We start from the raw sequence: 72089 nt of genomic DNA, 5'->3' as shown, positions 1-72089 counted from the left end.
GCCCGCCCAGCACACATGGCTGGTAATGCTGCAAGCGTGGCTGAACGGGGTGGCGGGGGTAGCATTGTAATGTGCCTCGGATGGCTGCCTTTTGAATTGGTGGTGGGTGATTCACTACCCGCCTTTGGCCGCACCCTGTTCGTTCTCGGTGGGCGGACGCTGCAGGCAGCATACTGTAGTGGAAGTGACTGTGTGGTGGGCTGGTGATGAACCACCCCTCGACACCCCCATTCATTCTCAATAGCAGGCCTGCTTGTACTGTTACGCACATAGCAGGAAGTTGTCTCTTGTCAGTACACCAGACATGTTGACGACGGGTGCCATCCTGCTGTGATAACGTGTACAGTGCTGTGCAGAAGAGCTCATCTTAACCTTTTGTCTTCACCCTTCAAGAATGTCTCTGAAACACAAATCTGATGCAAGTGCTGGTGATACAGTGAAGAAGAGAAAAACCTTCACCATTGAAAATAAAGTAGAAATAATAAAAAGGTCAGAGAGAGGTGACACTCCATCATTCATTGGCAGAGCACTTGGTTACAGTCGGTCAACAATAGCATTTATTAAAATAACGTACCTGCTCCAACGTACATACAAATTCTACTTAAATACAAACCTACAGTCCCTATCTCGTACGTAACCCGGGGTCTGCCTGTATGTAATTCAATTATATTTGCTGTTAGTTGTTGTTACTTTGCTGATATAAACTGTGTACTGGTGTTTGATCCTGCCAATGCTTTCGAATGGTTTATTGAGGGTGAGGGTGTCTGACCTTGTGAGACCCAAAACACCCAATGAACCCCCGGATGCACCACTGATGATGTGTCCCTGTAGTATATATTTTGACACAAAGTGCAAATGTGTTTTCAGAAAGGTTCACAAATTCATTACAATCCAAAAACTGAAATCCCTCCTTTATAGAAGAATACAGTTCTTTGACAAAAATTCCAGTTGTGAGTCTTTTTATATCTCTACAGGCTTTGCAAACCTGGACTTGGCCAGTTGATCCCTTTCTTCCTAGTAGATCTTCTCAAGCTCTGTTAATTTGGATGGAAAGCATCTTTAATCTGCCATCTTCAGGTCTCTCCACATATGTGTTGTGGGGTTTGAGTCTGAGTTTTGGGTGGGCTACACCAGGACAGTCAGAGACTTCTCCTGAAGCCTCTCCAGCTTTGTCTTGTCTGTGTGCTATTTGAGTCATTGCTGTGCGGAAAAGTGATTTGTCATCTGAGGAGATGTGCCCTCTGCAGCAGGCTTTCCACAAGGACCCCTCTCTGTTTGGCTACATTCATCTATTTTTCCATTCTGACTGCTCTCCTTGTCCCTATAACCCCACTGCATGATGTTGCGATCATCACGCTCCACTCCATATGTGACGTTAGGCAGGTGATGAGCAAACATAGTGCTTGAGTTTAGTTGTATCACATCAGATCAGAGAGCCTGTTGCTCACGATATTAGAGTCCTTTAAATTGCGATATGCCTTTTACTCAAGACAGGCTTCTGTATAGCCACTCCATCATTGGTGGAGAGCTGCTGAGATTGCCACCCAACAGGTTCTTCCATCTCAATTTAGGAATTCAGAAGCTCTTTTAGAGTGGTCAATGGGTTCTTAGGCAGTAAGGTGACCAAAGGCCCTGGTAGCTCATGTTGAAGCAGGCTGACATGGACTCCCTTAGCCCCAATGAAGGCACTTGGAGAGTCAGAACGGACAGGAGAATTATGGTTTATTGTATGGCGCACATACAGACTCACTTAAGATGAAACAATGAGCTCCAAGCAATGGGCACTTTTTACTTTTATTACAATTCGTATCATTTCAGCCATTATTCTTCCTCCTCTGACTTCTAGCATTCCATTACTCTAGAACTGTCTCTAATTAATTCCACCAATAATTCTTAGTTAAAGGGGTGTCAAATCCCTCTCTGTCCATCTTATCTGTTTGAATAAGGGCCATTCTCTTCTCCCACAATGATTTAAAACCGAAGAGTTCATTCCCTTCTCTAACCAAGGGGCCCCTTCTTCGACTCTCTAGCACATTGACCTTTGGCTTATGAAAAACTGGTGTTTTCAGGCTTATACAAAATAATAAAAATATATGTAGCACTAGCCAACCCGCGGCGAAACATACGCCGCATAATTATGTAATGATGGGTGAACACTTGCTGAACGACACAGTTGTCCAAATGGGGTGGGTTTGTGGATACCACTGTGAGTGAATGAAAAGATGGACCTCTGGAGAGAGCAACATACAATTGTCCGTGACTGAAAGCGGGATCGTCTGTGACGATGGAGGCCACGCTGGTGAAAGTTACTTCGTCGGTAGGGATAAGTTTCAGCACTTGTTCATTAAGGTGTAGCGAGTCTTCGTTGTTGACGCTTAAATATAGCTTGCGTACTGAGTTGTTGTGGAGTCACAGTTGAGAAACACTTTTTTAATGTCTTTTAAGCACAGGGAAAAAAATTAACATGTGAAACATCCGTAATGTAATAAGCCACCAAGAAAAGTAACATTGCAACAATGCACGCTACGATACGATCGCTGTAAACAGAAGTGAAAACAAAATCGAGGCCGGTGTATTCTTTAACTGCCTTGTAGCGCAATGGTAGTGCTGCTGTTTTGCAGTAAGGAGACTGTGGAAGATTTTGGGTTCGCTTCCCGGTTTCTCCCTGTGTGGATAGCGCTTTGAATACTGAAAACACCGGTATATCAATGTAATGAAGTATTATTATTCTTATGCGTCCAGCGCTCTCTGTCTCTCGCGCGCCTGTATGCGTGTGTGTCGCTCGCTGCACGTGTTCTTGCAGGCATACCAGTAAGTGAATGAAAAGATGGAACTCTGGAGAGAGCAACATACAGCTGTCCGTGACTGAAAACTGGTTTTGGCAGATACATGCACATCTTTTTGAAAGTTTGGCCCTGTGCCTTATCAATTGTCATCGCAAAGGCAAATCTAACAGGAAATTGTCTTTGCTGAGATGCACGCGCAGGCTCTCTCTCAGCAGCACAGGAGCCTTCCCAGCCCAGCCCTCTCTCTCTCTGTAACATTGCAGCAGTTGTATAAACACTTTTTTTTTTAAATGAGTTTTAAGCACAGGGGGAAAAAAAGGAACATTTGAATAAATCCGAACTTTATGTAAAAGCCAACCAAGATAGTAACATTGCAGGAGTTCACCATTTTTAATCAGGCGACTGACAGTAGTGGAGTCAGGCACAGCAAAAGTCAGCTGCTGAAAGCGTCTCGACTGTTGCAGGGCGGTGAAGCAGGTGAGACGCTAATGAAAAAGAGGCACAGGGCTTATTGGTTTTTAAAGACTACTTTCTTCATTGTGTTTTAACCTCAGTTTTAAAGGATTGTGCAGCTCTCTCTGTCGCGCTGCCTGTGTTTGTGTGCCTTTGTCTCTCTCTTGGGCTGCCTGTGTGTGCCTCTGTCTCTCTCTCGGGCTGCCTGTGTGTGAACCAAGGTTCCACTGAGGTTGACTAATGAAAAGTCAACGTGGCTCAGAGCTGCATGTGGACTGTGGCACAGACAAACAGAAATGACGGCATGTTTTCCGAGGCGTCGCGTCCGAGTTGGTGGGCGTGGCTCTGCGAGTTGTCGTCGTATCCAATGGTCTTAGAGTTGGTGGGCGTGGCTCCTTCCTGCGTGCGCCATGGGTGTCTTACTTGTTGGCAGCTTAGTGAATCCACGCCCCTTCTGGCGTGCTTTCCATGGGTGGCTACTTGTCTTCCGGCTTAATGAATTATATATATAGATATGCCTTTTTATTTCCATATCTTAATGCTTAGTGACATATTATATCTAATTGTCTCGAATGTGTATAATACTTTACTAGTATGTGTAAATTACCAACTTTGAGAATACAAATAGATAGATAGATAGATAGATAGATAGATAGATAGATAGATAGATAGATAGATAGATAGATAGATAGATAGATAGATAGATAGATAGATAGATAGATAGATAGATAGATAGATAGATAGATAGATAGATAGATAGATAGATAGAAATAATAAGGAAAATAATAAGAACGCGGTCGACTGTGCCGCCGCCGACCCCTGGGCGCCTTGTCACTGAAGGGTGCTACGTGCGCTCGACATCCGCTTGTCTTTTTGCTTATATGAATGGGAAGTGAAACAAAGCTTTCAGTTATTTCACTGTTGTCCTGGGTATGATGGTAAACTGCGTCCGGCTCTGCAAGTGGTCCTACAAATTGCAGGGCGATCTTGAGGGGGTTTTTGGCAGGATTGGAACTTCAGCCACCATGAAAACTTTACGGTGCTCTGAGACAAGAGATGGGACTCCTTTCTGTACTCCGTGGGAGTAGCCCTGCTGAAGTCGCCCACAGGAAGGCTGCTAGCATTATGAAGGGGAAAGCCCTTGGGTGCAAGTTGGAGGGAGCTGTATGGACCAAGTGAAGGTAATTCCACGCCAGGCCAGGGGGTGATGGGGTGCACTAAACCCTCTTCTTTTATCTATACAGACCAAAAACTGGAAAACCTGCCTGATTCACTTCCAGTTCCAGCACTCAGCAGAACATCACTTCTGGTTCCGGCACCCAGAAGAATGTCACTTGCGGTTCCGGCAGCCAGAAGAACGTCACGTTCGGTTCTGCCATGTCACTTCCGGCCATGACCTTTAAAGCGACCATGTTTGGAACATTGATTCAGTTCAGTCTTGGACTCCAATCTACGCACATCAGTGCTAATTAACAAAACCCTTTTTCAGCCTGGGAAATTATATGGCTGACTGCCCCAGACCTTTTCCTGTGTTGAGGCTGATTATTTTGCAGTGGCGTAGTCAGCAGGATCATGGCCTCCTTTCGGAACCGGAAGCCAAAACAGAAGAGGGTTTAGCGTACCCTGCCACCCCCTGGCCTGGAGTGGAATTACCTTCACTTGCTCCATACAGCTCTCTCCTACTCACACATGTGTGACAGTGGGTACACCTTTTATTGGTCTGGTGACTCGGATGGCTGTCATACTCAGGGAGTGTTGGATTGGCTCCTTCCGACGGTGTCTGATGTCACTCCTTTCAACGAGTGTATTACGGGACTCAGATTAAGACACTCCCTGGGTGCCTTGTCTGTTACCTCAGTGTGCGCTCCGACCATGATGAGTATCTGCCTGAGAAGTTGCCAACCAGGATCCCAAGCTGTTTTGTCACATGGTGGGTGCAGCAATGCTCCCCAGCCTGACCTGACACAAATTATATTCCTTAAAAGCTATTAGAATTTAATGAAAGGTGCTTTACGATCATTCAGTTCGTTTTCAAAACTCACTCCACTGAAGTCCATTACTGTATATATGTTCTAAACTGCTTGTGAATAGTAAAGGCACTATAGATAGATAGATAGATAGATAGATAGATAGATAGATAGATAGATAGATAGATAGATAGATAGATAGATAGATAGATAGATAGATAGATAGAACTTTATAATTTAAAATGTATTATGTATGCTTTAAATATTATAAAACTGAAGTGAGTATAATCCAAAGTGACGATTTTAAATCTTAATTGCTTCATTAGCGCTTCCTTTGGCTAAGTGGCCGATTCAGTGGCTGCCTGTCACGTGACAGTCACGCACTTAGCTTTCCGGATTTTGAAGACTGCGAGAAGCACGCAAACGTACAAGTCAGTCTTTCCAGGCACTTTTGATCCACAGAAAAAGTGTCCTGTCACCTGTGACATTTTTTACTGTATCTTCTTCTTCTCATTTTTTCTCTCTTTTTCAGACAACTGTAACTTTAAAAAGAACACCCGGAGCCTCCAGAGTGAGCCCTCTGTCCGATGTTGTTAACGTTTCATCAGCCAATGATGCTAGCCTGCAATTTACAGGTCGCTGAACCGCATGGTATGTCTGCCGACCACGTTAGGTCTTCAAGGGGACAGATTGATAATGGCAGTGAGACCAGTCTGCGCTCTCCCACCGGCACAGACCTGCAGTGCTGAGGAATGAATGGAAAGAGCGGAACTAGTGGCGGCTTCTCTAAATATTCGGAATACTCCATGAAATTGACGTGTATTTATCTAATGGACATATCCAAGTAAAACAAACACGCAAAGAAAAACAAAAACGCATAACAAATAAAAAAAACGTAACTAAGGGCAGGGCCGGATTTATATGAAAAGAGGCCCTAGGCTATTCCACTTATGAGGCCCTTTCACCTTCCATTTTTAAGTTTGTAAATTACATGAGAGATAATAAAATACGTAATACGCATTGATCTTAACCAATACATTTTTATGTTTGTTTATTAGTCATATGCGTAGAATTTCTCCTTATTTTCGGTTCAGTGTTTTAGTGTTCACTGTTTTTAGAATAGTGTAATTTTAATTTTGTTAACAATTTGAATGTAGGCCCCTCTTGATCTTGAGGCCCTAGGCTGAAGCCTAGTTAGCCTATAGGAAAATCCAGCCCTGACTAAGGGTCGTTTCAGTACATTACATGCAAAGCAACTGCGATCACAGTTATGAAGTACGTTTATTCTAGGAAAGGAAACCGAAAAGAAATAAACAGCAATTCCTCTCATAAAACGACTGAACCTTTCACCTCTAACCTTTTTTATGCACGCTCACATTTTATTCGTTTTCTTATCTCTGCCTGCGCTGACTTCCAAATGAGCTGCCCTAAATGCTATTCTAATTTCTCGTGGTGTCCAAACAGATCCGATTCTTGGAGTGTCTTAACAGGACATGCGCCGCCTTGGCCGTCTGGCTCTGAAATGCTCAGAAAATGTTATTTTATTCAACTTGTGAAAAATTTCTTTAGAACTCGTTAGATTGGCAAGGGTTAATTCCTTTTGCGTTTTCCTCGCGGAAGAGACTCTTTTTTTTCCGTCGGCTGATTACGAAAAGCTGACAGGCACGATATTGTCAAGATTAGGAGTGAGCACCGCGGTTGGAGTGCTTGAGCCGTCCTTCCAGTTGGAGGCGCAGAGCTCTGATTGAATGAATTGAGGCTTATGCGCGCAGAAAATGCTACGTCAGGCAGATAAAGCGCAAACAGCGACGACCGGTATTATTCATTTATTTATTGAAAGATTCGCTATGGAAAGTTAAAAGTAAATCCATTCATGAAAGGTCATTTAGTGCTGCCCTTTCTGCTGCGCCTGGCCGGTACGTTTTAGCGCTTTTGCGCTTGCGACCTTAACAGTCACTCTAGAGATGGGCGGGTTCTGGACAGGTGATTGACAGCAGGCTATTCACACGTGTGCTGAGCTCTGCACTCCAGGAAGCCCTGGAACTTTCTCGTTGTACCTTTCAAGTCAGAGAAGGTTCGAGAAGGCAAGTGGAGACTCCCATGGCATTATAAATACAGCCTTGCATATGATAACTAACTGCAGGTAAAGGGACATGACTCGAGATGCTGGACGACGATCGGGGACACTGCGAGAAGTGGAATAACCTGCCTAGTGAAGTGACTGCTATTTTTACAGGGCGTTTGTGAGTTTGATTCTGCTAGATGGCTGCTGTACATTATTTATTGTGGAATAAACGCATGTGTGTCTCGACATTCCGTCCACAAGGGGCGCAAGGGCGTCGTCACACCTGCTACCAGCAAAACAAAAAGAAAGCGACAGAGGGATTAAAAATCAGTCCCATGGTGCAGGCTTTGTCCTGATGACATTGTGTTCTGTAGCACCAGACAAGAAGAAGTGGGGCGACAAACTTGAAAGAATGGAGAAGCGCTTCGGAAGACAGAAGATTCAAGATAAATAGGAAGAAGAGGAAGACAAAAGATCCATCCATCCATCTATTTTCCAACCCGCTGAATCCGAACACAGGGTCACGGGGGTCTGCTGGAGTCAATCCCAGTCCAGCACAAGGCAGGAAACAATCCCGGGCAGGGTGCCAACCCACCGCAGGGCACACACAAACACACACTAGGGCCAATTTAGAATCACCAATCCACCTAACCTGCATGTCTTTGGACTGTGGGAGGAAACCCACGCAGACACGGGGAGAACATGCAAACTCCATGCAGGGAGGACCCGGGAAGCGAACCCAGGTCTCCTAATTGCGAGGCAGCAGTGCTGCCACTGTGCCACCGTGCCGCCCATGTCTCAAATCACACACGTTTATTTACAACTCCTTTTCCCGACACCATAAACAGTGCAGTCATCACCATTAACAGTCCTCTAGACTTCCTTCTCTCTCTTCTGCCACCTCCACTCCACACTCGCAAGCTCCGTCCTCTTCCACCCGACTCCGGCTCCCCGAATGGAGTGAGGCGGCCCTTTTTATAGAGCACCCAGAAGTGCTCCAGGTGCTCCACAAATAACATCTGGTGTGGTGGAAGTGCTGCGGACCACAGTTCCGGAGCTGTCCAGGCACTCCCTGGTGGTGGCCATGTTCCTCCATAGGGTTGAGCTTCCAAGCTCTGTAACCACCATGTAATCCCGGGAGGTCGCCCCCTTGTGGTCCAGGGAAGATACTGACCTTTTTCCTGTCCTTCCCTTCTTCCAGCATCCCAGTGGGGCAAGGTCCCTGCACATCTGTCACAGGTGCTATATAAAATGACAAGATGAAAAGTTGAGTTCACAGCACTAACCTGGCTTGTAACACTGAATGAGTTGGCCAAGCTGCTTGTGATAAAACTGTAAAAATATCAACACTGTAATAGTATCTCTAATATCCTGGGCCCATGTTCAGTATTGAAAGGCACTATATAAAATTACAAGGTAAAGGTTGAGTCCATAACACTAACTTAGTTTATAACCCTGAATGAGTCACCTAACCTGCTAAATGTCCAACTTTAAAAAAATATCTAAACTATAGTCGTGTACCTGTGATAATCCTGCAACCTTGTTCACCACAGAAAGGCGCTATATATTATTCACAGTTGACAAGTCGAAACCACAACACTCACTTGTTTTGGATCCTCCAATAAGTCACCTAACCTGCTTGTGATAGAACTGCAAAAATATCAAAACTGTAATAGTATCTGTAATCTCCTGGGCCCATGTTCACTATTGAAAGGCGCTATATACAATTACAAGGTTAAAGGTTGAGTCCCCATCGCCAAATTGCTTTGCAAACCCAAATGAGTCACCTAACCTGTGAATTGTACAATTTAAAAAATTCAAAGCTACAGTACTGCACCTGTGATAATCCCTTGATCACGTTGACTACAGTAAGGTGCTATATAAAATGACAAGATGAAAAGTCGAGCTCACAGCACTAACCTCGATTGTAACTCTGAATGAGTTGTCTAACCTCCCAGCCAACACAGGGCGCAAGGCAGGGAACCAATCCCGGGTAGGGCGCCAACCCACCGCAGAAGTCAAAAGATCTGAGGTTTAATGATGATCAGGATTCAGAAGTGAGCCTGCAGGGGGAGCCATTGAAAAGAGTGGAGAAGTTTAAATGTCTAAGATGGGAGGTAGTCCAAGATGGAGAAGGAGATAAACCACAAAATGCAGTGTGGATGGAACACTAAGGAGGAAGGAATCAGGAGTGTCGTGTGATTGAAGAATTAAGGAGAAGGTTGAAGGTCAGTTAATGGTAAGAGCAGCCGTGATGTGTGGAGCTGAGACGTGTGCAGTAAAGGGAGCGCAGCAGGAGAAGACGTTGGATGTGGAGATGGAGGTGCGGAGTTAAATGAAAAGACTTAACATGAAATGAGACAATCAGCGGTACAACAGAAATAGGAGAGTGTCACGCAGGGGCGTCGGAGGACTCCTCTAAGGGCTGGGGAAAGGTACACAATAACCCGCCGAGACGAGAGGGGGGCGAGGCTACAGCTGACTTTGTCCTGTTGTTCTTCTTCCCTCACAGCCGCCTGGTAAGGGCACTTAACCCTGCACCGTCCAGAAGTAGCGCTATAAAAGAGAAAGGCGTCTTCTGCCAGAAGACCGCAATGAGACGCATGGTGGAGCACGTGACTCTCAAAAAGATTCATCCAGAGAAAGAAATCCCTGATCGGGATAGAGCATTGGCGCTATATTCGTTGCTTTTGTTTATTTGGTTTGTTTCGTCTAGCGACGATTAAAAGGGACGCCGGTTGGCGTCCCAACATTCTGTTTGTTTCCAGTCTGATCTTCCACAAGAGACATCAAAGAAAGCACAGGAAAGTGTTTTGAAGGGGTATGGACCAATGTTCCCTCTAAGGAGTAGCATATAGTGAGCAAAAAACATTGTTTATGAGCGACATTTTGTTTAAGCCAAAAATTTATGAGCACCAACTCCGACGGTTGGAGTGAGCGATCGTGCGATAAGTACGAGCGACGCCGTCGGAATGAGCGACCGTGCGGGAAGTATGAGTGACGCTCTGAATTCGTGTGAGCGATCGCTCACGCGCTCAGCTTAGAGGGAACATTGGTATGGACATGCGATGAGGTGGGGAAATGGAGATGGGGGCAACAGAGTGAAGTAAATTTAAAAGAGAAAGTGAGGGAGGCCAAAGCGGAGGTGGAAGTAGGGCCAGCGCCACCATTAAGGTGAATAAGGTGTTCACCCAGGGCACAGATCATAAGGTGGAGAAAATCCCAGCCGCATGGATTAGCATCCAAACAGTTGGTTTGGCGTACTAATAAGCTTGGCCTAGGGTGCAAAATAACCTAACACTGGCACTGGGTGGGTGGCACGGTGGCACGGTGGCACAGTGGGTAGCGCTGCTGCCTCGCAGTTAGGAGACCCAGGTTCGCTTCCCGGATCCTCCCTGCGTGGGTTTCCTCCTCCAGTCCAAAGACATGCAGGTTAGGTGCATTGGCGATTCTAAATTGTCCTTGGCGTGTGTGTGTGTGTGCCCTGCGGTGGGTTGGCATCCTGCCCTGGGTTTGTTTCCTGCCTTGCGCCCTGTGTTGGCTGGGATTGGCTCCAGCAGAACCCCGTGACCCTGTAGTTAGGATATAGCGGGTTGGATAACAGATGGATGGATGGATGGATGGCACTGGGTGGATAGATAAAGTAAATGAAGATCTGAAGGAAAAGGAGTCTGAGTGGGGCAAAGGTGCAGGACCAAGCTGTTTGAAGAAGGTTGATTGAGCACATCGACCCCACACAGAAGTAGGAAAACATGAAGAGGAAGACAATGTCACCACTTAATCTCCAATGGCTTAACCTAAAAAGTCTCCTCTTTGCTCAGACCTCTCAGTCCAGAATCAGCCCGGTCGATATCTTCTCTGGACTTTCTCTACACCTGCTGAGTCTGTTTCTGTTGTAATATGGAGACCAAAACTGCACACAACACTCCAGGTGAGATTTCACCAGTGTGCTGTTCAACTTAAGCCTAACCTTCCTTGGTTTGTAGTCCACACATCATGGCACTATATAACCTAAAATCTTATTAGCTTTCTTTATTGCTTTTCTATACTTTCTGGATGTTGATAGTGATGAGTCCACTAGGACTCCTAAATCCTTCTCATAAGTAGTACAGTCATAGCCAAAAGTTTTGAGAAGGACACAGATATTCATTCTCACAATGTGTGCTGCCTCAGTTGTTAAGATGGCAAATTGCGTCTACTCCAGAATGTTCTGATGAGGGATCAGATGAATTGCAATTAACTGCAATGTCCCTCTTTGCCATGAAAATGAACTTCATCCCAAAAAACCACTGCATGTCAGCCCTGCCACCAAAGGACCTGCTGACGTCATTTCATTGATCACACAGGTGAGAGTGTCGACTAGGACAAGGCTGGAGATCACTGTGTCACGCTGACCGAGTTACATTAGCAGACTGGAGGCTGGTGCTTGAAATCCTTGTTCTTCCTCAGCTAACCATGGCTACCTGCAAGGAAACACGTGTAGTGTACACAAAGAGCTTCACAGGCGAGGACATCGCTGCTAGTAAGACTGCACCTCAATCAACCATTTATCAGATCATCAAGAACTTCAAGGAGAGAGGTTCATGTGTTGTGAAGAAGGCTTCAGGGCGCCCAAGAAAGTCCAGCAAGCACCAGGACCAACGGTCTCCTAAAGTTGATTCAGCTGCGGGCACCACCAGGGCAGAGCACACTCAGGAATGGCAGCAGGCAGGTATGAGGGAGGTGAAGACTTTTGGAGGATGGCCTGGTGGGTGTCAAGAAGGGCAGCAAAGAAGCCAAGAAAAACATCAGAGACAGACTGCTATTCTGGGATTAGACTGCTGAGGACTGCTGGGGTCAAGTCATTGTCTCTGATGAATCCCCTTTCCGATTGTTTGGGGAAAAAAGAAAAGGTGAGCGGCGCTACCATCAGTCCTGTGTCAGGCCAACAGTAAAACATCCTGAGACCACTCATGTCACATGGGGTTGCTTCTCACCTAAGGCAGTGGGCTCACTCACAATTTGGCCTAAGAACACAGCCATGAATTAAGAATGGGATCAAAACATCCTCCGAGAGCAACTTCTCCCAACCTTCCAAGAACAGTTTGGTGACCAACAATGAACAATCCAGCATGATGGAGCACCGGGCCATAAGGCAAAAGTGAGAACTAAGTGGCTTGGGGAACAAAACATCGAAATTTAGGGTCCATGGCCAGGAAACTATCCAGACCTTAATCCCCTTGAGAACTTGTGGTCAATCCTTAAGAGGCGGGTGCGCAAATGAAAACCCACCATTTCTGATTATGCAAAAATGGGCTGCCATCAGTCAGGGTTTGGCCCAGAAGTTGATTGACAGCATGCCAGGGTGAATTGCAGAGGTCTTGAAAAAGAAAGAAGGGCCAACACTACAAATATGCATAAACTTCATGTAATTGTCCATAAAAGCCTTTGAAACTTCTGAAATGCTTGTAATTCTATTTCAGTATACCATAGAAACATCTGACAAAAAGATCTAAAAACATTGAGGCAGCAAACTTTGTGAAAACCAACACTTGGGTCATTCTCAAAATGTTTGGCCATGATTGTACTTTCCAGTTTCAGACCTGCCACTGTGTATTCAAATCTAACATGTCCACTTCCTTCATGTAATTCTTTACATCCACTTCTATTAAATTTCATCCGCCACAAATCTGCTCCAGCCTATTTGCTGTCCAAGTCCTTCTGTAAGAATTTAGCTGATGTGACCTGTAGGGGAATTTCAGCCACCCAAACCCGACACCGATAGACACCAGGCACAAGTTTAGCACACAACACATGGGTTTATTTCCAGTCGTTCCCCTTAGCAGCACAGTATACAGCACCACAAGGCACAGAGCAACAGAGTACTTTCTCCTTCTTCTCCTTTTCTCTGTCTCTCTTTCTCTTCACCTCCACTCTTTCTTTGTTCAACCCCTCCCGACTCTGGCTCTCGGAGTATTGGCAGCTGGTTCCTTTTATTCAGAAATACGGGAGAACTTCTGGTGTCCCAACAGCGTGGTCTGCAAGCACTGCCGAATAAGGCGGAAGCCCAACAAACTCTAGGGCTTCGCAACTTCTGGAGGCCTAGACAGGGCATGTCTCGAACTCCAACTCCCATGAAGCCCTGTGGGAATCCTTGGAGCCATAGTCATCCATGGAGGCTCCCACCAAGAGATCTAAGGGAAGTAATGCCCCGTGCACACTCTGTCCCCTGGTCCTTTCACTATAAGTGTATCCCGGCTAGGTAGGGGGTCCTGGCTGTCTGTGACACTGATTGTACGTCATCTGCCCGTTCCTACCTAGTTTGGTACCATCTGCATCCTTAACCTGCTTATTGATTACATTTTTGACAGATCATTTATGTATATTAATTCAATGCAGTGTTGCATAAAAATAAACCTCTTGTGGAAACAACTCCTGAGACACTGAACAACTATATCGACAAGAAACTGACCTTTGGATATTTGTCAGGCTCTGGGTTGAAGGGCCAAGTTGACAATCTCCTCATGCCAGCTCAGTATCAGGGACTTAAAACACACAGACTATCATCACAAGAATGTTCTCAAGGCGGTTATTGATAGCAAGTGCAGGATATGCCCACAACAAGAAGAACGCATTACTAGTAACATTGCTGGATGCTCAGTGCTAGTGCCAAAGGAATACACGCTACCCTCACTGGTCAATGCTCTGTGAGCCTGGTCTCACGTTGTCTGATGTGTCAGAGGGTCACATTCCCAGCTCCTCAAAGGTAAGCACTTCCACTAAGGAACATGAGGGGGTGCCATTGCTAACTACCTTATCTCCTTCTCTACCCACATCCAAGTGAGAACAACTAGCCTCACCCCCTTCCAGTCCAGGAGCTATACAAAGGAAGCCTGAGGCTCACTTGGAAGACGACCCACCTACGAGAAGGAAGTCCGACAACAAGGTTGATTAAGAAAAGTTGTAATAGCCGACGGCTTTATCGATTTGTTCTATTTTAGCGCCATTTGTTTGTTATTTTTGTTCATAAGTCAATGAAGTAAATGGGGTTGGCACCCCAACATTTCGCCTGAAGTCCTGTGGTTACTAGCAGTCGACAACACTGATCATTGGGTTGACCATCATGCCTGAAGAAGTCATCAAGATGGAGATCACCTCTTTTATGTATGACATGGTTGTCGATTGTACCATTGGAGCCAAATCACCAGACATCATTCTCCATGACAGAAGCAAGATCCATTCTAGATGATGTGAAAGTCTCATTCAAATGGGGTAGAAAAACTCAGGAAACACAAATACCTCCAAAATGAGACTTCATGAGGAACACAAAGTCTTGTGCGACTCCAGTTGTAGATGGAGCTCTTGGAACTGCTCGACCAAGTCTATAAAAATATCTCGAGGCACTGCCAGGAAAAGTGAGTACTACTGAGGTGGAGAAGATCACCCTCTTCAGAACTATACACATACTTCATAAAGTCCTGACAAATCAGACCTACAAAACCCAGTTCCCATCCCAATGTAAAGAAACCTATGCATTGTGGTGCAGTGGTAGCAAAAAATGAGACCAGGGTTCATATTCTAGGTAGTCATTCATGTGTCCTCCTCATGGATTTCCTCCAGGTGTTCTGGTGCCCTTCCAAGGTAGAAAGACATCCAGATTAGGTGGGTTGGAGATGGATGTATATGTGTCCACCCTTTGATGGACTGGTGCCCCATCCAGATGTTGTTCCTGCCTTGTGCTTAATGCTTGCTGGGATAGACTGCCTGTACTCGGCTTGGAATAAGCAGACTTGGAATGTGAATGGATTAAAACAATTAAAATAGTTTGATGTACGATTCTGTACTTTTAGAACAGCAAATGTTTTAGGTGTTTCAGATTTGTACCTGCCTTAAATGCTGTGAAGAGAAGGAGATGATCTTTGGGAAGATGAATGAATATTAATAACCACCGACTCTTTAGAAAGCCATTGATAGTCACAGCCTTTCACCAGACCGAACAAACTTCTCAATCAATCTTTATGTTATATACAGTAGCACCGTTCCTAACAGGCTCTTTCTGGAGACACATGCACTACTCCGAAAAGAATCAATACTGCATTTTGCACCCTCCTGTTAAACCAGAAAAAAAATCCTCATGACATAAAATGGGGGCATGGATTCAAAATCAATGATTTCTGCCAAAGCCAAACAACTATGACAGGTTCAAGCAAACAATGAGACCAATGTTCACATCCTGAGTACTCTCTGTATGTGTCCTCCTCATGGATTTCCTCCAGGTGTTCAGGTGCCCTTTCACAGTAGAAAGACATCCAGGTTAGGTGTGTTGGAGATGCATGTGTATGTGCCCAACCTGTGATGGACTGGTGCCCCATCCAGATGTTGTTCCAGCCTTGTGCTTAATGCTTGCTGGGATAGACTGCCTGTACCCGGCTTGGAATAAACAGACTTGGAATGTGAATGGATTAAAACAATCAAAATAGTTTGATGTATGATTTGTACTTTTGCAATTGCAAATGTTTTAGGTGTTTAGGACTGGTGCCTGCCTTACACCCTGTGAAGAGAAGGAGATGATCTTTGGGAAGATGAATGAATATTAATAACCACCGACTCTTTAGAAAGCCATTGATAGTCACGGCCTACCACCAGACCGAACAAACTTCTCAATCAATCTTTATCTTATATACTGTAGCACAGTTCCTAAAAGGCTCTTGATGAAGACACATGCACCACTCTGAGAAGAATCAATACTGTGTTTTGCACCTTCCTGTTAAACCAGAAAAAAAATCCTCATGACATAAAATGGGGGCATGGATTCAAAATCAATGATTTCTGCCAAAGCCAAACAACTATGACAGGTTCAAGCAAACAATGAGACCAATGTTCACATCCTGAGTACTCTCTGTATGTGTCCTCCTCATGGATTTCCTCCAGGTGTTCAGGTGCCCTTTCACAGTAGAAAGACATCCAGGTTAGGTGTGTTGGAGATGCATGTGTATGTGCCCAACCTGTGATGGACTGGTGCCCCATCCAGATGTTGTTCCAGCCTTGTGCTTAATGCTTGCTGGGATAGACTGCCTGTACCCGGCTTGGAATAAACAGACTTGGAATGTGAATGGATTAAAACAATCAAAATAGTTTGATGTATGATTTGTACTTTTGCAATTGCAAATGTTTTAGGTGTTTAGGACTGGTGCCTGCCTTACACCCTGTGAAGAGAAGGAGATGATCTTTGGGAAGATGAATGAATATTAATAACCACCGACTCTTTAGAAAGCCATTGATAGTCACGGCCTACCACCAGACCGAACAAACTTCTCAATCAATCTTTATCTTATATACTGTAGCACAGTTCCTAAAAGGCTCTTGATGAAGACACATGCACCACTCTGAGAAGAATCAATACTGTGTTTTGCACCTTCCTGTTAAACCAGAAAAAAAATCCTGACATAAAATGGGGGCATGGATTCAAAATTAATGATTTCTGCAAAAGCCAAACAACTATGACAGGTTCAAGCAAACAATGAGACCAATGTTCACATCCTGGGTACTCTTTGTATGTGTCCTCCTCATTGATTTCCTCTAGGTGTTCTGGTGCCCTTTCACAGTAGAAAGACATCCAGGTTAGGTGGGTTGGAGATGCATGTGTATGTGCCCACCCTGTGATGGTCTGGTGCACCATCCAGATGTTGTTCCGGCCTTGTGCTTAATGCTTGCTGGGATAGGCTGCCTGTAATCTGCTTGGAATAAACAGACTTGGAATGTGAATGGATTAAAACAATCAAAATAGTTTGATGTATGATTTGCACTTTTGCAATAGCAAATGTTTTAGGTGTTTAGGACTGGTGCCTGCCTTACACCCTGTGAAGAGAAGGAGATGATCTTTGGGAAGATGAATGAATTTTAATAACCACCGACTCTTTAGAAACCCATTGATAGTCACGGCCTATCACCAGACCGAACAAACTTCTCAATCAATCTTTATCTTACATACAGTAGCACCGTTCCTAAAAGGCTCTTGATGGAGACACATGCACTACTCTGAGAAGAATCAATACTGTGTTTTGCACCCTCTTGTTAAACCAGAAAAAAATCCTCATGACATAAAATGGGGGCATGGATTCAAAATCAATGATTTCTGCCGAAGCCAAACAACCCTGACAGGTTCAAGCTCCACGATCCCGACACAAGCCGCAGAGCTACTCAGCCGCAAACCCAAGGTGTCCCTCTCATGTGCTCCCTGCGGAGGAACAAAAGAATAAAAGTCATGGCGCCACTTTCAATGCAAACTCCCACGCGAATAGCGGCCGAGAGTGAACTTTGTGCATGCTAAACCTGCGGCGTTCTTTCAATGACACTCTTAATGGCTTTCAGACTGACATGACAGTTTAAGCTCAGTGACATTCTGCTTTGGGCGCTTCGTCTAATTACACACTTAAGCTTGTAATGTCACGTCACCTATCTGATACCCCAGAGTGGCTTTTTGGAGCTTGTCAGCCAAGAGCGGTGATGAAAATACCAATGTGTGGCCCGCTGTAAAATGTAATTGATGCCTCAGTGGCAGATTTGGTATAAGAGAGGGAATCTTAATGAAGAGCTGCATGATGGATTATCGTTTTCGAGATCAGGGAGGCAATGGACCTGCAGTGTACACGACATTTTGATGTATTCCAAATTTCAGCTTTAAGCCACATGTAATTTCTACTTGACTTTCTATGATTTTTACTGCTCTGTAGTCATTCATCCCTTTTTTGATAAATCAAAATGAATCTCTGTTTAGGCTTACCACTAGGATGGGGCATAAGACAGGAACTCTGGACTGGGCACCAGTCCATCGGTGGGTACACTTGCAACTGCTTTCATTCAGGCTGAGCTCAATTAGAGTGGCCACCTACTCTAAACTTCATACTGTGTATGGACATTAAGACCTGACACTGTGGGATCTCAAGAGGTTTAGGTGAGTGGAAAAATGGTAAAAGTAATGAAATTAAGGGTCAGGAGGTGTGATAAAGTCGTGGTGCAAGTAAGGATCGGAACATCGAAACCTGTAAACGAGAACTAAAAGTCAAAATCAAAAGAACGTGTCAAAACTTGAAGAAGAAGACCAAGAAAAGTACTTTGAAAGAATTGTTGTGGTGTTGTATCCGCAATCTCGGATAAAGATGAGACCAAAATGGTGACCTTCTATCCCATCGTTCCGATAAGATTTACAAAGCAAGTGGTGACCCTCAGTAAACAAAAGTGTCGATGAATTAAAAAAAATCTAAACATGCCCAAGAGAAGTCTAAATGACCAATCATTGTAATATTTAGATTTGTCATAAAAGGGAGACAAGGATTTTATTTATAATGTGTTTATTAAATTCGCACAATCTGCATGTCAGTAGCCATACCACCTGGGCTTCAGAACGGGCCACATGAAGCTAAACAAAGATGGGAGACCATCTAGGAAAAACTTGGGTTGCTGCTGGATGAGGTGTTGGTGAGGCTAGCAGGGTGTGGTTACCCTGTGGTCAGTGTGTGCATATCAATGCCTGTCCATCACCATTGCAAATAAGAAAGGGCTCAGAGCTGATCCCTGATGTAATCCCACCTCTGTCACTCCTACAGCAGACCTCACCACTGTCACACTTCCCTCGTACATATCCTGTACAACTCTCTCCTCACCCTGTCGTATGCTTTCTCCAGGTCCACAAAGACGCAATGCAACTCCTTCTGGTCTTCTCTCTACTTCTCCATCAACATCCTCAGACCAAACATCTCATCTGTGGTGGTCTTTCTTGGCATGAAACCAAACTGCTGCTCACTAATCATCACCTCACTTCTTAACTGAGCTTTTACTACTCTTTCACTACTCTCTCCCATAACTTCATCCCCCTGTAGTTACTGCAGTCCTGCACATCCCTCTTATTCTTAAATATCAGTACCAGTACACTTCATCTCCACTCCTCAGGCATCCTCTCACTTTCCAAGATTCCATTAAACAATCTGGTTAGAAACTCCAGTGCCATCTCTCCTAAACACCTCCATGCTTCCACAGGTATGTCATCTGGATCAACGACCTTTCCATTCTTCATCCTCTTCATAGATGTCCTTAATTTCTCCTTGCTAATCTGTTGCACTTCCTGATTCACTATCTCCACATCATCCAACCTCTTCTCTCTCTCTTGTTCTCTTCATTCATCAGCCTATCAAATTACTCTTTCCATCTGCTCCAGACTTTCTCATGGCTTGTTTTTTTGGTAGAAATTGATACAGATTATTAATTAAGATATCATTAAATTGATTTAAAAATATAACCAAGATGATATTAGTGTTTGTAATGGCTATTACTGCTTGAAATGTTTGCTTTCTAACATCAATTCCTTCAGTGTCCTATTGGTGAACTCCCTCAGCTTCTCCTTAGTTAGCCATTTTAAATGCTAGTTGGTTATTAGAGAAACCTTTGTTATTACTTTACCACCACTGACCCCAGTTATTCTTGGGCTACAAGGTACTGGCATTCCTAAAGTCCAGTTCTGGGTTCAGAACTGGCCAAAATTAAACATCTTTTCCAAGAAACATTTCAGTCTATTGTGGGTTTTTTTCAGAATAAAGGTTATTTGATGTAACAGATTGACAAGAAACTGAAAAGTTCATACACAGGTGTGTATGACTATCTTGGAAGAGGAGAGTGAATTTGCGCTAACCAGGTTATATAAGTAAAGGGAAGGTCCAGATGGATAACCGCATTAGAGGAGAAGGACATCAGAGTGTGTCGTGTGAGAAACAAACATCCTTACAGGTCCTCTGTTGACTTTATCCTTACAGTGCATCCAGAAAGTATTCGCAGCGCATCACTTTTTCCACATTTTGTTATGTCACAGCCTTATTTCAAAATGGATTAAATTCATTTTTTTCCTCAGAATTCTACACACAACACCCCATAATGACAATGTGAAAAAAGTTTACTTGAGGTTTTTGCAAATTTATTAAAAATAAAAAACTGAGAAATCCCATGTCCATAAGTATTCACAGCCTTTGCTCAATACTTTGTCGATGCCCCTTTGGCAGCAGTTACAGCCTCAAGTCTTGTTGAATATGATGCCACAAGCTTGGCACACCTATCCTTGGCCAGTTTCACCCATTCCTCTTTGCAGCACCTCTCAAGCTCCATCAAGTTGGATGGGAAGCGTCGGTGCACAGCCATTTTAAGATCTCTCCAGAGATGTTCAATCGGATTCAAGTCTGGGCTCTGGCTGGGCCACTCAAGGACATTCACAGAGTTGTCCTGAAGCCACTCCTTTGATATCTTGGCTGTGTGCTTAGGGTTGTTGTCCTGCTGAAAGATGAACCGTCGCCCCAGTCTGAGGTCAAGAGCGCTCTGGAGCAGGTTTTCATCCAGGATGTCTTTGTACATTGCTGCAGTCATCTTTTCCTCTCTCCTGACTAGTCTTCCAGTCCTTGCCGCTGAAAAACATCCCCACAGCATGATGCTGCCACCACCATGCTTCACTGTAGGGATGGTATTGGCCTGGTGATGAGCGGTGCCTGGTTTCCACTAAACGTCATGCCTGGCATTCACACCAAAGAGTTCAATCTTTGTCTCATCAGACCAGAGAATTTTCTTTCTCATGGTTTGAGAGTCCTTCAGGTGCCTTTTGGAAAACTCCAGGCGGGCTGCCATGTGCCTTTTACTAAGGAGTGGCTTCAGTCTGGCCACTCTACCATACAGGCCTGATTGGTGGATTGCTGCAGAGATGGTTGTCCTTCTGGAAGGTTCTCCTATCTCCACAGATGACCTCTGGAGCTCTGACAGAGTGACCATCAGGTTCTTGGTCACCTCCCTGACTAAGGCCCTTCTCCCCCGATCACTCAGTTTAGATGGCCGGCCAGCTCTAGGAAGAGTCCTGGTGGTTTCGAACTTCTTCCACTTACGGATGATGGAGGCCACTGTGCTCATTGGGACCTTCAAAGCAGCAGAAATTTTTCTGTAACCTTCCCCAGATTTGTGCCTCGAGACAATCCTGTCTCGGAGGTCTACAGACAATTCCTTTGACTTCATGCTTGGTTTGTGTTCTGACATGAACTGTCAACTGTGGGACCTTCTATAGACAGGTGTGTGCCTTTCCAAATCATGTCCAGTCAACTGAATTTACCACAGGTGGACTCCAATGAAGCTGCAGAAACATCTCAAGGATGATCAGGGGAAACAGAATGCACCTGAGCTCAATTTTGAGCTTCACAGCAAAGGCTGTGAATACTTATGTACATGTGATTTCTCAGTTTTTTTATTTTTAATAAATTTGCAAAAACCTCAAGTAAACATTTTTCACGTTGTCATTATGGGGTGTTGTGTGTAGAATTCTGAGGAAAAAAATGAATTTTATCCATTTTGGAATAAGGCTGTAACATAACAAAATGTGGAAAAAGTGATGCGCTGGGAATACTTTCCGGATGCACTGTAAATTAATACAGAAAAGACGACTCAATACACAATACACAAACCACAATACGTTTTTCCAGTCATCTTCTGTCCGATGTCTGTATTCATTTGCCCGTTTTAATTTTTTCGTTTGATTTTCCAGTTTCAGATGTGTTTTTCTCTTTGAAGGTCAGCCTTAAAGGGCAGCCAGAGTCTGGAAGAAACATCAGCACAAGAACTGTGCATCAGGAGCTTCATAGAATGGGATTCCATGGTCAAGCAGCTGCACAAAACCTTAAGATCACAATGGGCAACTTCTAGCATCATCCGGAGTGGAGCAGAGCAAAATGGCTGCCATTGACACAGTGGAGACGTGTCCTTGGTTGTGATGAATCACACTTTGTTATCTGGTAGTCAGATGGGCCAATCTGGGTTTGGAAAATTCCAAAAGAATGCTTTCTCTGACTTCTGAAGTCAGTAGACAGATTGGGACAGCATTGGGGGTTATGAGGTCCCTGGAAAGGGGTGTGTGACGCTCCCGATATCTCTGTAAAAGGAGGAAGGTTCAAGTCTTTAGAGTCCTGGTGTTTCCTGTTTGTGAGACATGGACGCTATCCAGTGACCTGAGATGAAGACTGGACTCTTTTGGTTTTGTGTCTCTTTGGAGAGTCCTTGGGTCCTGTTGGTTTGACTTTGTGTTGCTCACGGAGTCCCGAATGAGGCACATAATCTGCATTGTTAGGGAGCGTCAGTTACAGCACTACGGCCATGTGATCCAATTCCCTAAGGCATCACAAGACCCTCACTGTTGAGGACCTGAGTGGCTGGACCAGGCCAAGGGAACACCCATGTAACACCCGGCTGTGGCAGATTGATGGTCATTTCCAGTGGGTGGGACTAGGGGGGTTGCCAACCAGGATCCTGACCTGTTTCACAGTGTGGTGTGTATGGCAACACGCTGTACTGGTACAAGCTCCCTAACCTGACCTGACCTGACCTGGCTTTCTTCTGGACTGCATTATGGCTACTGTCAAGTCTGGTGGAGGAACGATAAATAGCAGGGTTGGGGCTATCCCCCCTTTGTTGAAGTTTGAAGCAGAAACCTTGACAGCCTTTGAGAAGAATCTGGATGAGACATTGGGACAGCTGAGCTATTACAGTAGCTAAACAAATGGGCTTGATGGACTGAATGGTCTCCTCTCGTTTGTCAAATTTCTTATGTTTTTGAAGTGAAGGGTCTTATTAATGCAATGGCAGGCAAAGACATTTTAGATTATTGGTGAGCTTCAGTTTGTCGAAGGCCCTTTTCTGGCCCAGCATGACTCTTCACAAAGCCAGGTACCATAAAGACATGGAGGAACTCAAATGACCTCAAACTCATCGAACATCTTTGGGATGAATTGGACAGTAAGCTTGGTCTCCTCACTCAGCATCAGTTCCTGACCTCACAAATGGACACAAATTTCTATGGACACAATCCAAAATCTGGTGAAGAGCACAATGGAGGCTCTTTTTAGGTTTGGGGTGGGTGGTCAACTTTTAATTAATTCCAATGTCTTTGGATTGGGAGGTCTAACAGTTTCATATAGGTGTGAGAGTCCATTGTCCACAAACATTTGGCCATACATATAGTGAATCTGCAATCCCATCTGGAGTGAAGTAGGTTTGAAGGAGAACAGAGGTGCTGGAGTGCGGAAATGAGATGGATGGACTTTGCAATGAAAAGTGTTTTAAAACTTCAGGATTGAGAGATGGCATTAGATTCTTTACTCTGTGCTCCTAAAGGAAAGGTGATATGTCTTACAGATCAATACATGGATTTTACCTCCTCGGCCAGGCGTAGACGCAGACAATGACCCTGAAGTGAAATTAAGTGAGGCAAAATAGTGAATTATTTTGTAAACCTTTTCGCTATGAAAGGTGTATGTGTAGCAAGGAAATCGAGTGACGGATGTGCATTGGAGGAAAGTGGAATGTGGAAATTAGATTAAGAGGTCTGTAAAGTGAATAAATGCTGTAATGGGATGCTTGACAGACAATGCCAGTAGCCTTATTTAATGCCCTTAAGCAAAAGGTGATGTACAGTGGATTCAAAATAATTTCAAAGGGTATTGTGAAATTTTGTCTTAGTATAATTGCTTTAAAGCGCCCCAAGGGTATACTGTATATAGCCTTATCTGCACGTGGGCATCTGCTTTAAACTAAGAGGCTTAGTAGCTCAGCAAAAGCAGACCAAACGGATAAGCAACACTTGTGCCAATCACCAAAACAGGCACTGCTTTCTATTGGAGGCATCCCCCTCAGATGCTAACCCCAATGGGAATATGACAGTCATCAACACCAGCTGTTCTTGTTGCTATACCTTGAAGATATTATCATAAACATTCCTATGTTCACCATTTTGGTTCACCCACCCTATAGTTCTTGTTAACTACAGTATATTGTTTATATGAATGTTAGGTGTATCTACTGTAACCACCAGGGGGTTCCACTGAGCCCCAAACCTCAGACACAGCAAGGCCCAACACAATTTTAGGGTTAAATACAAGATATTTATTTAACTAAAGCACCCTTCCAATAATCCCTCATAAAAAATTAGCCACCATACAACCGAATTAATCAAATTCTTCCTCCTTCCATCCTCCAAATGAGTGTTGCCTGCTGCCTCCCGCCTCTGACTCATCCATTTCGAGGTAGTGGGCTTCTTTACAAGCCGGACCTGAGAATGCTTCTGGTGCCATGCCATGACTTCCTGGGTGCTCTTCTGGGTCATATAGAAAGTCGGGTGGTTCTCATCCAACAGCGCCCTCTATTGACACCCATGGTCCCCGACGAGGGTTGAACTTCTGGGGCCTCATGTATAACGCCGTGCGTAGAACTCACACTATAACATGGCGTAAGCACAAAAGCGGGATTGTGCGTACGCACAGAAAAATCCAGATGCAGGAATCTGTGCGCACGCAAAATTTCACGTTCTTCCACTACATAAATCCCGATCAGCGTGAAAAGTAACGCACGTGCACGCGCCTTCTGTCCCACCCCAACTCCTCCCAGAATTACGCCTCTTTGAATATGCAAATCAATATAAATAGCCTTCTGTGAAAAGACAATGGGAAAAGCACAGGGGAAAATATAAGAATTTCAGCGAATACCAAGTGGAGGCAAAGGAGAAACGTACTATTTGTTGGTTTAAACAGTGGAATAATCAAGAAAAGAAAGTTGATCGAGTGACAGAGTGTCGGAGAAACTTGAAAGATCAAGTTCACAAAGTCACACAGTGTCCGAAATAAATAAGAAATCACATATCAAAGTCGCCGTGAAAAGGCGAGTCGTAGCCCACCGTCTGAGTGTCATATGAAAGCTTATTAGGGTACAGACAAAACAAATAGGCACACAGTGGGGAAAAAAGCACGAAATGTCAACTTTAATCTCAAAATTTCCACTTTAATCACGTAGTTTATGTTGCCATTAAAGTAGAACATCATAAACTTCATCTTAAAATCGTTTATTTTACTAGTTTCTCAAGTAGCACGTTAAATGCTTTGTTCTGTATTTGATCTTCTATGTGCTCTATGTGTGTGAATCACTACGTGCTTCCATTCTTTCTCTTTCTCCGACAGGACACAGAATCCATTACATTCGTGATATTACAGCTCTCTGAATAATTAAAATACTGAGATGTATACGTGATATCATTTTCATGATGATAGGAATGAAAGCATGTTATTAAACATGGGAACACGGTGGCGCAGTGATTGTTCATGTCTCACGCAAGAGTCTTGCTGCGCCATGTGCGACCTTCGATTAAATAATTTATCACAGTAGTACTGTCTCTTTTAAACGTACTAACCTCCAATTCCTGTCCTAACGTTTCTTTCTCCAAATACCCAATCGCCACACAATCAGCTCTGTAATAGACGTTAAGCCATCTGTAAGCTTAGAACTCCGATTCTTCAAAACTTTTAAGGAACATTGAAATATCTTCGTAGTATATGTTTAATTATTCTATCCGTCTATCTTTCCAGTGTCGCGTCAGCGCAAGAATACAACGCAATGCAGGAACAATCCCTGAACTAGCTAGCGCTGTGGCACCGTGTCCTCACATGTTTAATTATTAACAATACAGATTATTTAAATGAAGTTAAAGTTTTAGCTGTATAATATAATCAACATATTTTGCTTCATTTCATCTTAAAAATGATATCATCATATGTAAATACACACTTCATAAAGTGGCGCAGGTTGTGCAATATTATAACTGTAGTGTAAGTTTACAGTGAGGTAATTGAACTTATAAGTTCAAACAGTTCTACAAGGAGCACTTGATGGACTGATTGAGTGCGTTTATAGTTCTTGGGATGAAACTTTTTCTAAACCGCGAAGTCCGTACAGGGAAGTCTCTGAAGCGTTTTGCTGTGGCTCAGGCAGCGTCTGCTTCATGCTGTATACCGATAATTCTCTTTCCGATCAGCTGCTGCTGTGATTCCCCCCTCAGATACAGTGATATAAATACTCCGAGTGGTGCAGTGAGAGTAATATGGAAAAAGATGATCTGCTGTGGCAACACCTAACGGGAGCAGCTGAAACAAGAAGAAGATGCAGTGAGAGTTACAACGCTAAAGCAGTTATGGTATTTGGAATACTATGGCTATTCCCTGCACCATTATATTGCTGCAGGTTAATTACAATCAGATGCATTACACTAATAAACAATATGCAGTTAGTTGCAGTGTATTTATAAAGCCGCGTCAGGAATGTGGATCTAAGAAAGAAATGGTGATCACACAGAAACAGTAGCACTGCTTTGATGCTGGGTGCCGCCAGTCTGCAGAACCGAGCGGAGAAATTGCGTACGCCAGGGTATGAGATACCGCGGAAATGTGCGTGGCTTTACGCCAAGTTTAGGTTTTATACATCGCGATTTGAGCGTGGAAAGGTTCGTACGCAACATTTCTGTGCGTACGCACCGTTTATACATGAGGCCCCTGGACTCTAACAACCAAGCACTCCTGCAGGTGTCCCAAAAGGGTTGCCACATTAGGACCACTGCCACCTGCCATATGGGGGATGGAACTGCGTCTAACTCCAAACAACATATTAACTCCATAATAATTAATAATACATTAAAATATATTAACATTATTATATTAACATATCAGCTCCATAATATTAACGTCAAACAACATATTAACTCCATAATAATTAATAAAACATTAAAATATATTAACATTATTATATTAACATATCAACGACATTATATTAACTCCAAACAACATATTAACTCTATAATAATTAATAATATATTGTCACACACATGCACCTGGGATGCAACTAAAGGGCTCAAATGAAGGAAATTCCACGCCAGGCCAGGGGATAGCAGGGTGCACTGATCCTTTCTCTTTTTCACAGGAAATTTCATCTGGATTCGATGACATCACTTCCGGTTCCGGGGCCCGAGGGCGTCACTTCCGATTCCTGCCCTGATGACATCACTTCCTCTGCCTGACTTTAAAGCCGCCATGTTTGCCTGTCTGTTTGTTCTTGTTCTGGACTAAAGTCTATATTGAACAACAATCCTTCATTTATGGTAGCCTATTTCGAGTATACGGGTGGCTGCTCCCAGACCTTTTTTCTGTGTCCTTTTGAGTTCTTTCACAATATTAATATATTAAAATAACTCCATAATATTAACTCCAGATAACCTATTAATTCTACTATAATTAATAATAAGTTAATATATTAACATATATTAACATATTAACATACATTAACATTAAAATAACAACATATTACTCCATAATAATTAACTTCATAATAATTAATAATATATTGACATATATTAGCATGAATATATTAACATATTAACTTCAAACGACATATTAATTCCATTATCATAAAATTATTATAAAATTAACTCAATTAAAATTAACATTCTTATAAAATAAAAATTCTAATAATTAAAAAGGTATTAGCATATTAACATATATAAACATTAATATATTAACATATTAACTCCATAATAATGAATAATATATTAAGGTATTAACATATAATAACATATTAACTCAATAATACTTAACTCCATAATATTAACACCATTATTATAAAATTAACTCAATTAAAATTAACATTCTTATAAAATAAACTCCATAATATTAACTCAACTCCATAAAAATGAATAATATATTAACATATTAACTCCATAATAATTAAAAAGGTACAGTATTAGCATATTAACATATATTAACATTAATATATTAACATACCAGCAAAATACCCGCGCTTCGCAGCGGAGAAGTAGTGTGTTAAAGAGGTTATGTAAACATATATATACATATACATATATACATATATATACATATCTACATATACACGTATCTACATATACATATATATACATATATACATACATACATAGTGCGTTGTAACACGGGCTGTGATTGTTATGTGGGAGGGAGACGACAAATCACAGCTTCCCGCTTTCTAATCGGGCCTGTGATTGGTGCTTTGACTGATGCCTAGATCCCACAGTATGTCCCCTTAGGAGAGGCATTAGGCAAGTGTAATTGAATAGCGGTGCTGCAAGTTTAGCTTTACACCTGTTTTTAAGGCTTATTGACTGAAACGGGCTTTCACGAAAAAAGTTAGGGCTTTGCTACAGGATACTCCCTCCACAAGTTAAGGAAGTAAAAATAAAGGTATATATTTCTGTTTTATTTAAACCTTTTAAGTTTGCGCAGTGAAAGGTGACAGATAGGAGACCCGGGTTCGCTTCCCTATGTGGAGTTTGAATGTTCTCCCCGTGTCTGTCTGGGTTTCCTCCGGGTACTCCGGTTTCCTCCCACAGTCCAAAGACATGCAGGTTAGGTGCATTGGCGATTCTAAATTGTCCCTGGTGTGTGGGTGTGTGCGCCTTGCGGTGGGCTTGCACCTTGCCCGGGGTTTGTTTCCTGCCTTGTGCCCTGTGTTGGCAGGGATTGGCTCCTGTATTTAGGATATAGCGGGTTGGATAATGGACAGATGGACATTTGTATGCATAGCCCCATTTGCCCGTTTTCGTTTTTTTTCTTTCTTCAGTAATATTTCAGCAAACCCGGAGCTTGTCAGTTCAAATCCTGGTACTGACACCACTGTGTGACCCTGAGGAAGTCACTTCACCTGCCTGTGCTGCAAAAAACAAAAGTAATGTAACAAATTGTACCTCAGATGTTGCAAGTTGCTGGAATAAAGGCATAAGTCAAATAGATAAATATGTATTATACACATAGGAACTATTCATTTATTTTCAGTTAAGTCATCTGCAGCAAACCTTTATAAATGAGGGTTTCTCCTTTTTAGATAGTGCAAACTGTTTCTTCTTCATTGAGGTTTTCTCTTGGAGAGCTTTTTTCATTTCATTGAAAATTAAAGCAGCAGCTGCCAAAATATGTAGCTTTCTTATTAATTTTTCAACATTGTGTAAAATAACTTTATAAAGTAACATAAAAGGTTTAAATACTGGTTATCCTTTTACACTAAAATATTACTAAAGAGATACAAAAAAAAGTAAAATGCATATGTTGTTTTTCTTTAAGGAGATTAAATATTACTGAAGAAAGAAAAAAAAAACTAAAACAGCCAAATGGGGCTATGCATACAAACTTAAAAGGTTTAAATAAAACAGAAATATATACCTTTATTTTTACTTCCTTAACTTGTGAAGGGTGTATCCTGTAGCAAAGCCCTAACTTTTTTCGTGAAAGCTCGTTTCAGTCAATAAGTCTTAAAAAGAGGTGTAAAGATATTGACAATAAGCTACGCAAACCCACCAAGACATGGAATCGTTTAAATCAAGGCGCGAGTCGAAAAACACCATCCCATACTATTAGTTAACGATTAACACATTTCTATATGTATTGTAAGCATACAATACAACTGATAATATGTTGCGCTTATTTATCTGGTGTACCGACATTTTTGCGCATTTAACGGCTGAAATCCAACGTGGTTTGTGCCCTTCAGAATGAAAACAGTTTGCATTTACCTTTTTAATAAAAGGCGAGCTTTTAAGCCTGAGAAATCACCCCGTAAATGCACACGCTTAATTGCACATGTGTTAATATGTATGCTTACACACTGTTTCTTCTTCATTGAGGTTTTCTCTAGTATGTAGATCGGGGTAATTACATTCACGGCATTCGTAGTCTGAATCACAATCTGATTGTATGGGTGGTTACCTACCAGGTAACGCTTATGGTTGGCCCGCAAGTCAGCTAACATCAGCCACGGTGCCTTCAGTTGTGAGAAGCAAATCATAGAATGGTTGAAAATAGTTTACTGTCAAATAATGCAAAGAGTACGCGACACGTGTTTCGCCCTAATTCTTGGCTCATCAGGCATTAGGCAAGTGTCATTGAATAGCGGCGCGTCATTGAAGAGTGGCGCTGCAAGTTTAGTTTCTTTTCAATAAAGTCAGGCGTTAGGCAAGTGTCATTGAATAGTGGCGGCGCTGCAAGTTTAGTTTCTTTTCAATAAAGTCAGGCGTGCTTTGCAGCGGCGAAGTTCTGCTTTTAAATTTTTATTAAGAAAAAAAGAAAACCTTTTTAAACTGAGGGAAAATATACCAATAACAATTTGTTAAGGATCTGTTTTTTGTGAAGCTGTCTTTACACAGCCTGTCTGCTGTTTTATAAACGAACCCCATATACTATAAGGCCGTCCTTTCTTCTTCACAGTCAGTTCACGTGATTACGTGTGAGGCGTGATGATGCTATACGTAACCCCCGCAACCCCGCCTCCCACGGCCAACGAGCTGCCGTCCATTACTGTATATGGACAAAAAAGAGGTTCCAGTTATGACCGTTACTTTGAATTTCGAAATGAAACCTGCCTAAGTTTTGTAAGTAAGCTGTAAGGAATGAGCCTGCCAAATTTCAGCCTTCCACCTACACGGGACGTTGGAGAATTAGTGATGAGTGAGTGAGTGAGTGAGTGAGTGAGTGAGTGAGTGAGTGAGTGAGTGAGTGAGTTGAGTGAGTGAGTGAGTGAGTCAGTCAGTGAGGGCTTTGCCTTTTATTAGTATAGATTAACTCCATAATAATGAATAATATATTAAGGTATTAACATATAATAACATATTAACATATTAACTGAATAATACTTAACTCCATAATATTAACTCCATTATTATAAAATTATTATAAAATCAACTCAAGTAAAATTAACATTATTATAAAATTAACTCTAAACAACATATTAATCAGTCCAGGCACAGTTATTTCTTTGTCCAGCTTGCCAGTCCATCTGTCCTTCTGTTATCGCCTCCCGTCCAGGTAAGACGCTATCCTCTTTCCCAGCTGAGGTGCCTGTTCTCCCCCTACACTACTTTATAGCTCCCCACATGGAGAGTCTCACCTGCTTATGTGTTACACTGTCACATCGTGTCTGGCTCTGGTTACCTTTGTGTCTTTATGTATTTCATCTCTGCATTTGCGGACGTGTCACTTGTTGTCTGTGAAGGAAGGTGACAGCTACACATAAAGGACCCTTTTCCATGTGATGTCAATATTACTGGGGTTGCCTTGACAACAGGTCATCCAAGAGGAAATGAAGGGAATGTGTGGGGAACTCAAGAGAAAAGAGAAAGAAAAAAGGCAGAGAGGGGTAAGGTGGGTGGGCACAGCTGCTAGACAAACATCTCACTTGACAAGAATCGTATCTCACCTGAATGTTTGGACAGTGAGTGTGGCCACCTTGAAGATGAGCAGTGTGATTGCCAGGAGCAGGTGGGGAGACACAGCGATACTTGGATCTGACCGTACTGTATTTTCCAGATGGGTGAGAATGATTTTTCCTTGCATAAACATTGGAATAGGAAGGCTATGTTGAACCCGTGATACAGGAGCGAGCCAGCGGCTAATGTCATTTTAGAAACATTGGGACATTGTGCTAATTTTGCTTCTATATAAGGGCGAGTGTTACACATGGATGGCTGCCTCAGGCAAAGAGACTTAGCAGCTTGGCACAAGCAGACCGAGTGGTTAAGCAACACCTGTGGAAATCACCACAGCAGGTGCCCGCTCCTCATGCTGCTTTTTGTTGGAGGCGTCCTCCACAATTTAGCTGCTAACCCCAATGGGAATATAGCAGTCACCCACACCAGGCACTCTTGTCATTACACCTTAAAGACTTAATAGCACCCCACGATGACAGCCATACCTTGAGTATGGGAAAGGTGCTATACTAAAAAAATGAATTATTATTATTATTATTATTATTATTATTATTATTATTATTATTATTATACATGCATGTGGACAGCTGCCTCAAGCAAAGAGACTTATCAGCTATGCTTGAGCAGGCCAAACCATTGTCTTCAGACCTGAGCTACAACTGTGCCAAACACCACAGCAGGTGCCCGCTCCTCATGCTGCTCTCTGTTGGAGACTCCCCCCCTCAGCTGCTAACCCCAGTGGGAATATGGCAGTCACCCACACCAAGCACTCTTGTCACTATACCCTGAAGATATCACCATGGAGATTATGTTTGTTATTTTGGTTCACCTCAACTATAGCTACTGTTATCTATGAGTCCGCTTTATAGCGCCTCACGTGTGCAGCCTTACCTGCTCATAGATGGCTGCCTTAAGCAAAGAGACTTAGCAGCTTGGCACCAGCAGACCGAATGCTTAAGCTACACCTGTGGAAGTCACTGCAGCAGGTGCCTGCTCTTCATGCTGCTTTCTGTTGGAGGCGTCCACCCTCAGCTGCTAATCCCAATGGGAATATGGCTGTCACCCACACCTGGCACTCTTGTCACTATACCTTGAAGATATTATCATGGAGATTGCTATGTTCGTTATTTTGATTCACCTACACTATAGGTACTGTTAACTACTGTATATTGTTCATATGAATGTTAGGTCTATCAACTTTATAGTACCCCACATTGACAGCCATACCTTGAGTATGGAAAAGGTTCTATATAAATAAAATGTATTATTATTATTATTATTATTATTATTATTATTATTATTATTATTATTATGCCGGTCAGGCCTGGTAGGCCCAAACATGTTGTGAGGGTCTGCTGGGAACGTCTGGCAGAGCCCCCTGTCAGAAGTAGCTTCAACTCCCACCTCCGGCAGAACTTCGACCATGTGCCAAGGGAAGTGGGGGACATTGAGTCCGAATGGGCCATGTTCAGTGCCTCTATTGTTGAGGCGGCTGACCGGAGCTGTGGCCATAAGGTGGTCGGTGCCTGTCGTGGCAGCAATCCCCGAACCCGTTGGTGGACACCGGCGGTGAGGGATGCTGTCAAGCTGTCAAGACTTTTGGATGGCTTCAAGGAGATTCTGGTCCACCATACGGCGTCTCAGGAGGGGGAAGCAGTGCAGTGTCAACACTGTATATGGTGGGGATGGTGCACTGCTGACCTCGACTCGGGACGTTGTGGGTCGGTGGGGGGAGTACTTCGAAGACCTCCTCAATCCCATTAACATGCCTTCCAATGAGGAAGCAGAGCCTGGGGACTCAGAGGTGGGCTCCCCCATCTCTGGGACTGAGGTCACCGAGGTGGTCAAAAAACTCCTTGGTGGCAGGGCCCCGGGGGTGGATGAGATACGCCCGGAGTTCCTCAAGGCTCTGGATGTTGTAGGGCTGTCTTGGTTGACACGTCTCTACAACATCGCAAGGACATCAGGGACAGTGCTTCTGGATTGGCAGACCGGGGTGGAGGTCCACCTCTTTAAGAAAGGGGACCGGTGTTCCAACTACAGAGGGATCACACTCCTCAGCCTCCCTGGAAAAGTCTATTCGGGGGTTCTGGAGAGAAGGGTCCGTCGGATAGTCGAGCCTCGGATTCAGGAGGAACAGTGTGATTTTCGTCCTGGTCGCGGAACAGTGGACCAGCTCTACACCCTTAGCAGAGTCCTGGAGGGTGCATGGGAGTTCGCCCAACCAGTCTACATGTGTTTTGTGGACTTGGAAAAGGCGTTTGACCGTGTCCCTCTGGGAATCCTGTGGGGGGTGCTCCGGGAGTATGGGGTACCAGACCCCCCGATAAGGGCTGTTCGGTCCCTGTACAACTGGTGCCAGAGCTTGGTCCGCATTGCTGGCAGTAAGTCGAACCCGTTTCCAGTGAGAGTGAGACTCCGCCAGGACTGCCCTTTGTCACCGATTCTGTTCATAACTTTTATGGACAGAATTTCTAGGCGCAGCCAGGGTGTTGAGGGGGTCCGGTTTGGTGGACTCAGGATTGGGTCACTACTTTTTGCAGATGATGTTGTCCTGTTTGCTTCATCAGGCCATGATCTTCAGCTCTCTCTGGAGTGTGAAGCGGCTGGGATGGGAATCAGCACCTCCAAATCCGAGACCATGGTCCTCTGCCGGAAAAAGGTGGAGTGCCCTCTCAGGGTTGGGAGCGAGATCCTGCCTCAAGTGGAGGAGTTCAAGTATCTCGGGGTCTTGTTCACGAGTGAGGGAAGAATGGAGCGTGAGATCAACAGGCGGATCGGTGCGGCGTCCGCAGTGATGCGGGCTCTACATCGGTCTGTCGTGGTGAAAAAGCAGCTGAGCCACAAGGCGAAGCTCTCAATTTACCAGTCGATCTATGTTCCTACCCTCACCTATGGTCATGAGCTATGGGTAGTGACCGAAAGAACGAGATCGCGAATACAAGTGGCCGAAATGAGTTTCCTTCGTAGGGTGTCAGGGCTCTCCCTTAAAGATAGGGTGAGAAGCTCAGTCATCCTGGAGGGGCTCAGAGTAGAGCCGTTGCTCCTCCGCATCGAGAGGAGTCAGATGAGGTGGTTCGGGCATCTGATCAGGATGCCTCCTGGACGCCTCCTTGGTGAGGTGTTCCGGGCACGTCCAACTGGGAGGAGGCCCAAGGGAAGACCCAGGACACGCTGGAGGGACTATGTCTCTCGGCTAGCCTGGGAACGCCTCGGGATTCCCCCGGAAGAGCTAGAAGAAGTGGCCGGGGAGAGGGAAGTCTGGGCATCTCTGCTCAAGCTGCTGCCCCAGCGACCCGACCTCGGATAAGCGGAAGAGGATGGATGGATGGATTATTATTATTATTATTATTATTATTATTATTATTATTATTATTATTATACCTGCATGTTAACAGCTGCCTTAAGCAAAGAGACTTACCAGTTGTGCATGAGCAGGCCAAACCTTTGTCTTCAGACCTGAGCTACAATTGTGCCAATCACCAAAGCAGGTGCCCGCTCACCACATTGCTCTGTATTGGAGGCGTCCCCCCTCAGCTGCTAACCCCCATGAGAAAATGGCACCCACACCAGGCACTCTTGTCACTATACCTTGAAGATATCATCATGGAGGGAGATTCTTATGTTTGTTATTTAGGTTCACCTCCACTATAGCTACTGTTATCTACATTGTTTATACGAGTGTTAGGTACATCTGCTTTATAGCGACTCACGTGTACAGCCTTACGTGCTCATCGATGGCTGCCTCAAGCGAAGGGACGAAGAAGCTCTGCACCAGCTGACTAAACAGTTAGTCTATGGCTGTGCCAATCACCTCATCGTGCCGCTTTCTATTGGCGGTGTCCCCCCTCAGCTGCTAACCCTTGCGGTAATATGGCAATCACCCATACCAGGTGCTCTTAAAGATCTACCTTAACCCAATCAAACAGTATAAAATCAATATTATTATAACACAAAATGAATACAAACACAGCAAAACTGATGGTGGGAAATCTATTTGAAATGAGACTTTTAAAGGTTAGGAGATGTATTTGAAAAATACACGCAGAGAATACTAATGCATAAAATATCGCTCGAGTAGATCCACAGGGGATGCCATCACCTTGATCCTTCACACTCCACTGGCCCAACGCAAGAGAAGGAATTGTGTGCGAATGCTATTTATAGACTGTAATTCTGCATTTAACACAATAATCGCCTCTAAACTCACAACTAGCTCAAGGACCTGCATATGAGCCCTTCATTATGCAGCTGGATTCTTAACATCTTGACAGGCAGACCCCCAGGTGGTTCAAGTAGGTGGCCGCACCTCCTCATCCCTTAACCCTCAACACAGGGGCTCCACAGGGCTGTGTGCTGAGACTGCACGTCTGTACACGACTCGCACATCATGATCAAGTGTTCTGATGATGCAGCTCTGGTAGGCCTGATATCTCACAACATCCTGAGTGAAGTGGAGAGTCCGTCACACTGGTGTCAGGTCAACAATCTTCTACTGAATGTCAACAAGACAAAGGAGCTGATTGTGGATTTTGAGAGAAAACAGCAGAGACACGACCACCCCTCAGTATTAATGACACACAGGTAGAGAGGGGGGCACAGTTTCTGATACTTCAAGATCCACATCATGGGAGATCTGACCAGGTCCAAGCACATCAGCATATTGCATATTGTACTGTAACCCTAACCTTACCCCTAACCCTGGCGGTGCTGCCAGGATGGATTCTGCTCCCTTGCTTGACTAGGATGCCATGATAAAGGAATTTCAGAGGGGGATCAGTGATATTCTCCTTCAGTGCTAGGACATGAACCCAGAAAGATGCTGCGGCAGCAGGTACTCTAGGGTTGGCATCTCAGCAAATATGAAGGGATACTCTGGTGGGGCCTGGGTGCCTGGAAGGTGCCTGCTATGTTGCAGAACATCCTTCTGTATCCTGGGTGGCAGCATCCTGTCTGATGAGTCCAAGTATGGACACCAGCAAGACAGCATTGGAGTTGTGGTTCCTTAGGCCTTACTGACAGGTTCTGTGTGGGGGTCACCAGGGAGGAGCTGTCGGATACGGATGACATTGACTGTTGGGGTCTTAGTACTGGCCCAGAAATTCTTCATGGAAACAACAGACAAAACTCCAGAAGTACTTCCAAGTCTGGAGTTAAAGCAGAGCCCTCCACATGGCCCAATGAGTTGGAGTCGGGAGCGAAGAAGGATGACACTCATCTGGGTGAACTGGAAGAGTCAATAGCAGACAGGGTTTGGGGCTCAGTGGTGCCCCCAAGTGGCCACAATGTACAATTTGTATGTGACAAATAAAAATTGATTGGATTTGATTCTCTTCAGTCTGCCAATTTCTTTGGCTTCTTCTTTCTCTTGTTGTGCAGCATGCATCCCAAACTTAAAGGCCGCACTTTGTGTGGAATTAACAATTGTAAGAATAATCGATAAATGTTTGTCTCTCTCTGGCTGATTGTCTATTCTAATCCTAATTATCCCAGGTCTAATAAAATACAAAAAGTATTTGAAACAATTGTTTTGTGTTTAGGATTCTAAAAGAATATCTCAAACATACCAGGTTCAAGTGAGTAAAAATACAGAGTTTAAAATCAATCTACTGTATAGCAGTCACTTTAAAAAAGAGTCTGTTTGAGATGGGATTTAGACCCCTGAGTTTACCAGTTTAAGGGGGGCTCCATTGAAGCAAAGAGAAAGATCCAGCCTTACTAAATGCTGGCTGTTTACTCAGGTGGTCCTGAGTGCTGGCAGGTTAATCAGTTTATGTTCACACAGGTCACATTTTTGACTCGCCTGCCATCAAAGTTATTTTATATACAATACAATACAATTTAATTTTGCAAAGCCCAAAATCACACAAGAAGTGCCGCAATGGGCTTTAACAGGCCCTGCTTCTTGAAAGCCCCCCCCCAGCCTTGACTCTCTAAGAAGACAAGGAAAAACTCCCAACAAAACCCTTGTAGGGAAAAAGATGGAAGAAACCTTAGGAAAGGGTGTGCAGTGGGTGTCAAAAAGAAAGGGGTCAATACGACACAATACACAGAACAGAACACAAGTCATCCTCAATACAGTATAAAAATAAAAATATTACAAGTACAGAGCAGAATTTAACAGTAGATGATATCCCATAATATGATTTGAATTTTGAGTCCTGGAGACCTCAGCCATCAAGATGCCTCCCCCTATTGGCCATTCCAAAGCTGAAACAGTGTCGGGCCAGCCAATCCGATGAAAGGACCCCTCTACCCAATGATTCCTGCGATCCTCCATCAGAGATGACTTTACCTTAGGCAGGCAAAACAACTTGGCAGGGGCACCAAGTGCCACATTTGAGTACCGAGAAGAGAAACAGAATAGGTGAGGGTTAGTAACAAATTATAACAATCATATAACTTTATGTTTAAGTGCTAATGACCGACAACAGAGATGCAGTCTGGACAGTTAATCAGCAGCTCTAGTCAGGGTGTGCTAAACTGAAGTTGGATTTGAAAGCTGAGACCGAAGGGGCATCTCTTATAGTAGCAGGCAGACCACTCCATAGTTTAGGGGGTCCTGTAACTAAAAGTTTGACTTCCCACTGTTATTTTATTAATCCTTGGAACCATAAGCAGATCGGCATCTTGAGATCTTAATGTGTGCTCAGGTTTGTAAGTCATGATAAGTTCAGACAAGTAAACCAGACCTCTGCCATTTAAGCCTTTATATGTTAAAAGGAGGATTTTGAAATCCGCCCTAAACTTAACCGGGAGCCAGTGTAAGGATTTAAGAACTGGAGTTATGTGTTCGTATTTTCTTATTCTTGTAATAATTCTTGCAGCCGCATTTTGGATTAACTGGAGGCTGTATAAAGAACAATTTGAACATCCAGTGAACACTGCATTGCAGTAGTCAATCCTACTTGAAATAAATGCATGAATTAATTTCTCAGATTTCTGTTAATTTAGAAAGCGTGATATTGTGTTTAATTCATAGTCCAGTATTGAGTTTTGAACATTTATTCTTCACAAATAATATTTCTATTTCCATACATAGACCCCTTCGCTTTCTGTTATGTTCCACCCTTTGACTAAAATCATTGAAATTTATTTTCCAACAGCAAAAAAATTTTTTTACAAATGGTCGAGTCTTTCTGTAACATCAGTTATTTTCTACACCAACTTCGTATTTTATAAATCTCGTCTTTTCCATGAGAAATGGGTTGCACACATTCCTGATTGTATACAAGTTTTATACACAAGGTGCCTGTTCCAGACATCTACTGATTGTTCATGTCCTTAATAATTCCTCCTAACAAAAAAAAAAAGTTAGTACTTATGGATGGTTAGCATGAGCCCATTTTCAACGGCAAGTTTGTGTTTAATAAATCTCGACTTTTCCGTAAGAAATGGCTTATTCCCGTCTGTATGGAAAAAATTAAGCAAGACCTGGATAGATGGTCAACCCTTCATCTCACTCTAGCCGGAAGAATTAACGCTGTTAAGATGAATATCCTTCCTAAACTTCTTTTTTTATTTCAAAACATTCCAATATATATCAATAAATCATTTTTTAAGCAATTAGATTCAAGAATAACCTCATTCATTTGGAACTCAAAACACCCACGTATCCAAAGAGCGACCTTACAAAGACCTCAGGCAGAAGGTGGCATGGCTCTACCTAACTTTCAGTTTTATTACTGGGCAGCAAACATACAAGCCATAAAAACCTGGACACAAATAAATGAACATACACAGGCTTGGTCCGCAATAGAAATAAAATCCTGTAGTACTTCTTTATATTCCCTGCTCTGCTTTCCAATAAATGAAAGTTATCGCAAATATACTAATAACCCAATTGTGCTTTACTCACTCAGAATATGGAAGCAAATTAGAAAGCATTTTAAGATGGAAAATCTTTTATCGGTGGCACCTCTGCAAGAAAACCACCTCTTTCAGCCTTCGCAAACATATCCAGTTTTTAATGCCTGGAAAAGGTTTGGAATTAAAATGCTCAGAGATCTTTATATAGACAACATATTTGCATCTTTTGAACAATTACGTTCCAAATTCAATCTCCCAGCTACACATTTCTTTTACTATCTTCAAATTAGAAATTTTGTTAAACAGAAATTGCCCGATTTTCCCCACCTCGTTCCCTCCACAATGCTGAAAAAAATACTGCTCAATTTCGTGGAATTAAACACCATTTCCGCATTATATAAAATCCTATTAGAGTCCCTACCTTTCAAAGATCCAAGAGGACATTGGGAAGAAGATCTCTTAATCAATATATCAGAAAAGGAGTGGAAGGTAGCAAAGCAGAGAATTCACTCGAGTTCTATATGCGCAAAGCATAGAATTATTCAACTAAAAATTATATATCGAGCTCATCTGTCTCGCTTAAAACTGTCCAAAATGTTTCCAGGGCAGGATCCAACCTGTGAACGCTGCAACCAAGCTCCTGCCTCACTGAGTCACATGTTCTGGGCCTGCACCAAACTAACATCATTTTGGACAAAAATTTTTAAGTGCCTCTCAGACAGCCTTGGGGTCACAATCCCTCCTAACCCACTAACAGCTGTGTTCGGTGTTCTTCCAGATGGACTTGAAGTGGAAAAGGACAAGCAAACGGTGATTGCATTCACTACACTCTTGGCACGCAGACTTATTCTGTTAAATTGGAAGAATCCTAATTCTCCTCTTATAAGTCAGTGGGAAACCGATGTTTTATATTATTTGAAATTGGAAAAAATCAAATTCTCAGTTAGAGGATCTGTACAAAATTTCTTCAAAACCTGGCAGGATCTGATCAATATTATTTTAGAATAAGAGAAATAACTATTACCGCATTTAATTCCCTTCTCCATCTCTTAATTACATAGATATTTATTTCTCCCTTTCCTTTGCTTATTGTTGTCTTATTAAAAAGCCCTAAGCAATTCTCCTTTAGCTAAGCTCTCCTTCTCTGGGGTGGGGTCTGATTTGTCTTTAATTTGTTTGGTTATAAATTGATTTATTTGTATGGAATGATTACAATAAAAATTAATAAAAAAAAAAAAAAAAAAGAAATGGCTTATGCACTTTTCCGAGTGTAGCCTAGTTTTAAATTTGAGGTTCTTGTTCTAGAAACCTGCTGATTGCTCTTTTCTTTAATAATTCCGCCGGATAGCAAAAAAGTTACTATTTAGGGATGGTCGAAACTTTCCATAACTTTAGGCCATTTTCTACTTCAACTTTGCATTTTATAAATCTTTCCTTTTCTGTAAGAAATGGCAAACACACAATTCTTATCGTAAGTTTTACTGTATATACAAGGCTCCTGTTCTAGACATCTGCTGATTGCTCATTTCCTTAATAATTCCTTCCAACACCAAAAAAGTTCATACTTATGGAAGGTTCAAACTGCATGTAGCATAAAGCCATTTTCAACTCCAGGTTTGTGTTTTAATAAATCTCGATTTTTCCATAAGAAATGGATTACGCACTTTTCCAAGCGTAGGCAAGTTTTAAACTTGAGGTTCCTGTTTTCCGTCTTTTTCTAACCTCCATCTCCTTTTCCGGTGCACACTTATATGGCTCCGTAGGCGCAGCTTCTGAATCACGCACCACAGGAAGCCAATGAAGCAATTAAGAATGATTGTACCTTCACGTGCAGGTGCATCTCGACCAATTACCCCATCAGCTCCCCATGGTTGTGCGAGTGAGCTCATGGAGACTGACTTGGCCAAACAGATTATTGTTTTAAAAACTGACCATTTGTTCGGAGGCGCGGACCCGCTATATCACAAGCCACCCTAACATCACCACTCATGAGCTCTCCCTTGTGAAGTGGAGCCACCCTGACATCACCACTCTTAAGCACTCCCTCAAGAGGCGGGGCCAACTTGATGCCTTGACTCCCGAGCCTTCCCTCATGAGGCGGGGCCAGCCCTTACATCCCCACTCCTCAGCCTTCCCTCATGAGGCGGGGCGATCCTGACATCCCCACTCCTGAGCCTTCCCTCATGAGGTGGGGCCACCCTGACATCACCACTCTTAAACACTCCCTCAAGAGGTGGGGCCAACTTGATGCCTTGACTCCCGAGCCTTCCCTCATGAGGCGGGGCCATCCTGAGATCACCACTACTGAGCCTTCCCTCATGAGGCGGGGCCAGCCCTTACATCCCCACTCCTCAGCCTTCCCTCATGAGGCGGGGCCATCCTGACATCCCCACTCCTGAGCCTTCCCTCATGAGGCGGGGCCAGCCCTTACATCCCCACTCCTCAGCCTTCCCTCATGAGGTGGGGCCACCCTGACATCACCACTCTTAAACACTCCCTCAAGAGGTGGGGCCAACTTGATGCCTTGACTCCCGAGCCTTCCCTCATGAGGCGGGGCCATCCTGAGATCACCACTACTGAGCCTTCCCTCATGAGGCGGGGCCAGCCCTTACATCCCCACTCCTCAGCCTTCCCTCATGAGGCGGGGCCATCCTGACATCCCCACTCCTGAGCCTTCCCTCATGAGGCGGGGCCATCCTGACATCCCCACTCCTGAGCCTTCCCTCATGAGGCGGGGCCAGCCCTTACATCCCCACTCCTCAGCCTTCCTTCATGAGGCGGGGCCATCCTGACATCCCCACTCCTGAGCCTTCCCTTATGAGGCGGGGCCATCCTGACATCACCACTCCTGAGCCTTCCCTCATGAGGCGGGGCCAGCCCTTACATCCCCACTCCTGAGCCTTCCCTCATGAGGCGGGGCCAGCCCTTACATCACCACTCCTGAGCCTTCCCTCATGAGGTGGGGCCACCCTGACATCACCACTCTTAAACACTCCCTCAAGAGGCGGGGCCAACTTGATGCCTTGACTCCCGAGCCTTCCCTCATGAGGCGGGGCCATCCTGACATCCCCACTCCTGAGCTTTCCCTTATGAGGCGGGGCCATCCTGACATCACCACTCCTGAGCCTTCCCTCATGAGGCGGGGCCATCCTGACATCCCCACTCCTGAGACTTCCCTCATGAGGCGGGGCCATCCTGACATCCCCACTCCTGAGCCTTCCCTCATGAGGCGGGGCCATCCTGACATCACCACTCCCCAGCCTTCCCTCATGTGGCGGGGCCAGCCCTTACATCCCCACTTCTGAGCCTTCCCTCTGGCTATTTAAACTGGCTGAGAAGGCACAGCAGTTGAGGATCATTTGTTTGCAGGAGTTTTCTGTAAGTCTCTGTAAGTTTTTTAGTACTATATCACTTTGTCATAAGGAGTATGATAGTTGGATATCAATATTGGGTCTCATTTGCTGTGGATTACCTATTAGGAAACATCTTTGTACATATTTTTGTTGTTTTGAACCTTCTTATCACTTTTGCTATTTTTGTTAATAAATCATCCATTGACAAAGATTCTTCTTTTGTCCTTTTTTACTACAAGTCAGGGGTTTACCGTCATCTCTCCTCTTGTGGGGCTTTTTGCATATTTTTGTTTACAGCTGTTCCACCTGTTTTGTCTTGGAGGAAACACCATTTGATGACAGTAGCCAAGTATTTTATTTTTCTTTTTGTTATCTTCATAAAGCTTATTTTGACAATGTTTTGGGTTTTTTCTTTCTGTTAATATGTCTTGTTTATTTATTAGGATTGTCAGTATTTAATTTTATATATAAAGCAGACTGTAACAATATCATGCTCTTGTATTTATGTTATCATGCAGTTGATGCTCTGAATGTTTCTGGTGTGCTCCATAAAAGCAACAGTTTTATCATGAAAATTTGTTTGTCATTTAATATTTGTTTTTGTTAACTATATTTTCATCTTGCATTATTCTTATTGTAACAATATTGTAGTGGTAATAGAATTAAATCAACCTAATAATAATATTAATTTAATTGACGTTTTTTTTTTTTGTCATCAAAAATTCTGCATGTAAAAACTTATTATTGTACCTCAAAACAAAAATGAATCTGTTAAAAAAAACCTTAACAGAGGCTTCACTTTTCCCATTGTTTTTACACTACTTTGAACATATTCTGCAATTATAATTTAATGATTAATTATTATTATTATAATTATTATTAATTATCATTATTATAATTATTATTAATTATTATTATTATAATTATTATTATAATTATTATTTTTGATCTTTTATTATACACTGCTCAAAAAAAAAATGAAAGGACCACTTTTGAATGAGAGTACAGCATCAAGTCAATGACACTTGTGGGCTATTGATCTGGTCAGTGCAGTAGCAGAGGGGCTTGTTCATCAGTTTCAGCTGCTTTGGTGCACTAGAGGGGCAACAATGAGACGACCCCCAAAACAGGGATGAATGGTTTAACAGGTGGAGGGAGACCACTGACATTTTTCCCTCCTCATCTGTTTTGTCACTCGTTTTGCATTTGGCTACGTCCAGTGTCACTACTGGCAGCATGAGGCCATACCTGGACCCTACAGAGGTGGCACAGGTAGTCCAACTTCTCCAGGATGGCACATCAATACATGGCATTGCCAGAAGGTTTGCTGTGTCTCCCAGCACAGTCTCAAGAGAATGGAAGAGATTCCAGGAGACAGACAGGCAGTTCCTCTAGGAGAGATGGACAGGGCTCCTTGTAGAAGGTCCTTAACCCATCAGCAGGACCCACCACTATCTGCTCCTTTGGGCAAAGAGGAACAGGATGAACACTGGCAGAGCCTACAAAATGACCTCCAGCAGGCAGGCAGGCAGGCCACTGGTGTGAATGTCTCTGACCAAACAATCAGAAACAGACTTCATGAGGGTGGCCTGAGGGCCCGACATCCTCTACTGGACACCGTGGAGCTTGATTGGTATTTTTACATAGAATACCAGAATTGGCAGGTCCAGCACTGGCGGGTGCCCTGTGCATTTCACAGATGAGAGCAGGTTCACCCTGAGCACATGTGACAGATGTGAAAGGGTCTGGAGAAGCCGTGGAGAACGTTATGCTGCCTGTGACATTGTTCAGCATGACGGGTTTCAGTGATGGTATATCTGGGAAGGCATATCCATGGAGGGACGCACTGACTTCTACAGGCTAGACAACGGCACCTTGACTGACATTAGGTATCGGAATGAAATCCTTGGCCCCATTGTCAGAACCTATGCTGGTTCTTCCTGGTGCACGACAATGCTGGCCTGAGGATGAAGGAATTGATACCATTGACTGCCCCCCCATGCCGCCCATGCCCCCCCCCCCCCATGCTCACTCACCTGACCTCAATCCAATAGAACAGCCTCTAGGTGGGACATTATGTTTCGGTCCATCCGACGCCTCAGCCTGTCTAGGAGCTCAGTGATGCCCTGGTCCAGATCTGAGAGGAGATCCCCCAGGACACCATCCGTCGTTTCATTATGAGCATGCCCCGACGTTGGGTGGGCCATACAAACTACTGAGTATGATTTGGAGTTGCTGCAATCAAATTTCGGCCAAATGGACTCACCAGCCTGCCTGCTGCCTCATTTGTTCCCTTTGATTTTCGGGGTGTCTTTGAGATCAGCCCTCACTCTGTCGGTTCATCATTTTCATTTCCATCCTTTTGTTCCTCACACATCACCATATCAGTCCATAGCAGTAGAGAGAGCCAGCAGGATTATTTTCCCATTGAGATCTGATGTGTTTTCAAAGTGTGCCTTTAATTTTTTTCAGCAGTTTATAAGTCATCATCTGCGGTGGGTTGGCACCCTGCCCGGGATTGGTTCCTGCCTTGTGCCCTGTGTTGGCTGGGATTGGCTCCAGCAGACCCCCATGACCCTGTAGTTAGGATATAGCAGGTTGGATAATGGATGGGGGCGGCACGGTGGCACAGTGGGTAGCGCTGCTGCCTCGCAGTTAGGAGACCTGGGTTCGCTTCCCGGGTCCTCCCTGCGTGGAGTTTGCATGTTCTCCCCGTGTCTGCGTGGGTTTCCTCCCACAGTCCAAAGACATGCAGGTTAGTTGCATTGGTGATTCTAAATTGTCCCTAGTGTGTGGGTGTGTTTGTGTGTGTCCTGCGGTGGGTTGGCACCCTGCTCAGGATTGGTTCCTGCCTTGTGCCCTGTGTTGGCTGGGATTGGCTCCAGCAGACCCCCGTGACCCTGTGTTCAGATTCAGCGGGTTGGAAAATGGATGGATGGATAAGTCATCATGCAGAAAGCCATCCTCTTAATTAGGGAGTGTGCTCAGGTGAGGCAGTTTATTATCACATATTTGTGTGTGCCCTTTTAAGATCATAATGATAAATGGAATCACCTGGATGGGCCTGATCAAAAGTTGACATACCCTTGAATGTTGGGGCTGATAACATACACACAAGTTCACGCACACAGGTTCAAATTAACCTTATTCTCTCTAAAATTTTAATTTATCACCTTTCAGTTACGCCCCCCGCCCCTTAGTCTGGCATCACTCGAGGGACCCTCTCCATTCCAATTAAAGCTTAGCAGCCGTCGCCTTTGGGCTCGTCCGTTTCCGTCGAGGTTAAGGGTTATGGGGGGCTCTGTGTGTTAGGCCAGATTTTGTCAGCTGCAAATCTCCGAGGAGTAGGAGCTTGGGGACGGATGGCCTTTACCTTGAAGCCGAGAGGGGCCGACTAATTGACAGTTCACTCTGCTGTTAGCCCTTCATTATCACACTCTGCCATAAAGGTCATGCTGCAGTGAAGGTGTCCACAGGACTGCAGGAGAGCAAAGAGAAAGGTCTTGCAGATCTAAAGAGCGTCTGGGGGGGGGACTTCATATTTAGAAAAGCAGTCATTTATTACAGGTGACATTAGGCTTGGGGTTGGTGACTGCTTCAAAAAATGCTGATGCTCACCAGGCCAGGCGGGATGTCACATCTGAATATATAAAATCCAATGCCTGTCTGTACTGTATGTCTGTCGGCTTTTCACAAGAGAACTACGTAACGGATTTAGATTTTTTTCTAGAATTTGCTTGAACATTCCGGTTGATTTTGTGATTTCCTTTATCGCGCTAAGTATCATAGTTCGCTTGCAGGAGTGATTTATTTGCACTAATCTCAGAGAGACGCAGTGGGCCACAGGGAGGGGGCTGGGGCCCTTCTCACTCACCTCGTGGATGTACCTTACCTCCACTTAGCTAGCGAACGAGAGAACTACTTCACAGATTTAGATCAGGTTTATTTCTAGAATTTGCTTGAACATTCCGGCTGATTTTGCAGCTTCTGTCATCGCATTAAGTGTCATAGTTTGCTTGCGATGGCGATTTATTTGTGTGAATCCGAGAGAGCGGCTGCGGGCCGAGGGGAGGGTGAAGTGTGACCTCAGGAGTGGGGAGCCGGACGGGGCCCTCCTCACTCACGCACCAGCCTCCGTTCAACTCGGTCTACCTGTCGCCATGTCTTGGAGCGTACTGTGCCTCTGCTTAGCTAGATTGATTTTTAAAGTTTGTCCTGATTCACTACTACGTGGGTGGAGCTGCAAGGGACAGCTAGTTATTTATATCTCTCTATTACAGTCCATCCAGAAAGTATTCCCAGCACATCACTTTTTCCACATTTTGTTATGTTACAGCCTTATTCGAAAATGGATTAAATTCATTTTTTATCCTCAGAATTCTACACACAACACCCCATAATGACAACGTGAAAAAAGTTTACTTGAGGTTTTTACAAATTTATTAAAAATAAAAAACCTGAGAAATCCCATGTCCATAAGTATTCACAGCCTTTGCTCAATACTTTGTCGATGCACCTTTGGCAGCAATTCCAGCCTCAAGTCTTGTTGAATATGATGCCACAAGCTTGGCACACCAATCCTTGGCCAGTTTCGTCCATTCCTCTTTGCAGCACCTCTCAAGCTCCATCAGGTTGGATGGGAAGCGTCGGTGCACAGCCATTTTAAGATCTCTCCAGAGATGTTCAATCAGATTCAAGTCTGGGCTCTGGCTGGGCCACTCAAGGACATTCACAGAGTTGTCCTAAAGTCATTCCTTTGATGTCTTGGCTGTGTGCTTAGGGTCGTTGTCCTGCTGAAAGATGAACCGTCGCCCCAGTCTGAGGTCAAGAGCGCTCTGGAGCAGGTTTTCATCCAGGATGTCTCTGTACATTGCTGCAGTCATCTTTCCCTTTATCCTGACTTGTCTCCCAGTTCCTGCCACTGAAAAACATCTCCACAGTATGATGCTGCTACCACCATGCTTCACTGTAGGGATGGTATTGGCCTGGTGATGAGCGGTGCCTGGTTTCCTCCAAACATGATACCTGGCATTCACACCAAAGAGTTCAATCTTTGTCTCATCAGACCAGAGAATTTTCTTTCTCATGGTCTGAGAGTCCTTCAGGTGCCTTTTGGCAAACTCCAGGTGGGCTGCCATGTGCCTTTTACTAAGGAGTGGCTTCCGTCTGGCCACTCTACCATACAGGCCTGATTGGTGGATTGCTGCAGAGATGGTTGTCCTTCTGGAAGGTTCTCCTCTCTCCACAGAGGACCTCTGGAGCTCTGACAGAATGACCATCAGGTTTTTGGTCACCTCCCTGACTAAGGCCCTTCTCCCCCGATCGCTCAATTTAGATGGCCGGCCAGCTCTAGGAAGAGTCCTGGTGGTTTCGAACTTCTTCCACTTACAGATGATGGAGGCCACAGTGCTCATTGGGACCTTCAAAGCAGCAGAAATTTTTCTGTAACCTTCCCCAGATTTGTGCCTCAAGACAATCCTGTGTCGGAGGTCTACAGACAATTCCTTTGACTTCATGCTTGGTTTGTGCTCTGACCTGAACTGTCAACTGTGGGACCTTCTATAGACAGGTGGTGCCTTTTCAAATCATGTCCAACCAACTGAATTGACCACAGGTGGACTCCAATGAAGCTGCAGAAACATCTCAAGGATGATCAGGGGAAACAGGAGGCACCTGAGCTCAATTTCGAGCTTCACGGCAAAGGCTTTGAATACTTATGTACATGTGATTTCTCAATTTTTTTATTTTTAATAAATTTGCAAAAATCTCAAGTAAACTTTTTTTACGTTGTCATTATGGGGTGTTGTGTGTAGAATTCTGAGGAAAAAAATAAATTTAATCCATTTTTGGAATAAGGCTGTAACATAACAAAATGTGGACAAAGTGATGCGCTGTGAATTCTTTCCGGATGCACTGTATATAAAAATAATCCTTCGAGACGATACTTTTTGGAGATGTGACTTTTTGGAAGAGAGATTTTTTACACGTCCCCTGAGACGAGACTTTTGCCTTGAGATTTTTTTCAAGTCCCGCCCTCCTCTCAAACATTTTCAAACAAAACCTCGGTAATCTCACCTCTCATTCGTCTGGATGCTTTTGTCAGACACAGTTCCTGCACTCTCAGCTCTTATAAATTTTTACGTTTTCCTCAGTTTAAGTTCCCAATTAAAGAAGACGTAATATGTCCAAATCTTAATGAAGAATTTTATCCCTAAGGGTTATCAACAGAAGAAATGAGTACATGGGCAATCCTAGCACCGAGAAACGATGAAGTCAAACGAATTAACGCGAAAATTGTCGATCGGTTACACTGCAAATTAGTTAAATGCATATCAATAGACTCTGCTGAAACAGTTAGTGGTGATGGTGCAGGAGATGAAAACATCAACTTATAAAATCACGAAGAATAACGACAACCGTCAACACCGTCCAGTCTTCCTCCACACAAATTACTGTAGAAAGAAATATGTATCCAAGAAAGATCATGTAGTACATCTTCAGGGGATAACATGAGACACCAAAGGAGATCTTGATATGACATTCATATTAAAACATTAACAGTTTCCTGGTAGAATGGCTTTTGCTATGACAATTAACAAATCACAGAGACAAACATTCGAAAAAGACATTTTATTTAATAGAGAGAAAGAAACAAAATTCAATCACGGGCAGTTATATGTTGTGTAGATGCATATGTAACAATTCCCATGAAAATAAAAATCTGTTAAAATTGTACATCCGCATCCCCATACGTGAGCGGCAGAAACTCAAAGAGGCTAGCGAGTAGCACAGGCCCGGAAATTGGCAAGTGAAACGAGAAGGGGGCAAAGCTCCCTAGTGTGTGTGTGTATGTATATATATATATAGTGGCAAGCGGCTGGGGGTGGTACCCAGCCGAGACGCCCAGAAGGACCGGAGGAGGGCTTACGCCTCCTCCAGACCACGAGGAGGCGACCACCCTGGTGGCTTTGGGGACCACGGGAACAGAGCTTAGAAGCTCAACCCTATAGGGGCCCATGGTCACCGCCAGGGGGCACCCGGACGCCTGAGAAGCCCTGGACGTTAGTACTTCCGCCACACCCGGAGATGCTGGCGGAAGGAAAACCAGGGACACCCGGAGTGCTTCCGGGTGCTCGTGCAGTACTTCCGCCACACCAGGAAGTGCTGCAGGGAGCTCGTCAGGAGGCACCTGGAGCACATCCGGGTGGACTTAAAAGGGGCCGCCTCCCTTCATTCGTCAGCTGGATTCTGGTGGAAGAGGACGAACCTCGGAGGAGAAGAGTGGAGGCAGTGAAAGAAGGCAGGAGAGTGAAGAGGCCCAGACTGAAGGTGTGTGGTGCAGGGGCACTGGGTTGTGTACGGTGTTGTAAATAACTGTAAATAAACTGTAAATATGAATAAACATGTTGTAGTGTTTAACCTATCATTGTCTGCCTGTCTGTGTCGAGGCTGGTCTCCAATATATATATATTGTGGCAAGTGGCTGGGGGTGGTACCCAGCCGGGATGCCCAGAAGGACCGGAGGAGGGCTTACGCCTCCTCCAGACCACAAGGGGGCGACCGCCCCAGTGGCTTTGGGCATCACGGGAACAGAGCTTAGAAGCTCAACCCTATAGGGGCCCGTGGTCACCACCATGGGGCGCCCCGATGCCTGTAGAGCCCTTGTTCTCAGCACTTCCGCCACACCCGGAAGTGCTGGGGGAAAGACGACCAGGGACACCCAGAGTGCTTCCGGGTGCGCAGCCGGTACTTCCGCCACACTGGGGAGTGCCGGTGGAGGCTAATTGGGAGGCACCTGGAGCACGTCCGGGTGGGGATAAAAGGGGCCGCCTTCCTCCATTCGATGACTGGAGTCGGTGGAAGAGGACGGAGCTCAGAGGAGAGGAGTGGTGGCGGACCTGAGAAGAGCCATTGTAAGAGGCCTGGACTTTGGGGGAGTATTGGGTCGTGTGCTGTGTCACCTGTATACTGTTTGTAAATATACATAAGCGTGTGTTGGGTGTTCAACTTATGGTGTCCGGGCCATATCAAACAATATTTATATATATATTGTGAGGGATGGCCGGCTAAATATTCCGGCCCACACCTCCAGGCCACCAGATGGAGCCCTCCCAGCAGCATGGAAGTTCCCCGAAATTCCAGCAGGGCCTTATGGACTTTGTAGTTTTTATAAACATCCCTGCTGGATAGCATGGGGACCACCAGGAGCCGTTGTAGGGAGGCTTGCGGAGTGCTACGTGCCCTATAACCCGGAAGTGCGTCCTGATCACATGACCGGAAGGAACGACGTGCTTCCGGGATGAAAAAAAGGACTTTTAACCTGACCCGGAAGGGATAACGAATCATGGACTGCAGGGTTGGAATCGCTTCCAGGTCAGGGGATATTAAAGGACTTTAGGAAAGCCCAGACGCTGAGCTGAGCTGGGAGGAAGGGTGGCTAAGTGTCTGGGAGAGGAGGATTGTGTATTATTATTGATTCATTGGTGTATTGAGAGTTTTATGAGTAGTGTGGAATGGAGGGTGCTTAGTGCACTTTATTATTATAAAATAAATAAGTATTGCACTTTTACCTGGTGGTTGGCATGGTACCTGAGGGTTCAAGAGGTCGATAGGGGCCTCTACTGCTACAATATATATATATATATATATATATATATATTGTGAATGATTGAGGCACTGTTGTCCCCTTGAACCCTTAGATCAGACGTCAGACACCAGATAAAAATCCAATTATTATTTATTTTATAATAATACTGTGCACCAAGCACCCTTCTCTCCACAATACTCATAAATAATCACCAATAATCAATACAATAATCCAATCCTCCTCTCCCAGACGCGTTGCCACCCTTCCACCCAGCTCAGCTCACTCGTCTGTTGCTTCCCACAGTCCTTTATACCCCCTGACCCGGAGGTGTTCCTGTCCAACAATCCACAAGTCCTTATGACTTCTGGGTCAGGGTAAAAGTCCTTTTCCTCAACCCGCAAGCACGTCGTTTCTTCTTGTTTCTTCATGTGATCATGATGCACTTCCGGGTTATAGGGCATGTAAGAGTCCTTGAGCCTTCCTGCAGCATCCTCTGGTGGGCCCCACGGTGTCCAGCAGGGTTGGGAATAAAAACTCCATTGTTCATAATTCAATGCTGGTCTTCGGGGCACTTCCATGCTACAGGGAGGGCTCCATCTAGCGGCCTGGGGGTATTAGCTGGGACGAACGGCCGGCCATATCTCACACTGTATATATATCACCTGGTAGGTAACCACCCATACAATCAGATTGTGACACAGACTTCGAATGCCGTGAATGTAATTACCCCGATCTACATGCTGTCAAATAAACGAACCACACGCCGTGGCTCAACGTTAGGGGCATCGCCTCTGGCGCTGACGTCCGAGGTTCGATTCCCGAGAGGGAGTGCAGTGGAGTTTGTACGCCTGATGAGCCCAGAATGAGGACGAAACACGTGTCGCATACTCTTTGCATTTATTTGACAGTAAACTATTTCAACCATATATATATATATATATATATATATATATATATATATATATATATATATATATATATATATATATATTATCAAGGATGAGACAAAAGGGTCACAAAAAGATTTGGGGCAGGCACCGGTATGATTATTCCTGGTTTTAAATCGAGAGTACATTTGTGTACAGATTCAAGTCCAGAACAGAACTGTCTTGATGAGGCAAAGACGATGGTTTAAAGCAGAGGATAGGAACTGACATCATCAGGGCCAGAACCGGAAGTGATGTCATTGGATCCGGAACCAGTGGAAAGAGAGAAGGGATCTGTACACTCTGCAACCCCCTGGCCTGGCATGGAATTACCCTCATTCAGGCCCTTTAGTTACCTCCCATGCACATGTGTTTGACTATATGTATATATTGTCACATACATATAAGTGCATATGGGAGACAGTTTTAGCACTCAAATAGTTGTGTATCTTCACTGGACCAGGGGTTGGTGCTGTACTCTTCATCTTTCTCCTCTTTCAGCAAAAGAACCCGCCACTTATAGACATCACTTCGGCTTCTGGTCCCAGTGAACACACCACTACCTGTCACCCAACTATATGTTTTGAGTACCTCAGTTCTGTTTTGGACTCATCTCTGTAAGACCTTCTGTAATATTGGTTGCTCAAACTTACCCTTACTGCCATGTACACGGGGTGGCTACCTCAAATCTTTTTGTTGTGTTTGCTCTGCTTACATATACACTCACTGGCCACTTTATTAAGTACATCTGTTCAATTGCTTGTTAACAAAAATCTCTCATCAGCTAATCACATGGCGGCAACTCAGTGCATTTCTGCCCTTAGACGTTTTCAAGACCATTCTGTTGAAGTTCAAACCAACCATCAGAATTGTGAAGAAAGGGGACTGACGTGATTTTGAACATTGTATGACTGTGGTGCCAGACAGGCTGGTCTGAGTATTTCACAAACTGCTGATCTACAGAGAATGGTTAAAAAAAGGGGAAAATATCCAGTTTGTGAAAATGCCTCATTGATGCCAGAGGTCAGAGGAGAATGGCCAGACTGGTTTGAGGTGATAGAAAGGCAACAGGAACTCAAATAAGCACTCGTTACAACCAAGGTATGCAGAAGAGCATCACAACACGTTAAATCTTGAAGCAGGTGGGCTACAGCAGCAGGAGACCATACCGGGTGCCACTCCTGTCAACCAAGAACAGGCAACTGAGGCTACAATTCACACGGGCTCACCAAAATTGGACAACTGAAGATTGGAAAAACGTGGCCTGGTGTAATAAATCTCCATTTCTGCTGCGACAACAACAACAAAGTGAAGCATGGATCCATCCTGCCTTGTATCAACGGTTCAGGCTGGTGCTGGTGGTGGTGTGATGGTGTGGGGGATATTTTCCTGGCAAACTTTTGGCCCCTTAGTACCAACTGAGCATCACTTAAATACCACAGCCTACCTGATTATTGTTGCTGACCATGTCCATCCCTTTATGACCGCCATCTTCTGATGGCTCATTCCAGCAACATAACACACCATTGTCACAAAGCTCAACTGGTTTCTTGAACATGACAAGGAGTTCACTGGACTCAAATGGCCTCCACAGTCACCAGATCTCAATCCAGCAGAGCATCTTTGGGATGTGGTGGAACAAGAAATTCATATCATGGAAGTGCAGCTTGACAGATCTGCAGGAACTGCGTGCTGCTATCATGTTAATATGGACCACGATCCCTGAGGAATGTTTCCAGCATCTTGTTGAATCTGTGCCATGAAAAATTATGGCAGTTCTGATGGCGAAAGGGGGTCCAACTCGTTACTAGCAGGGTGGCCGGGGAGCGTATATATACTGTAGTTGGTGTGCTACAGTGAGAAGGTGTCCTCCTCCTGGCTCATAGATGTTGCAGAAGGCAGACATTTGTTGTTTCAGGCAATCCGCCCATATCCATTTTCTTTAGACCAGGATGTCAATCGCTGATTTTATTGAGAGCCGAGAGAAGCACCTTATATACCCAACGTGAGCTGAAGTATCTCAAAACACCACTGCTGCTGGACAAGACACACAGGTGTCTATCTGCTCATCCCAGTTGTATTTTCTTCCTCTCGTCTCTTATAACGCTTGTAACACCGATGAACTGCTAAACTTTCTCTGTGCTCATTGCAGATTCCCGTGCCTTCTGTCCTTACAATCCTGAACTGCAGAGGTGGCAGCATTCATCTCGACTACTTAATTGGCAGCTTTTGGCTTTAATTATCTTCTTAATTAGCATAAAAGTTAATGCCAGACTTCTTTTTTCACATATGATTTCTGAACGTTATGACATCTGATTTAGAGGCGGGTAAGTTTATCGATAATAACACCTGACGGAGAAAACACGACTTGTCAGTTAGGTTCATTCCGTCCATTTTCTTAACCCACTTATCCAGAGCAGGATTGTGGGGAAACTGGAATGTATCTTAACATAAGATTGGGCGCCCAGTCAGTTCAAGAACAGAAGACCAGAAGGTTCCATCTCTTAAAATAAGAAGAACCTTCTTAAAAAGAAGTGGTGAGGCGGCCTTCTGCTGTTATGCACCTCAAATCTGGAATAGCTGACCGATAGAAATTCACGAGGCTAATACGGTGGAGCACTTTAAAAAACTGATAAAAACTCATTATTATAACATGGCTTTCTCAGAGCTTCATTTTAGTGTAACCCTGTGTCACAATGAAGAGTCACAGACATCATGAAGGTTTGTGGCAGCCACCTAGATATTGCTTCCAGGCTGCAAAATTGAAGCAAATTGAACAGAGAAGTTCACAGATTTGAGTCCAACATAGCAGCGATAGTATGGAGGTAAGATGGTGGCTTTAAAGGCCAGTAAAGGAAATGATGTCATTGGGGACCGGAACCAGTAGTGACGATGTTGGGGACCGAAGTAACGTCATCATTTGGCACCGGAACGGAAAGTGATGTCATCATTCAGCACCAGAACCGAAAGAGATGTCGTCGGGGACCAGAACCGGATGTGATGATGTCGGGGACCGACGTGACGTCTTCATTGGCACCAGAACCGAAAGAGCTGTTGTCGGGGAACTGGAAGTAACATCATCATTTGGCACCGGAAAACCGGAAGTGACATTATCAGGACCCGGAAGTGACATCATCAGTGACGCCAGAACCCTGCGGGATTTCCCGTGAATAGTCTGCAAGAGATTGATGGAGACAGTCCATACACCCCACCGCCCCCTGGTATAGCGTGTTATTACTCTCATTTAGGCCCTTCAGCTGTCTCCCAATCACACGTGTGTGACACCTGATATTCTGTATATGCATGGCTCCACAATCCGTACTAACCCCTACTTTCTCTGCTGTTCTTTTTCCAGTTTTCTGTGGTGCCGATCTGCACCACCACCCCCCGATCAGGGCACCATGCAGTCCCTCCATTGATGTCCACATGACCATCATTGTCTATTTCTTCCACGTGAAGCCTGAAAGCCCAGAGGACTGGTTGAGATCATTGATGTTAGGGGGACTGGGTGGTCTTGTGGCATCGGACCACAAGATTTTTTTTTTCTCCAGTCCCTGGAGTTTTTTTTTTTTGCTTTTTCTGGCCATCAGACCTTACTCTGTTCTTTGTTACTTTGTATTGCCTAATCTTATTTTTATACTTTTCTTTTTTCTTTCTTCAACTTGTAAAGCACTTTGAGCTACACCATTTGTATGAAAATGTGAGCTAGAAATAAATGATGTTGTTGTTGTTGTTCCTCAGGTCCTTTCATGGAGTTCTTAAAGTGGGATTTGGTACCCAGGTTCGCTTCCCAGGTCCTCCCTGCGTGGAGTTTGCATGTTCTCCCTGTGTCTGTGTGGGTTTTCTCTGAGTGCTCCAGGTTCCTCTCACAATCCAAAGACATGCAGGTTAGGTGAAGCGACGATCCTAAATTGGCCTTATTGTGTGCTTGTGGTGTTTGTGTGTGTGTGTGTTTGCCCAGTAATGGACTGGCACCCTGTCCTGGATTTGATCCTGCCTTACAATACAATACAATACAATACAATACAATACAATACAATACAATACAATACAATACAATTTATTTTTGTATCGCCCAAAATCACACAAGAAGTGTCGCAATGGTCTTTAACAGGCCCTGCTTCTTGACAGCCCCCCAGCCTTGACTCTCTAAGAAGACAACGAAAAACTCCCAAAAAAAACATTGTAGAGAAAAAATGGAAGAAACCTTGGGAAAGGCAGTTCAAAGAGAGACCCCTTTCCAGGTCAGTTGGGCATGCAGTGGGTGTCAAAAAGAAGAGGGGTCAATACAATAGAGCAGAACACAAGTCAACCTCAACCTTCTTCTTCTTCTGTCGGCTGCTCCCGTTAGGGGTTGCCACAGCGGATCATCTTCTTCCATATCTTTCTCTCCTCTCCATCTTGTTTTATCACACCCATCACCTGCATGTCCTCTCTCACCACATCCATAAACCTTCTCTTAGGCCTTCCTCTTTTCCTCTTCCCTGGCAGCTCTATCCTTAGCACCCTCCTCCCAATATACCCCTCATCTCTCCTCTCCACATGTCCAAACCAACGCAATCTCACCTCTCTGACTTTGTCTCCAAACCGTCCAACCTGAGGGGACCTTCTAATGTCCTCATTTCTAATCCTGTCCATCCTCATCACACCCAATGCAAATCTCAACATCTTTAACTGTGCCACCTCCAGCTCTGTCTCCTGCGCCACCTGCTGACTCTCCTTCACTATCACCAGAAAGGGCAATTTGACATCTTCTTCCTCTTCTTCTTCTTTCGGCTGCTCCCATTAGGGGTCGCCACCGTGGATCATCTTTTTCCATATCTTCCTGTTCTCTCCATCTTTCTCCATTACACCCATCACCTGCATGTCCTCTCTCACCACATCCATAAACCTTCTCTTAGGCCTTCCTCTCCTCCTCTTACCTGGCAGCTCTATCCTTTGCATCCTTCTCCCAATATACCCAGCATCTCTCCTCTGCACATATCTAAACCAATGCCATCTCACCTCTATGACTTTCTCTCCAAACCATCCAACCTGAGGGGACCCTCTAATGTCCTCATTTCTAATCCTGTCCATCCTCATCACACCCAATGCAAATCTCAACATCTTTAACTGTGCCACCTCCAGCTCTGTCTCCTGCTTTCTGGTCAGTGCCACCGTCTCCAGCCCACATAATATAGCTGGTCTCACTACTGTCCTGTAGACCTTCCATTTCACTCTTGCTGATATCCGTCTGTCACAAATCACTCCTGACACTCTTCTCCACCCACTCCACCCTGCCTGCACTGTCCTCTTCACTTCTCTTCCACAATCTCCATTGCTCTGTAATGTTAATCCCAAGTATTTAAACTCATCCACCTTCGCCAACTCTACTCCCTTCATCCTCACCATTCCACTGACCTCCCTCTCATTCACACACATGTATTCTGTCTTGGTGGTCCTACTGACCTTCATTCCTCTCCTCTCTAGAGCAGATCTCCACCTCTCCAGGGTCTCCTCAACCTGCTCCCTACTCTCACTACAGATCACAATGTCATCAGCAAACATCACAGTCCATGGGGACTCCTGTCTAATCTCGTCTGTCAGCCTGTCCATCACCATTGTAAATAAGAAAGAACTCAGAGCTGATCCCTGATGTAATCCCACCTCTGTCATTCTTAGCACAGACCTCACCACGGTCACACACCAGGCACACACTAGGGCCAGTTTAGAATCGCCAATGCACCTAACCTGCATGTCTTTGTACTGTGGGAGGAAACCCATGCAAACACGGGGAGAACATGCAAACTCCACGCAGGGAGGACCCAGGAAGCGAACCTGGGTCTCCTTACTGCGAGGCAGCAACAGTACCACTGTGCCACCCCATAGAAGTTCATCTTAAGTTTATATCAACTTGTGCTAATGCATGAGCTTTTATTTTCCATACATCCAGCCCGCCGAGCAGGTCCTCTAACTTACACAGAAAAGGAGGGTGTGGGGTTTGGTGACAGGATTGGCACTCCAAGCCACCATAAAAAAAAACAAACAAACAACTAACACTGTTCCAGTGCAGTGCTGAGGTTGCACGGCTGCAGTCGGGTCCCAATCTGGGTGGTCTGTTGTGTGGTGGGTGCGACAACATGCCGTAAAATCAGTGCGTGCTCCCAATCACAAACGGTGAGAAGTGGAGAACCCTAAGTAGGTGGGCTTTTTCTGGGGACCCATCATCCATCCCGCTATATCCTAAGATAGGGTCATGGGGGTCTGTTGGAGCCAATCCCAGCCAGCACAGGGCGCAAGGCAGGAACAAACCCCGGGCAGGGCGCCAGTCCACCACAGGGCACAAACACACCAAGCACAAATTAGAGGCAGTTTTTGGATCGCCAATGCACCTAACCTGCATGTCTTTGGACTGTGGGAGGAAACCCACACAGACACGGGGAGAACATGCAAACTCCACGCAGGGAGGACCCGGGAAGCGAACCCAGGTCTCCTTACTGCGAGGCACCAGCACTACCACTGTGCCACCGTGCCGCACATAGGCACCAGTCCACTGCAGGACACATACACCAAGCACATCCTAGGGACAATTTATGATCAGCCAATGCAGGGACCCATCACTACCCCCTAAAAGTAACTTGTTACCAATGAGCCCCCCACCCCCATTCCGGTGTTGCGGTCCTCGTGACTTTGTCACTTCACATTAGCGAGCCGTTAACATCTGTTAGGCAAAAAGAAGAAGGAAAAAAAAGCTAAAATGCATAATGAAGGAACATCTGGTTTCGTACAACTTAATGAATAAATGAAAGTGTAATCATCCCTAATGAGAAATGTTGCTTTCTTAATTTGCGTCAACGGAAAATTAGAATTATTTTTTTTTTCTCTTTTTTAAATAAACCATCTCACCTTGTTTTTAACTTGTTTTTCTGAGTCGTGAAAGAATTTTTAATTTTTTCTTTATTTTTTATTTTACCAGCCTGCACAAATTGCCCCCTCATACCTGCGTTCATTTACTTATCGTAGTTTTTACTTATTTACCCTGAGAGGTGACCGTGTAATTGAACACGGAGAGACCTGAAACTCTTGCTGAGAAGTGAAAATCGATATTTTTTAATAAAGTACTGGACAGTGTGGGAGAAAGAGCAAAGCCGCTAACAGTAATAACGGGGGCTGGATATGGATCTGAGAAACTGAGGTGGGGGGGTGCTTTATCGAACGGCTGGTCAGTGAAGAGTGCAAAAAGGCGGCGGCAGGACAGGAAATTTCAAAGAGCAAAGAAAAAAATTAGTCGTATCCATAATGACGGGGTGGGTGGGGGGCCGGCAGCTTCACATTATGCAGGCAAATGCTGCATTATTTTTTTATTTATTTATAAAAGCCCAATATTATTTTTTTTTTATACTTGCCACTTTCAATTATTTATTACACAGCAACTTCTGAGACGTGGTGCCCCTTGGCCCCCCCTGCTGGCAGTGATTCATTTACGGTTCATTTGTTTTTGACTTTGCAAATTTCCAGGGGGAGCAATTAGCCCCAATTATTCGGAATGGGCGCACATTCCGTTCATTAGCATAATGGGAATTAACGCAAAGACCCCCCCCCCCCACAAGAACAAGCGTCTGTCTGTGTGTGTGTGTGTGTGTGTGTGTGTGTGTGTGTGTGTGTGTGCGTGTGTTTGTGTGTTTGTGTGTGTGCTGTTGGATTAGGATGAAGTGAGAGCTTCGACTCTGTGTGTTGGTTCTTTCTATTGTGTATCATTATTGTTATGTCAGTTGAACTTTGGGTGCTGCACCAGGTTTGTTACACCGTGTGACGTGTCACCGAGGCGTGAGGGGCATTAAAGTGCCCAGCAGCCAACACGGGTTACACTACTGTGGTCAAGTGGCAGTGAACTGATGTAAGGTTCAAGCTCATTGGCACATGGACAGGACAGAGAGACGTTCTGATAGACATTCATTACCAGCCAAAGCAGGACCCCTAGACATGTGACATGCTGTTGAAGGGAAACATCACAATGGAGTACATGGAGGGCTGACATGGCCACAGAAAAGGGCTGGGAAGTTTAATTTCTTTATTATTCCTTAGCAGCTGTGTCTGTGTATAATTGATCCACATTTTCATCCATCTTCTAAACCCACTTATCCAAAACTGGGGGGTGTAGAAGCTGCAGCCTCTCTTAGCACACATCAGGTGAAGGCAAGAACAGGAAACACACACACACACACAGAGAGCAGGGCAGGCCCGGCCTTAGGCATAGGCGAAGTAGGCGACCGCCTAGGGCCCTGGCGTCCAGGGGGGCCCCGGATCGAATCCTTGGTCTAATTTTCACGCATTTCGCAGAGCTTCCAGGGGGCCCCTGGACCCCCCCTTTCGCCTAGGGGCCCATAATACCTAAGACAGGGCCTGAGCAGGGGACCAATGCCAAGCCAGCAAACCTGCATGTCTCTGGACTGTGGAAGGTAACTGGAGAAACAGGAGAAAAGTCACAGGGAGAACACACAAACTCCACACAGGTGGCAGCAGGGACTTGAGGCGCAGTCTGCTTATACCACTGCTGCCTCTCCATTACAGCCAAAAGTTGTACTGGAGGAAACCCACTTGGACATGGTGTCCCATCTGTGAGATAACAGAATGATTTATGATTTAATATTAATATCATTGTGTGTGTTTGGGATCCTTCTTTATGTGTACCTCCATAAACTCTGTGTAATGTACAGCACGCTGGCACAACAGCACCACCACATCACCAGCCGCAACCACCAGCTCACCTCTGGAGCTCCAGCACCGGGCAGAGATTAGGGCAAGCGGTAGAAGAGCCAGTTGAGAACGAGCTGTGGCCACAAAATGAAGTCCGTCAGCGTTTCTCAGAGAGCCACTTGGTTGTGCTGCACACTTCCTTAATTCCGCTTGACCGAGTCAGCTTAAAAAAATGAAATAATTTCTTCAGGCAATCTCAACTCCATTTGTGCAGATGAGTCAGCTTTCGCTTATTCTTTCCCTTGTACATTCGCTACTTGAGTAATCACGTCAGCTGCTGCAATGAGGACAATCAGATGGCAGGCCAAAGGCGAGTGGAGCGCGGCAAAGACGGGGGGATCATCTGAGCCACTGTGAGGACCTGTGAGAGTGTCAGCAGAATATTATAGTGGCTGACAGTCTATCTATCTATCTATCTATCTATCTATCTATCTATCTATCTATCTATCTATCTATCTATCTATCTATCTATCTATCTATCTATCTATCTATCTATCTATCTATCTATCTATCTATCTATCTATCTATCTATCATATGGTGCCTTTCATATCTATCTATCTATCTATCTATCTATCTATCTATCTATCTATCTATCTATCTATCTATCTATCTATCTATCTATCTATCTATCTATCTATCTATCTATCTATCTATCTATCTATCATATGGTGCCTCATCTATCTATCTATCTATCTATCTATCTATCTATCTATCTATCTATCTATCTATCTATCTATCTATCTATCTATCTATCTATCTATCTATCTATCTATCTATCTATCTATCTATCTATCTATCTATCTATCTATCATATAGTGCTTTTCATATCTATCTATCTATCTATTGTGGGGAACAGCCGAGACACAGCAGGTAGACAAGATGGTTTCACCACACACACGTTTATTATTCATATTTACAGTACACAAACCCAGTGCCGCAGCACCAATCACCCCTTAAGTCCTTGGCCACACAACACAATGCCTTCTAGTCTCTGGTCCGCCTCCACTCCTCTCCTCTGAGCTTTGTCCTTCTTCCACCCGACTCTTGCCAATGACTGGAGGGAGGCGGCCCCTTTTATACACCCCGGATGGACTCCAGGTGCATCCTGAGGAGCTTCTGTAGCCACACCCCTGTGTGGCGGAAGCTCTGGCAGTGTATCCGGAAGTCCTCCGGGTGTCCCCAATCCTCTTCCCCCCAGCACTTCCGGGTGTGGCGGAAGTGCTGAGGTCCAGGGCTCCCAAGGCATCAGGGCGCCCCCTTGCGGTGAACATGGGCCCCTACAGGGTTGAGCTTCCAAGCTCTGTACCCATGGCCCCCAAAGCAACCAGGGTGGGCGCCCTCTCGTGTTCTGTACGAGGCACAAGCCCTCCTCCAGTCCTCCTGGGCATCCCAGCAGGGCATGAACCCCAGCCGGGTACCACACTATCTACCTACAGTATCTATTATATAGCACCTTTCCTATCTATCTATCTATCTATCTATCTATCTATCTATCTATCTATCTATCTATCTATCTATCTATCTATCTATCTATCTATCTATCTATCTATCTATCTATCTATCTATCTATCTATCTATCTATCTATCTATCTATCTATTATATAGTGCCTTTACTATTGACAAGCAGTTTAGAACATATATACAGTAATGGACTTCAGTGGAGTGAGTTTTGAAAATGAACTGAATGATCGTGAAGCACCTTTCATTAAATTCCAATAGCTTTTAAGGAATATAATTTGTGTCAGGTCAGGATGGGGAGCATTGCTGCACCCACCACATGACAAAACAGCTTGGGATCCTGGTTGGCAACTTCTCAGGCAGATACTCATCACGGTCGGAGCGCACACTGAGGTAACAGACTAGGCACCCAGGGAGTGTCTTAATCTGAGTCCCATAATACACTCGTTGAAAGGAGTGACATCAGACACCATCGGAAGGAGCCAATCCAACACTCCCTGAGTATGACAGCCAATAAAAGGTGTACCCACTGTCACACATGTGTGAGTAGGAGAGAGCTGTATGGATCAAGTGAAGGTAATTCCACTCCAGGCCAGGGGGTGGTGGGGTACGCTAAACCCTCTTCTGTTTTGGCTTCCGGTTCCGAAAGGAGGCCATGATCCTGCTGACTACGCCACTGCAAAATAATCAGCCTCAACACAAGAAAAGGTTTGGGGCAGCCAGCCATATAATTTCCCAGGCTGAAAAAGGGTTTTGTTAATTAGCACTGATGTGCACACATTGGAGTCCATGACTGAACTGAATCAATGTTCCAAACATGGTGGCTTTAAAGGCCATGGCTGGAAGTGACATGGCGGAACCAAACGTGACGTTCTTCTGGGTGCTGGAACCGGAAGTGACATTTTTCTGGGTGCCGGAACCGGAAGTGATGTTCTGCTGAGTGCCAGAACCAGAAGTGTTGTTCTGCTGGGTGCTGGAACCAGAAGTGACGTTTTTCTGGATGCTGGAACTGGAAGTGAATCAGGCAGGTTTTCCAGTTTTTGGTCTGTATAGATAAAAGAAGAGGGTTTAGTGCGCCCCATCATCCCCTGGCCTGGCGTGGAATTACCTTCACTTGGTCCATACAGCTCCCTCCACCACCTACAGAGATCTGGCCTGTCTCAGGTCTGTGGATCACTGAAATGCAGAGTCTATGAAGCTTCTCCGACAGCAGAGGATGATGATCATCATGCCGGAAAGACAAGACGTTCCTTCCACACACCTACCCAGATGAGCCACCTCAAATTGGGATGCCTCTGCACCACACCAGTTCTGATCCCCAACAGGCCGGACCCCATTAACTCTCTGGCAGTTTCAACCCTTCTGGGGATGAGGCACCCAAGGGCTTTTCCTTTCATAATGCTAGCAGCCTTCCTGTGGGTGACTTCAGCAGGGCTACTCCCACGGAGTACAGAAAGGAGTCCCATCTCTTGTCTCAGAGCACCGTGAAGTTTTCATGGTGGCTGAAATGCCAATCCTGCCACAAACTCCCCCCCAAAGATCGCCCTGCAAGTTGGAGGACCACTTGCAGAGCTGGATGCAGTTTACCGTCATACCCAGGACAACAGTGAAATAACTGAAAGCTTTGTTTCACTTCCCATTCATATTACCAAAAAGTCGAGCGAATGTCGACCGCATGCAGCACCCTTCAGTGACAAGGCGCCCAGGGGTCAGCGGTGGCACAGTCGACCGCACTCTTATTATTTTCCTTTCATTGCTAGAGATGCGATTGCTGCGCAGGTAACCTCGGAGTGTCGATAAATAGAATGCAAAACGAAGGATGAGGCAAGGAACAAAGCACAGAAACAGATTGTGCTCGAAAGCTCATATTTCAAGTAGAATAAATTGGCTGTCCGATAGCATCTTATCTCTTGACACGAAGCCTGAAGCGACAAGACGAGTCATTTCATTTTTTCTCTGATGTGGCACTTTTTCTCATTTGAGGTGACAGCCCGGTGACACGGTGTATTATTTTAGCTTTCATCACGCAAAACGCAGGGACGCGACGAGATCAGATGTCTTAGCGCTTCATGTGCGAGTGCGAGTGCGAGTGGCGAGACAGGAGCTGAGTGTGCAGTGCCCATCTGATCGGGTGGCCGGTTAGCCTGTCGTCGTCCCTAGGATGAGGGGGTGGCGGGAGTGGGGTGGTGAGTCATGAAAGGAGAGAATTCATGAGAGACTTAAGAATTGAGGCTTCAAGCCCGGTGAGTTCATTCAGGCCATGGAAGGCTCAAGTGGGTGCAGAGTTTTAACGTTAATTGCACTCTTGTCCCAGTTATGGACGCCATTTGCCACCTTGGCGGTGTCAGCAGAGGAAAGAGCAAAAGGGCCACTTGAGCATAACTGAGACATGCTCCATGGGGAAGTATTTCATGAAAAAAATAAAATGAAAGAATCAAATAAGTAAATACAGAGTGGGGCGCTCAGAGTTGTCACTGTGCCCATCCACGGTGGGTAACGGTGAAAGAAAAAGGGTCCCAGAATGGCGGCACCAAGTGGCTCCTTTAATTCTGTAATGAGAAGAAGCCACACATGTGACGAGAAAATGGGTTGACGTCTCCAAAAAAAAAAAAAACCCTTAAAGACAGGCCAGTATCTGATGAGGCACACCCAGTCCAGCTGGCACCAGACGTCTACCTTCCGGCTTTGGACTTTCTAGGCCCAAAGTGAGAGAAACTGGCGCAACACTTCAAAATATTAAAATTTTTCAAATTACATGTCTTTTTGTTTCTTAATTATATTTTTCTAGCTCCTCCTTGAAATGTTTGGACTGCTTTGGTCTTGTTTAGGGGGTCTTTGTAAGCAAAGGAATTCATTTTGGATCTTTACTTGGTAATCTAAGTCTTTTACCTGTTAAGCCACAACACTATCGTGTATTTGTTGTGGACGTCACCTCATTCTAACATTGCATTGATGGTTGCCATGGCGATGAGTCCCAAAATTCTCTGGGGCCGCCCCATGTGTATTCACAGCCTTTGCCATGAAGCTCAAAATTGAGCTCAGGTACATCCTGTTTCCCCTGATCATCCTTGAGATGTTTCTGCAGCTTCATTGGAGTCCACCTGTGGTAAATTCAGTTGACTGGACCTGATTTGGAAAGGCACACACCTGTCTATATAAGGTCCCACAGTTGACAGTTCATGTCAGAGCACAAACCAAGCATGAAGTCAAAGGAATTGTCTGTAGACCTCCGAGACAGGATTGTCTCAAGGCACAAATCTGGAAAAGGTTACAGAAAAATATCTGCTGCTTTGAAGGTCCCAATGAGCACAGTGGCCTCCATCATCCGTAAGTGGATGAAGTTTGAAACCACCAGGAGTCTTCCTAGAGCTGGCCGGCCATCTAAACTGAGCGATCGGGGGAGAAGGGCCTTAGTCAGGGAGGTGACCAAGAACCCGATGGTCACTCTGTCAGAGCTCCAGAGGTCCTCTGTGGAGAGAGGAGAACTTTCCAGAAGGACAATCATCTCTGCAGCAATCCACCAATCAGGCCTGTATGGTACAGTGGCCAGACGGAAGCCACTCCTTAGTAAAAGGCACATGGCAGCCCGCCTGGAGTTTGACAAAAGGCACCTGAAGGACTCTCAGACCATGAGAGAGAAAATTCTCTGGTCTGATGAGACAAAGATTGAACTCTTTGGTGTGAATGCCAGGCATCACGTTTGGAGGAAACCATGCCCAGCTCATCACCAGGCCAATACCATCCCTACAGTGAAGCATAGTGGTGGCAGCATCATGCTGTGGGGATGTTTTTCAGCGACAAGAACTGGGAGACTAGTCAGGATAAAGGGAAAGATGACTGCAGCAATGTACAGAGACATCCTGGATGAAAACCTGCTCCAGAGCGCTCTTGACCTCAGACTGGGGCGACGGTTCATCTTTCAGCAGGACAACGACCCTAAGCACACAGCCAAGATATCAAAGGAGTGGCTTCAGGACAACTCTGTGAATGTCCTTGAGTGGCCCAGCCAGAGCCCAGACTTGAATCCGATTGAACATCTCTGGAGAGATCTTAAAATGGCTGTGCACCGACGCTTCCCATCCAACCTGATGGAGCTTGAGAGGTGCTGCAAAGAGGAATGGGCCAAACTGGCCAAGGATAGGTGTGCCAAGCTTGTGGTATCATATTCAACAAGACTTGAGGCTGGAATTGCTGCCAAAGGTGCATCGACAAAGTATTGAGCAAAAGCTGTGAATACTTATGTACATGGGATTTCTCAGTTTTTTTATTTTTAATAAATTTGCAAAAACCTCAAGTAAACTTTTTTCATGTTGTCATTATGGGGTGTTGTGTGTAGAATTCTGAGGAAAAAAATGAATTTAATCCATTTTGGAAGAAGCCTGTATCATAACAAAATGTTGAAAAAGTGATGCGCTGTGAATACTTTCTGGATGCACTGTATATTTATGTCTAATTCCCATATAAAACATGGTCGTATCTTCATGTCAGTCCCAATAATGAACAAACACAGTCTTCTATAACTAAAGATACACAGATTTTCAGAGAATTTTTGACCATATTGAATAAATCATTCAAACTGTGAAACTGAAGGTTGGAAAAAGTAAGTGACCCCTAAACTAATAACTTTTTAAAAAGCTCACTGCAGTCACAATTTCGCACACCTGTAGTCCATTTAATGAAACGAGTTCAGAGGTGTGGTGCCCTAGAATGACTTTGATTGATCACAAACACTATAAAGTTTGAGTTTGAGTTTTTGACAAGAAGCATATCCAGATGGGAATCACGCCTCGCACAAAAGAGCTGTCTGAAGAGCTACGATTGAGAATTGTTCATCTACATGAAGCTGGAAAGGGTTACAAAGTCATCTCAAAGATTTGAGATATTCATCAGTCTACTGTTGGGCAAGTTGTCTATAAATGGAGACAATTTGGTATTGTGGCTACTCTGCCTAGAAGTGGGCACCCTGCCAAGATGACCCCAAGAGCACAACGCAAAGTCAGCAATGAGGTAAAGAAGAACCCTAAAGTGACAACAAAGGACTTGAAGAAGTCATTAGAACTGGCTAACATCTCTGTTCATGAGTCAAGTATACGCAAAACACAGAACAAGAAAGGAGTCCATGGCAGGACACCAAGAAGGAAGCCACTGCTATCAAAAAAGAACATTGCTGAATGCCTGGAGTTTGTGAAAGAGCACTTGGACACTCCACAACGGTACTGGAAAAATGTTTTGTGGAGTGATGAAAATAAAAATTGAACTATTTGGGAGGAACAAGCAGAACTTCATTTGGCGTAAAAAGGGCACTGCATATCAACATCAAAACATCATCCCTACAGTAAAGTATGGTGGAGGGAACATTATGATTTGGGCCTGCTTTGCTGCATTAGGGCCTGGACAACTTGCCATCATTGAGGGGAAAATGAATTCACAAGTTTATTAACAAATTCTCCAGGATAATGTGAGGGTGTCTGTCTGTCAGCTTAAGCTCAGAAGAGGCTGGGTGATACAACAGGACAATGACCCCCAAACATTGCAGCAAATCCACACCACAATGGCTTCAGAAGAACAAACACCACCTTGTGGAGTGGCCCAGTCAGAGCCCAGAGCTCAATCCTATTGAGATGCTGTGGAATGACTTGAAGACAAGGAGCCATACACAGAAGACAACCAAAGAATATGGAAGAGTTAAGGCAGTGCTGGAGGGAAGAATGAACTAATATTCCCCCCGCACGATGTGCAGGTCTGATCTGCAGTTACAGGAAGCGCCTGGTTGAGGTCATTGCTGCCAAAGTAGGGTCAACCAGTTATTAAATCCCAAGGTTCACTTACTTTTTCCACTACCACTGTGAACGTTGAATGCATTTGTAAAATAAAGACATGAAAGAGTAGATTTTTTTGTGTGTCATTGGCTTAAGCTCAGTGTGTATATCAGGACCCGTGACTTAGATGAAGATCAGATCACTTTTTATGACCAATTCATACAGTAAACCAGATCATTCCAAAGGGTTCACATACTTTTTACTTTGACTTTATTATGTACCCTCTACAATTCAAGGCACCTCCAACCCAAATAAACAGACTTGAGCTGAGAGAACTTCAGCTGCATCAGTGCGGTAGATGGGATAGCAGGCTGCTTGCTGCTTGTGCCGATCGACATATTTACAACACAAAAGACACTAATGAGGAGGTGCGAAGGAATTTAAGGTGGCCCAGGATTACAACTTTTCTCGTAGGTTTCAGGGATTCCAACAGAGAAAGAAGTTAAGGTGGGATGATCTAGAACAGGGTTTGCTTTGTTCATCAAGGCAGCATAGAGATGGAGACCGGAAAGAAGAGAAAGGCTCTGCGTGCCAACCAGGGGTAATCCCTGCCTTCTGCTGCCTCCAAGGTGACCCTAATCATGATTAATAAGATGAGTAGAATGTGTGTTACTCTGTACTTGGTGGAATCTGAGCATCATTCCCTATTTTGTGGCATCTGCAGGTCACTGTGGCACCATCGCTACAAGGCTTGGCCTCTTTGGATCTCTTAATGCGCGTCTCAGTGCAAAAACTGGCAAGCAGCCTGGCACATCATTCAAACAATCAGAAACATGTGTTGTATAGATGTGTTAAGAAGGAGTCAGTGGAAATAAAAGCCCACCGAGTGATTAATCAGGCAGCTGATGTCAACCAATTACATAAAGGAAGAGTAATTCCAGAAACGACAAGTAAGCCAGAGCTGCCATTGAAAAGACAAAAAAAAAAAGAAGGAGACAAGCTAATCAGGTGTGGCTTCTTTGGGGCAGGAAAGATCCGGCAGCAAAAGGGTGAGTTGGGGAACCAGATTGATGCCCATTTATTGTTGATGATATTGTTAAGCAGGGGTCTCTTTGAAATGAAAGTTCTGGTGGGGCCACACAGAGTTGTGAGGCGGACACTGGCAGAAGGGGCGGAGCCTAAGAGAAAGAGAGAGGGAGATGATGATGATGATGATGATGATGATGATGAAACACTTAAAGAGCAGCACGGACAACATCTGCTCCTCTTCTGTCTTTTTGCTTACCCCCCGGAAAAACGAACCAAAAGCGTTAATTTTTTTTTTTACACAAGAAAAAATCTTATAACGTGTGTCAGAAACTTGTAAATACCACTCTGTCAACATAAATACAGTAGTAAAGATCTGTCTAGTGTTCACTGCTGTAGCGATGAAAATTTAGTACAAGTGCTTCATGTGACATGTTCTGAAACAGTGGCCAACATACACAGGCAGATGTTAAAATATCCTTTTTTGTTTAGAAATTGGCGTAGTCGGCAGGATTCCCGGGAGACCCGTGTTTAAAAATCTTTGTGACCTGTAGGGTGCGTAACTGCACCCCAAACCACCCAGACACAAACTACACAACACAATTGTGGGTTCAAATTCAAGACTTTCTTAATTCTTTACCTCCACTGGTCTCTTCCAATTCTCTTCCTCGATTACATGACATGATAATAAATCTCTTTCCTCCTTCCACACCTCCCTTGAAGCCCCATTCACACTCCTGCCAAACTCTGACTGCCCATACAGGAAACTCTGCTTCTTTTATGCCAGACCCAGGAGTACTTTTGGTGCCACAGCATTGCACAATGGAAGCACTTCTGGGAGGTCTACTAAAGTGGGCACACCCAAGGCCGTCTTAACAGCATCATAGAACCCCAGGCAAAGTAGTGCACTGGGGCCCATGTTTTCATAGCAAAAGAGAAATATACAGTACTGTGCAAAAGTTTTAGGCAGGTGTGAAAAAATGCTGTAAACAAAGAATGCTTTCAGAAATGGAAGTGTTAATCATTTATTTTCATCAATCAACAAAATGCAGTGAATGAACAAAAGAGAAATCTAAATCAATTCAATATTTGGTGTGACCACCCTTTGCCTTCAAAACAGCATCAATTCTTCTAGGTACACTTGCACACAGTTTGTGAAGGAACTCGGCTGGTAGGTTGTTCCAAACATCTTGGAGAACTAACCCTAGATCTTCTGCGGATGTAGGCTTCCTCACATCCTTCTGTCTCTTCATGTAATCCCAGACACACTCAATGATGTTGAGATCAGGGCTCTGTGGGGGCCATACCATCACTTCCAGGACTTCTTGTTCTTCTTTACGCTGAAGATATTTCTTAATGAGTTTGGCTGTATGTTTGGGGTTGTTGTCCTGCTGCAGAATAAATTTGGGGCCAATCATATGCCTCCCTGATGGTATTGCATGATGGATAAGTATCTGCCTGTATTTCCCAGCATTGAGAACACCATTAATCCTAACCAAATCTCCAACTCCATTTGCAGAAATGCAGCCCCAAATGTTCAAGGAACCTCCACCAAGCTTCACTGTTGCCTGCAGACACTCATTATTGTACCGCTCTCCAGCCCTTCGACGAACAAACTTCCTTCTGCTACAGCCAAATATTTCAAATTTTGACTCATCAGTCCAGAGCACCTGCTGCCATTTTTCTGCACCCCAGTTCCTATGTTTTCGTGCATACTTGAGTCGCTTGGCCTTGTTTCCACGTCGGAGGTATGGCTTTTTGGTTGCAACTCTTCCATGAAGACCGCTTCTGGCCAGACAGTAGATGGGTGTACCTGGGTCCCACTGGTTTCTGCCAGTTCTGAGATGATGGCACTGCTGGACATCTTCTGATTTCGAAGGGTAATAAGCTTGATGTGTCTTTCATCTGCTGCACTAAGTTTCTTTGGCCGACCACTGCGTCTACGATCCTCAACATTGCCCATTTCTTTGTGCTTCTTCAAAAGAGCTTGAACAGCCCAGTCTGCTTTGAAATCTTTGTCTGGGAGAGACCTTGCTGATGCAGTAGAACTACTTGTTGCTGTGCTCAATCTTGCCATGACATGAAACTGTCTTCCACAATCTCACCTTGGTAGCAGAGTTTGGCTGTTCCTCACCCAGGTTGAAGTCTCCTACACACACGGTTTGTTTCAGTTAATGACTGTGTTTCAACCTACGTGTGACATTGATGATCATTAGCACCTGTTTGGTAGAATTGGTTGATCAGACACCTGACTAGAATCCTACAAAATCCCTGACTTTGTGCAAGTGGACCGATAAGAATTGATGCTGGTTTGAAGGCAAAAGGTAGGAACACCCAATATTGATTTGATTTAGATTTTTCTTTTGTTCGCTCACTTTGCATTTTGTAAATTGATAACAATAAACAATCATTATTTATATTTCTGAAAGCATTCTTTGTTTACAGCATTTTTTCACACCTGCCTAAAACTTTTGCACAGTACTGTACATTGGCATCAGAAATATTGCGGGCCCCTATGCTCCTGGGACCCCCGGCCAGTGCCCATTTTGCCCATACGTTGAGACGGCCCTGGGCAAACCGATCCCTTATAGCACACCCTGGTGGCACCCCAGAATGCCAATGGGGCTGTCCCATAGGACTACAATTCCCTACCTGCCCTATGGATATTCCCAATTGTGTCCCACCACCTTGTGTACAGGGGGAAAATATAACTGTGAGTGGAAGACGCCTCTTGTCCTTCTGTTGTGGCTTCCTTTTCTGACCGGAAGTCAAACTCCATCCAGGATGAGACGTCCATCCGTCCCACATCTGTAATTCTTGTCCTTGCGCATGAAAGGGATCTGCATGATCGACGTGGCCCTTCAGCTATTGTGGCCTTGCATAGCACAAGACTTGGTGGCATCCACATTTCTCTGATAACAACACTGACAGTTTGCTGCATTGCGAGGAGTGCTTGGGTGACTGACGTCTTCCTCGTCCTTCCATTTGATCGCAGTCATTTTGCCTTTGTGCCAAACTACAGCTTGACGTGTTCACGCAACAGGAGTAACCAGGTATATCATGCACCATGCT

This window comes from Erpetoichthys calabaricus, chromosome 8, assembly GCF_900747795.2.
Source record: "Erpetoichthys calabaricus chromosome 8, fErpCal1.3, whole genome shotgun sequence".
In the NCBI taxonomy this organism is placed as follows: domain Eukaryota; kingdom Metazoa; phylum Chordata; class Cladistia; order Polypteriformes; family Polypteridae; genus Erpetoichthys; species Erpetoichthys calabaricus.
Note: the sequence above shows the minus strand (reverse complement) of the source record.